Raw genomic sequence first — 70290 nt, 5'->3', positions numbered from 1 at the left:
AAATACAAGACTCTGATTCTCTTAACAATATGATTGATCTCATATATGAGGATTTATTAATGAATTTTCACCTTCATTGTCCTATCCTGTGCTGGCCAAATGAGATCAATTGAAAAGCTAATAAAATCAAAAAGAAAAGGAAATAAGCACAGAGGATTACCCCTGTAGCGAAATGTCTGCAGATCTGCCACAACTGTGTTCTCTTTAAAAAAAGAAACTTAAAATCCTTTCTTTTTACTCAGGCCTGTGGGTAGCTAATTATATATGCTATACTGTAATCTGTAATGTAATATGCTATATCCATCTTTTCATATATTTTATTATTTCTTTCTCATACATTTTTGTATGGAAGCCCCACCAGAATGCAAACTCAAGGGAACGCTGCAATATTCGCAGAAGTTTGCAATTTTTCAAAATTACAGCAGATTTTCCGCAGATTTGGGCCAAGATGCAAATCTTAGATTCACGTATTGAGAATGAGTACTGCTAAAATGTCTCATTTACCAACAAACATCACCGTGAAAGACAATTTCACCAATTCAAGTAGCTATCTGCAAAAAAAAAAAAAAATGACTCTGCAATTTTTTTTTAAAGTCACAGCAAAATCAAGCATTTTTTTGCCTGCAACAATCACAAAAAACACTGCAAAATCCTGTATGAACTGGTATGTTCACCAATAATCAGTATTATAGCCACCCTGAATTACCTTTCATGTCATCCATCCATCCATCTTCTATACTGCTTAATCCTTTTTCAGGGTCACGGGAAAACCTGGATAATATCCCAGGAAGCATCGGGCACGAGGCAGGGTACACCCTGGACAGGGTTCCAAACCTTTCATATTATGTTTTACTCTTTATTATTATTATTATTATTATTATTATTATTATTAACAATGATACATTTCACATCATGACAGCTCATATATCTACTATGAGCTATCGTACAGCTTTCATCCCACTAATTTGCCCTCATCAAAGCACATGCACAGCTTTACCCTGCAGTTAATGAAGCTCCTGGTGGCATGGTGGTCTGCATGCACAGCATGGCAAGGTCAAGCTTGTACGTGCCACTGATGCAATCCTATCAGCTCTTCCTGTATGAAACAGTTCAGAATGAGAGCTAGTATGGTATGAGGGTTAGAGGACATGATGAAGGAAGGAGATATAAGATGGAGTGATAGGAAAGAGCAATAGAGATATGGATGGACAGCAGATGAAAGGAAGGAGGAAGGAGGGTCACCCTCCTGCCAGGCTCATCCCAGCTGATAGCTTTATCTGTCCTTTCTTCCTTTGTTTCACCCGCTCTTCCTCCCTTAATTCCCTTTATCTTTCTCTCCCTCTGATCACCATGTCCCTCCTCACTCCTCCAAGGCAGACTGTCCTTCCTTTCTTTTTTCCTGAAGAAGATGTAAACTCAAAAAGACTCCATTCATCACTGATGATAAACACTCACTCTCTCTCTCTCTCACACACACACACACACGCACACGCACACGCACACGCACACACAGTGTGCAGAAGACATAAACCGATTTCATCTTAGAAACAAACACAAATTCTTTATTCCTTCATTTTTCAGCTTTCACACAGTTGCATCATGCTTCGAAGTTGAGCCGCGCAACTGACACAGTGAAGTTTCAATAAAGCTAATAAAGTTTCCAAGACTGTGCCACTGTCATTATATCAATGTTTAATGTTACTCTAATATACAGTATAATTAATTTGCCTACTAATTAGAATAAGATAATGTTAAAGTAATATAATGCTATATAATATATGGAGGTGTAATGATACACTCAGATCACGATACTGGGTTCACGATATGATACGTATCACGATATTTTGAACAAAATTTAAAAATGAATCTGAAAATACAAATAAATGGATTTATTTCCAAAACATTAACAATTTTCAATAACTTTCTTTGTTGTAAATACAACTTAAAGAATTTACAATATTTCAAGATTTAATGTAACTTTGTGTATGTAAATTAACAATTGACTTGGTGTGTCACTGTACAATAAAACTGGATTTGAACATGAAATTAGAATTAAGATAGCTGAAATTTTAAGTGAAAGAATGAAAAACAAAACATTATAGATGGAAGGCAGTAAGTGATTGTCTATATAGGAAGCACTATCACAATCTCAAAATGCCTATGTTTTGTGTCATTTATGGTTGCTCAAATTGATCAAACCAAGAAACCACAAGGAGCTTTTATTGTGTACAAAAAGTTGTTGTTCTAAAAGGGGGAAAATTCAAGAAATTGACTGAAAAATGCAGGGAAAAGTGACTTGTAAACCTGTGCCTATGGCAGGCAAGTATTTCAATTCAGTAGAAAAATCGCTCCTCTTCATAACATAAGGAACATGTCCAACATATGTTGTGATTTTCTTTTTATACCTTTCTCTTGTAATGGTGTCTAAACCAGTACAGTATGGACTTTCCTCCATCTCATCCATTCTGCTTTTCACTTCCTGCCCTCCATCTGAATTTCACACGTCATCAGAATCACGTGACTGTAAGAAAGCTATAGGTTCAAACGGACGTCATCTCGTAAAAGAATCGCCATAACTCTACGATACATATCGTAACATTTTTGCATCGTATCACGATATATCATTACACCACTAATAATATAACAATCTCTTATTTTGTCAAAGTGCACCATGCACCACTACAAAGCCCATTGATTTGTAAGTCTTTAAGAATTGAATCATATATGATCCAACTCTTGGCTTATAGTAGACATTTCAGATGTGCTTATGAATCCCAGGATCATCTGCAGAGCCATATGACTGGCTAAGCCTGATAAATTCACCTGAACCTGGGAAGGGGTTCAGTACAGGGTCAGCACCAGAGGGAGAGTGAAACAACATAAAAGACAGAGAAAATGGGTAGAGAAAAAAGTCACATTATCAAATTATCATTATAATAACTAGCTTCAGTAAATGACTTCAAAATTGAATTGAAATCTAAACACAAAAGGGAAAACATTTGCAGTCAGTGGCGTCCTGCAGCTTGTCATGTGACCCACACTCTGCTGTGCGACTCTCTCTCTCTCTCTCTCTCTCTCTCTCTCTCTCTCTCTCTCTCTCAGTATCATCTCCCATACAGCTGAGCCACGTATCCTCGAGTTTCAGATGATAATATATTCCAGCCACAAAGCCAGCTGAACAATGCTGCGTATAGAAAGGGTTCTCTCTCAGCCTTCCTGAGGAGTGCCTGTTTTCGGGCCCTGTGTTTTGAGTTTCTCTCCCTTCTTTAAATGACAAAGTAAATCCTCATGGTAGCCCCCTACGAGATTCCCCCGCCTGCCCCCTGCCCATAACCCCCAAGCTCCAAGACAGGCCAACAAAAGGGCCCATTTGCACGGTGTAAGGGCATAATGCAGTTATTAGTGCGAGGAGCTGCAGAGGGTCAGAGGGGGAGAGCCACCCTCCTGCCCCGCTACAATGCAGGCCAGTGGGCTGAGCCAGGGGGCTCGGGGTGCCGGCCATTCGGCTTTTCTTCACAAACCTTTTTTCATCAAAGAGTCACTTGATTCACTGCTTTATAATAAAATGTCTCTGTTTTTCAGAAATAAATTACTCAAGAATAAACCTGGCAAACATCTTAGGTTTTCCAGCAAATTAAAGTACTTTGTTAAAAAAATAAAAAAGCAGCTCTGCATTGACATTTGCTGCATTAAACCTTCAGTCATTCTAATTATCACAATCAGCACCCACCTAAGACTCATGACAGCCACTGAGTCATAGTTTGAAGAGCTCTCCTTATTAATAACAGTCCAAAGAAAAACGTTTGCTTTTGATACAGTTGCTAGGTTCTATCCCATTAAGTGAAACCAAGAGTCTCGTTTACTTTCACCACATCAGAGCAACTAAAACCCGAGCTAAACTCATCAGTCTTGTGCCCATTTCTTCCACTGAGACCTAACTGACAGCCTCTCCAGCCTAGTTGAAGCTTCAATCTGCCGCCTTCTACCGTGCCCCGTTATTAACCCTCTCCTTATCCCTCGCTCACTCACAACTCATTCACATGGACGGCTGACGTTGCTTTGATCTTGAATCTCTCCACTCCATTTTTAGTTTGTAAAGTTAACGCAGGATGTCCCAGAGAGAGATAAACACTAAATCCTGCTCAACCAGCACCTCATCAGTCTGACTCCAGCTTAGAAGATGGGAGAGAAACCTCAGGCATACAAAACCAGCTTTGTCTACATGTACATGTGTATACATGCATATGTGATCTTACACATGCATACACAGCAAATCTCCAACATCCAGATTAATAATGAACATGTTCTCCTTTAAATCTTAACCAGAAGAGAAGCTTTTCAGAAATAACATTGTGGAGGACTACTAAGGTCTGGAATAACACAGTGTATGTATTATGTATTTTGTGGAAGGAAGACATTGAGCATTGAGAGTGAACTGAAGACTTTCTCATTTTATACCAAAGCTGTAATACGTAACAAAGTGGAATAATCTGAACTCTAGTTCCCTGTGTATATCTTCCTCACTGTCTGCATTGCACTGTCTGTGCTAAGGTTTAGATTTTAGTAGTAAACTATACTGTACTTTTGCATCATAACATTGAAAAATATTTGCAGCCTTTAATGTTCTAATATTTGAATTATAAGCTCTTTCCGTGTACATGTGGATTTTCTCTGGTTCTCTGCTTTCTTCCCACCTCCAAAAAAACATGCCGGTAGGTGGTGTATTCCCACCTCAGGCTCAGTGTTCCCGGGCTCTGGATCCACTGCAACCCAGACAAGGATAAAGTAACTGCAGATGAAAGATGAATGTATAGCACACAAATAGTCTAATATACAGTATGGTGTGATTCATTCAGTTGAAAGTTCTATATACTGACTGTAGAACCCTACAGCAGAGGCTTTCACATTTCATAAATGGTTCAGAATTGAAAACCTTTACATTGGTTCAGTGTTCCTTTATACTGAACTCGGTAAATAAGTTTGCAGTAGGCAACGTTTCTATTCTTAACATAGGCAAATCCATAATCAGGAACAGAGGAACAGACAAGCAAGGTGAAAACACAGGAACATGTGCTTTTTGAAGCACAAACTCTGGCTTAAGGTAAGGGTCAGTAATGCGTATTACACCAGAAAGCCTTTGAAAAAGAACTAGGCCAAATGTTAGCAGCATATCAGTATGAGCCAGAGGTGGTAGATGAGAGGCATATAATATACAGTATGATATTCCCAAGGCAGAAACATCTATCATGAAATGCATAACAAATGCATGACTATACAAGTCTGGTTTGTAGGAATATGTTCAAAGCATTCAGTGGTCAAGAAGTTCCAGTAAGCAAAATGCTGAATCAGCAAGCTGAGTAACCTTGAAAAGATCTGTGAAACAATCAATAAAAAGAGCAAAGAAGCTGCCAAAAGGTCTGAACAAGAACTGTGTTCATTTGACCTTTTCCTATCCTGCCCCCCCAACCCCCCACAAAATCAGCAGAGATTTGTAATCCGGGAAATATGCGGCTCTGATAAAAGCAAGGCCTCTTGATGAAGAGAGCACACGGCTGGGAGACAGAACGTCTGCGGAGATACAGTGCAAAGTGGAGAAAGTCCAGCAGAAGATAGTCCTGGTCTTCATCCTCTAACTGCCACAGCGCAGATTTACAATATCTTGCTTCCTATCAATCCAGGAATCTGCGGAATGTGCTTCGTCCAACCCCATAGGCGGACTCCTATCAGGAGTGAGGTTCAGCTCTCTGTCAGTTTATTGATAAAATAGCCTGTCTCTCCCTCTCTCTCTCTCTCTCTCTCTCTCTCTCTCTCTCTCTCTATCCTTTCATCTGAAGTGTGCTCCTTCAGCACGGAAGCTGTCAGAAGTGTTCCACCAGGCCGGAGACTGCAATCATCGCAGCAGTACAAATCAGAGGACTGAGGAAAGTGCTGGGGAAAATGTGCAGGCCTGAAATTTAAAAACGCACTATTACGACTATCCATCAATGCATGAGCACAAACATCACCACATGCGATATATACAAAACCAAGCAGGGGAGCTTTCACTCTGATAATGAGAATCTATCTGATAGTCTAACATCAATTAATGATATGTTGGTGTATCCAGTTTGGTCACTATAGTAATCTTATTTCTCTGTAATTCTGATAATCTATAACTCTAACAGGAACTGATGACAAGAATTTAACAGAGTTTTGAAACTTGAAAGAGGAAGAGAAATGAAAGATTATTACAAATCGAGAGAAAGTCAATGATGGTGGCAAAGAAAAAAACATTCAATTTCTTTTTTTTAAAAAAAAAAGAAAAAAGAAAGAAAGAACAAATCTTTGATGGTTGTCATGGAAACTGGAGGCCCGTGGTGCTAGGCTGAGCAGACCAAAGGAACCAGACACATACACACACACACACACACACAGAGAGAGAGAGAGAGAGAGAGAGAGAGAGAGAGAGAGAGAGAGAGAGATTTCAGGGATCACAGTGGTGAGCATGAGGAGATGGAGAGAGCGTCACAATCTCTTGCGCATGCACGCACAAGCGCATACACACGCACGGACGCACGCGCGCGCACACACACACACACACACACACAGAGAGAGATTTCAGGGATCACAGTGGTGAGCATGAAGAGATGGAGAGAGTGTCACAATCTCTTGCTCCCACACGCACGCACACACACACACACACACACACACACACACACACACACGCGCACACACACGTTAGGGATGGTCAGAGTAGATTCAGTGTCTACTGTCTGTTACCAATCCATTAGTTTCCCTAAACTAGGAAAAAGTTTTTAGCTTGCTGGTTACATTTATTGCATGTCGTAATAAAGGTAATAATGCAAGATTGTGGTGCATATATAATGGTGATATTATAATAATATACTGTAAATTATAACAGTTCCACATGACCAAAAAAAGACAGTTAAGACTGGAAAGATACACACAGATAAATGCTGAAATAACAGTTAGGATTTAGATTGAAAAGTTTAAAAAGGCTTTACGATTTCCATAACTTAGTTCCACACCTTACATTAATTTCAGTGACTAATCATTTTAAAAACAACCATTCAACAAAATGTACACATCTATTGTACAGTATATGGGACATTAACTTGATACATTAACTTACTTTTACCTGTTCAACATATTCAGTAGAGGCAAGCACATTATCAGCCCAACATTGTAGATGATGCAATGCATACTAGCTCTTAATGCTTACATAAGAGGGAGAAACAACACCATGAAATGAAGCGAACTATAAAAGAGGGCAGATAAGAGTCAAACTGAAAGAGATATAGTGTGAATATTAATAAATATAACATGATGATGATGACAGTCCTATCTTTTACAAAGAGAGGAATTCTCGTTCAAGGTCAGAATTCAAAGCATTCAAAGACTTCTCATTCAAGGTCAGCTCATAACGCCCCTTATAACGCCAGATCTTACCCACCACTAATTTTTATTTCAAGAGCCATGCAGCTAGGAATTGAACTACGCTTCCACAGATGCTAAAAGAGTGTCACCCCTTTGCTAATAGAAAATACCCATGTCAACCTGGAGCTGTGTGGCAGCAACACTACCCGACCATGCTGCTGCTGTATACATTGGCAATCCAAATATATTTTCAAATCCTAGTGCTCATGATTGCTGCTGGTAGTTATGTAATTTAACATTGTGTAACATTTCCTATCTGACAGACCTGAGCCATCTCATCAAACGTTGTTGTGAAATATAAATTAAATATAGTGTGTTGCACAATCACAATATAAAGCACTTTTTTTCAAGATTTAAGGTGAGAGGACTTGAGAAGAAAAAAGACTGATGTAGTTGACTACAGTAAAAATTGACTCTGCCTCATAAATCAGATACAAATTTTATAATAAAGTTAAGTCATACAGATATCCCGTGAGCTAAGAGATTTAATCTGGTTAATTTATGAACAAGTTTTACACATGGTTGTCAGGAGGAAACTAATGAGAAAGATAAATTATCTGTGCATTTCACAAAATGTTTTTTTTTTTAATGATAAATTGTCTTATTATGACCACATAGGTGTAGTAAGTTAATATTACTCTGCATAATGACTTGTTTTTCACTTTTCTCTTCCCGTATCTTAGTTCTACACCATTATTGGATCCTGTTGGAAAATCAAAACTGAGAACATTTTGAGAAAAACTCTCGCTCATACACTCTCTCTTTCACACACACACACACACACACACACACACACACACACACACACACACACACACACACACACACACACACACACACACACACACACACACACACACACAGAGCACACATGTGTCTCTCCCAGCCCGGTATAGCCAGAGGGGCTTTAGCAGCAGCCCGGCTCCTCGGAGACTGATTAACACAGGCATATCTCCAAGCAGGAGAGCATATCTTACACTCCTCCTCAAAGAGAGCAATAACACACACACACACACACACACTGCACTCATAACGGATACGTATCTGGAATACACATTCACATAGAAGACACATAAAACATTTCCCTATCCAGCTTAAGCAGTGTTAAACAGTGGCCATGTGGAAAGAGCTGAATGCAGTGGTGAGTGATTGTGCCCCCTGTTCTCTACCTCACCACACAAGCCTGCTCTGCTTTCATCCTGACTTAACCTTCCCTTGCTGCTGCCTTTTGTCTGGATGTGCTAATATCCCAAGTGTAACACTCCAAACTCTGCAAGCCTACTGCGAGAGAGGATCAATACTGCACCCAGCTCTGTCCTGTTACTCGGGATTATATAAATGCCCTCGATCCCCCCACACTTCCCTCTCCCAAAAAAACACTTGCACACAAACACACGCAGGGCTCTAACCCACAGCTCTAAGCACTATTCCTATATCTTAAAAGACTACAGGCTGACATGGAGTGAGGGGGTGGGCAGAGTGAACGTTTGAGCCCATCGATTTCCTGTCAGGCTAAAAGCCTAACCTGCCTAGCAGCAGCTGACTGCTCTTCTTCAGGTGCTGAGAGCTAGCCGTCCCACAGCCGCCAAAAAAGGAGCTGTTACACCAGCCAGATCAATACCAGCACCACATAGCACTAAAGAATATGGTTGGAGACGCTGGACATCTATTTTTATGAGACCTGATCATCACCTCACAGTCAATTATAGCGTCTCTCATGACTGGGAGTTCAGTGGGATCAGGGAGTTCAGAAAGATTAAAGTAAAAATGATGACTGAGAAACTGCAGGAGCTCCAAACTCAACTGAATTAAATAAATATCATCTCTACTGGTTGTGTAGAGCTGTCTCCCTGAGAACTCTGATTCAACCCAGATTGCAGTGGAAGAAATGATAACGTTCACCTCATATTACTACAGCACAGGAACTTCATTGTTCCATCCTAAAACCACTTGGGAAGAATGTTGTACACATTTTCTACCAATGCCATGCTTCGTACTTTGTCAGGAACCAGTCTTTTAGACTACAGTGCCATGTTTCCACTGGCTTGAGAGCCATGTTCAGACGTGTGGGTTAATTAAAAATAAGAAAAAAATAACATATGGTGGATTTAAGTATTTGTTTAACACACTTTGAGACAATGTTTTATTCTCCAAGTTGATATACATCATCTTTAATCTCAGTCTCAGACAGCCTCAGTGTCAGGGATTATTATTTACACTTTTCTGGCCACAAGCTTCGGAATCATGCAGGTTGCAATCTGACCCTTCCATGTATACACACTTCCTTGAACCAGTTACCACAGTCAAAACAAACTTTTGAACACAATGGGTTTTTCGGTGCATGGTATATTAACTAGATTAAAGTTTACAGAAACCCATAAGTTTTTTTTTAAACACTTAGTCATGAGTAAATGAGGTAACTTGCATGTTTGCCAGAGGGCTACCAGAATATCTGTGGTTGGTCATCTGCCATCTGCCTATGAATGAGGTTGCATTTATTCAGGAAACGTACCAGACTCACTAGCGATCTGGCTCGTGAGACTATATTATTTATCCAATTACAAGTATGTGTCTACTCAGTGGACGTTTGTTTAGCTTTAGCAATGTTTCTTCTATTCAGTATGTTATCATTTCCAGTCATATTTTCATAGTTTCTTCTGCAAATTTCATTTAGCAATGAACAAAAACCTGAGCTGCTTGAGTTACTGTCAACATGATGAACTGATGCTGTCCCAAAACCTCAGATATCACCATTTTGTAGTGCTGGAACTAATCCATTTCCCCATCTGGGACTTTGCTCACTAGTGGTGAAAAAGCTCAGAATGATTTGAGATTAGGCATCAACTCATGGACCAGCACCGGCAACCAGATGTAAAAGAACCACCGTGGCTATAAGGAATCAGATCACAACACTGCTGGAACGAGAAAGATTTCTGAGCAACCTTCACATAGAAAAAAGTCCACAACCACCAGCAAAGGCTAATGCACATGGATGTACTTATTCACACACACACATACACAGGCACACACACACACACACACACACACACACACACACACACACACACACACGCACACACACACACACACACACACACACACACACACTCAGACAGTAAACAGAGGGTTTTCTCCTCCTAATGTAGCATGTGTGTGTGTGTATGTCTTCCTGCCGTCTGAAGGGTCACTGTGTTTATTAATCTTACATCAGAATGTCACTTTCAAACAGTGCAGAGCTTCCAGAGGGGGCCCTCGACCCTGTTTTTTTCTCTCCAGTGATAAACACAAGATGGCCGGCCCCACCCCTGTTAGTTTACACAAGCCTGTTAAACATCCCCTGCCTCTTGCCCTATGCACCGGCACCCCTGCACCAGGCCGCACAGCCAGAACAGCCTTCCTGCTCATTTGCCAGGGGAGCGTACATGCAGTGTATTTGTGCTGCATAAATCATTCTTTCATCGCTTATCCTCCCTCCCCCTTCTCTGGGCGCCATGTTTTTTTTTTTCCAGGTTGGTGTAGGTGATGTACCGCTGGTCTGTACTGTAGCAGCTCTGTAAAGCGTTGACGGATTGGAGCCAGCTGGCCAGGAGTACGGCACTCTGCCCAACATTCCTGCCCAGCTCGAGTGCACTTCATTGCTGCCACCTTCATAGCAACCGTCAGGAGAAAGCAGGCCTGGCCAAAACAGCTACCTTATTCATTCATGCCCTCTTTCGCTTGTTTGGTCAGCAGAAATATTGAGGATGTTAGAGTGAGCTTAGCTGTAATGTTTAATCATGAAGCGAGATAAAGAAAAACTCTCATGAAAATGAATCAGTTTGACTAATGATAAAACTTTTGTATTTCTGACACCTCATAATAAGTTAATTTTCCTGCATTACAGAAAGCTGTTTCAATTAAATCCAAAATAGTTCATGCATAGTGTGTGTGTGAGTGAGTGTGAAGGCATGTGCACAGTTTCTTTAAATCTGGACTTTGATGATCCCACGTTTCTCTAAACTATTTCACCTAAAACGCACGCTGGCAGACGGCTGTGTTTAAGTTAACTGTATAGTGTGTTTACACTATGAGGGCTTCTTCCACTATGGAAAGGGCCTCGGTTGAATTAGAGGATTATCAAAATGATGCATGGTCTTTGACACCTGGCCACTTGAGTTTGACAAATGTTGCTAAAGCATCTTCTTTACAGTGGAAGCTCTTAGATGGACTGAAAGTAGAACTGGAAATCTGTGTCTAGTCAGAAATGCATCAGAGGAAAAAACAAAGAATAAAAATGACAAAACTGAATTATAACAAGAACCAAACATGACCCTGTACACAGCCTGTAGTAGAGGATTTAGTAGAGCTGCTTACACTTCATCCTGGCCCCACAGACACACACACAAACACTTCACCAGTTTAGAGACTTTTACTACTCTAACTAATAACAGGTCTGGCTCTGTACTCCTGTTACTGTACATAGTGTGCAAGTGAAATGACTTAAAATGTGAAATGTCTTTTCAGTTGGAGATCTGGATTTAACATACAAGAAATGAAAAATGTACTAATCAAATTTTCCTTACAGCTTTCAATACATAACATTTTCAAACTTCCAAATGATGCATTTACAACTGAAACTAGGACATCTTATATCACAATAATAAAAAAAAAAATTAAAAAGCACCTGATTGAATTAATTTCCAGTACATGATAAACTGTAAATAAAAAAATAAGCCTGGAAGTGTTATCTTCTGTAAGGAAGGAATTGTCATCCGATAAAAATGTATCCAACTCTTGATTTCACATTTCTGTACATTGCATTAAAACAGAAAATAATTTAAAAGCAATACAAATCCTTCACAACACTTTTCATGGATTGTGTTATCCGTAGGGTTCATTAAAAATGCAAGTAGACTGATTTGCTTTAGATTATATCCAAAAACAGGTGTATATCACATACATAACCTTGTGCTATCAAGTACACGCTTTTCTTTTGTTCTAAAACAGAAAGCACAAAACACTATAATGGTAAGGGTCTTGTGAAGGGTCATTCTTCACGATCATATGTTAACCTGTTACCAGCAACGAATGTAATTTAGGATTCTCAGTAATGTGCCACCTGAATGCTGTCCCTGAGCACTGCCACAGAGTCCTGAGCAGCCTGCATTTCCTCTCTCTCTCTTATTCATTCCTCCTCCATACCATGGTTGCTTATACTGATCACGCATATGCAAACAGTGATTTATAGATGAGAATATACAGAGAGTGTCATATAGACAAGTATTGATAAATCAGGGTGAGGGTTGCATAGACAGGGATCGTATATAGATACAATATTATACTATTTATAGATATGTACAAAGGGGTATATGGATAGGGGTATATACAGAAAGTAATGGACATGGATATACTGAATATGTAGAACATATAAAGAAATGCTGTATAGACAGCAGCATACAGAGGGGTAGATAAAAGGAGTTGTATAGACAAACTCAGGTATATACAGAAGACATAGTGTTCTCTTATCATGTGCTGTGGATATCAGGCATGAGAAAAAACAGCTTATACTGTTTCCTGCCAGTCTAGACAAACAGACTAATACATGCAAACAGAGAACACTCACTCTCTCTTACACGCACACAGACACACTCATGCTCACGGATAAATGTCCTATCTTCATCAATCTGTCACAAGGATCTTCACACCTCTGCAGCGCTAGAGTGTAGATAAGAGCCAGCGTTTCTTGCCAACTCAGCAGTGTTGAAAGCTTGGTCAATATTCTGGCACCACCCATCCTGCTGGATGTCAGGTAAGAGAGGAATAGCAGGTATGTCTTCACCTCAGGGGAAATGTAGCTAAAGCCTCACAGAGCAGCCAAGTTAAATCTACACACACCAGAACAGCTCCTAATTGACCACAGTGAAATACACTTGGCCCAAGAAGATGTGACATGAAGCACTCACAGACTGCACTTAAACATTCTCGTTTGGCTTGTTTATGTACTCTGTGTTGAGTTATGCACCACAGTCTCCTGTATACCCGCACATTTGCCAGATTATGGCAAACCAAGGGCCTGACCAAAGCAAAACAGGCTTTCACCCACAAATGTACAGACCTGCTACTGGAAGAGAGAGGATGAAAGAAGAAGAGGAAGAGAGAGAGAGAGAGAGAGAGAGAGAGAGAGAGAGAGAGAGAGAGAGAGAGAGAGAGAGAGAGAGAGAAAGGGAAACACTGAAACCTACAAAGAGTCTGCTGCAGTAATTTAATTGGATAAAAGTGTAATTCAACAAGAAAGTGACAAGAAAAGTCGGAACAAATAAAAGGAGTCCTGAAAGAAAAAATAATCATCTGCTGACTACAGCTCCAGAGCAATTACTGCGTCTTATCTCCATTCCCTGGTAAAAGCCGTCCTGACAGCCTCTACATCAAACATGTCACACATGAGACAAGAGACAAAGAGACAGGGATCTGTATGTGAGGAATGTGTATGATAAAAACATTATGGGGAAAGTGAATGCTGAATGGTATAATGAGATTTCCTCATGTCCAAAATGAGGAAAATCACCCAAGGGGAGCCATGGCTATAACATGGGTTTTGCTGGAGACTTTGATGGATTAGACATCAATGAATTTGCAAAAGGGTCTCTAAAAATAAAATACACGCAAAAGCTACAAAATAAACTCTGCGCATCCTCTCTAATCTTAAACATTCAGCCAAAGGGAGGGATTATTGCATAAAATACCCTGAAGTTAACTGGGCCATTTAATGCTTAAACATTCTTAGTTGATTCTCTGGATGGATCATCACAGAAATACTATCAGAAATAAGTACATTTCTATTTAATCTCATGCTCATTTTTATTTCACTGGCTAGTAATTGGCGATATCCCAGGGGTCCTGTGATTACTGGTAGGCTTGTCCAAGTTACACTCCGGGGAAATCAGAAAGGGCTTGCCACACAACAACAAGTGACCTTTTTATAAAGAAGACATCATTGACTATCAGTGAAAAAATAGAACTTTAATTAGCACACTGGCCCTAAACCAATTGAGAGGAATGATTTCATCATATTGCTAGACTGTATGAGCCCCAGGCTTAACGTTAAAGCCTTCTTTGCACATTTTCCTTGAGGCTACTACAGATGTGTCGTGATGAATGAAATATTCAAAACTAGTACTATCATAAATAACATGTTGCCCTATAAACTCATCTGCAACTGCCATGTTGGCCAAAATATAGGGTGGCTGTGTCTTTTCATGGCCATTTTAGAACCAATCCATCACTTTATTAGTGAAAGCAGTGACACACAGTCCTAACCTGGAGCTATGGATTTTTGGCACCAGGACAGATATTGACACTGCAAATGCCAATTTTCAACTCTGCTCAACTTCTAACAGCCAAGCGTAATGATGCCAGAAATCCATCACACCAAGTAAATGATTTATAGGTACTGAAAATAAACGAATAAACTAGAGGTGTTAAACTGTGTTATACTTTGCCCAGAGGTTTTTTTCTTGATCAAACATTTGTGATCTTGGTTTTATTCTGCCACATTTCCTTTTTGTTTTGCTCCTTCTTTGTTTCTCTCTCTCTTTTCAGTAAAGGAATGGTGAAGATATGAGGTGAAGCCAAGTGTGAAAGCTAATAAGGTCCAGTGGGAGAGTACATAACATTAATGAGCTCAAATACAACTCGCCTTCACTACCCCAACTGCCTTAATCAGCTGCGGCACTGTGGATCTGATAACATTCAGCCGGCACACATTTGCTTCATTAGTTAATTTACTGACTATGTAAGTCTTGGGTTTAAACAGGACTATAGCAGTAAGTTGCATAGACGGATGCATAAACACTATCTGACTGTGATATAGACAGTTATTTTGGACAGGACTTCATAAGCATGCAGATGTATTAGTATGGGAAAAGAAAACTGATGTATTCTGATGCACACCAGGAAAAAAAATGATTTAGGAAAATTCTTGCATATTTTTGTGAAAATATTCCTAAAAAGTATGTTTGGAATATAAAATATTGTGCAATGTGTCTGAAATGTAATGACAAGCAGTAGGACAATCATCAGACACAGGGCAGAAATAATACGGTGAGAGAATGGGAATGAGAATAGCAGGCGGCTCAGTTACGAGGCAAGGCTGCAGCTTTGGCTTCTCTGTGATTGATGTTGAAGTCCATGGAGCAGCTTATCTCCCTCAGCCCTCACATTTACATACTGAGGAACCTCACACTCTGCTCTCTAGCTCAGATCTATTTTTAAAACTTGCTCCAGTGGAGAGCAGGGAATTTTTTATTCATGATCAAGAATAACTTATTAAATAACAAGCCAATAACTTAGGCCATCTGGTATCAGCATGATTATTAATTGATCCATTGATAATCAGGTTGAGCCGTGAACATTTTCTGAGTTATGGCATGACTGATGTTAGGTTGGATATCAGTGACACTTGTGATCAAGATGTTTTCTTTAAATACTTTACTCTGAATGAAAAAAAAGGGAACTTTAAATGATACCAGCTTATATTAATATACAATTTCACCACTAAAATCTTTCCAGAGTTCAAGGACTTGCTGTGTGTTCAGGTTTCTTGCTACCGATTTGAATTGATACGAAACTTATTCAAATGAAAAGAACTAACCATTTACTGGTAAACAAATCCCGCACAATCTGCCAAGAGTGATACAAATTGTGGTGTGTGAATGGGCGTGTCTTTGTACTGTAATGCTGAAACTACCACCTTCACATTTACAAATGAGCAGCTTGAGGTAATCTCTCTCACTTTTAACTAACATTAGGTGTACTGAATTTGGCTGCATTAAGAGAAAAGTAAGGACCAGGAAAATTAAGACTACCATGGTGAATATTCAATAATATGTTTCAGCTTTTTTTTTTTTTTTTGGTAATACAATTATAGCCCTATAAAATAGAAATTGAACATCCAATTTTTCAAAATATCTATTATTTAAATATATATACACACATATATATGTGGGTTTTTTTTTTAATCTTATCTAGGCATAATTTAATTAGGCCATCATAATCTCATTTAAAGGTGATTGACCATTTGATGAGCAGTCACTGCTTCAAAGGGTAACAAAATAACAAAGGCATCAGATAAAAGTCTACATTCTGTGCCAGGTTAATAAAAATCAATAGCAATTGGCTCTTATCAAAGATAGGCCTGTTATTGATAGGGTTATGAAGAATATAACCGACATTTTTACTTTAGCAAAAAGCAGAAGGGTAAAGTTTCTAGTAGACCTCTGCAATTACATTCTTGGACCAATCAGGAGCAAGAGGCGAAGGAAAACAAAATCTGTGATTGGTTTGCGAAGCCTCTGTTTCAAGGCGCCCCGTCGTGACGAGCGGCGGGTCTGAATGAGGGGCGCCTGAAAACAGACGACACACTTTACAGTGTGCGCTGCGAGCTCGCGCTCAAACCGTGCACAGAGAGAGAGCGCGCGAGAGTGAGTGAGAGAGAGAGAGAGAGAGAGAGAGATTGATGCAATTTTACAACCGCTCCGAGACGGACGGCGCAGCGACGCTATAGCTCCAACAAATAGCTCTAACCTGGGGAAAAGTTTATACGCGCAGATCAGAACATCCTCCGTGCGTGAGATCCGCATTCAGGGACTCTGAGGAAGCCATGGAAAGTTAAACATCTGGAGGATTTTCTGATATTGTGTTTATAATGGACTTCGGAGCAACTCGGTGACCGGGAGAGTTTTTCAAGAACGAAAACGCGCACAGTCCACGATTAGACTGCTCTTTTTTTCTCTTTTCTTTTTTTTTCTTTCTTTCTTTTTTTTGCAGGGGGGCTGTGCAAAAGGATTTTGGGGAACTTGTTCGTGCTGATGGTGCTAACATGCTCTCCTGGATACTTAGAGTGAGTTAGTGCTGAATAAAAAACCCGATGCGAGCGAAGAGCAACAGCTGGAAAGGATTTTCCCTCTGTGTAATTGGGTGAAATTCGTTGGTGGACTAAGCAGATCTAGTTTCAGGGGGTTTTTTTATTTATTTTTTTACCATACTTACAAAAAAAAAAAAAACAACGCTTTGTCTTCAACTTTTGTTCTGATTGTCCAATAACGACGGCTTGCACTAAAATGCCGCGGCGTGCGGAACGTGTGGGCTTTTTCCTTGCGACTCTGTGCCTTTTGTGCTTCACCCAGAGCAGCGGTCAGTACCATGGCGAGAAGGGCATCTCGATCCCGGAGCACGGATTCTGCCAGCCTATCTCTATTCCTTTGTGCACGGACATTGCGTACAATCAGACCATCATGCCCAACCTTCTGGGTCACACCAACCAGGAGGACGCCGGACTCGAGGTGCACCAGTTCTACCCGCTGGTAAAAGTGCAGTGCTCGGCTGACCTCAAGTTCTTCCTGTGCTCCATGTACGCGCCCGTGTGCACGGTGCTGGAGCAGGCCATCCCGCCGTGTCGCTCTCTGTGCGAGCGGGCCAGGCAGGGCTGTGAGGCGCTCATGAACAAGTTCGGCTTCCAGTGGCCCGAGCGCCTGCGCTGCGAGAACTTCCCAGTACACGGCGCGGGCGAGATCTGCGTGGGCCAGAACACATCCGAGGCCGGAAGTCCGACATCCGACCCGACACCATACGTGCCCGACCTGATCACACTGCCGCCTAATACAGGTAGAAACCCTCAGCAGTTCACTTGCCCGCTTCAGCTCAAAGTGCCCTCGTACCTCAACTACTACTTCATGGGTGAGAAGGACTGCGGCGCGCCGTGTGAGCCCGCCAAGCCCAATGGCCTCATGTACTTCCGTGAAGAAGAGGTGAAGTTTGGACGCCTCTGGGTGGGCATCTGGTCCATTCTGTGCTGCGTGAGCACCCTCTTCACTGTGCTCACCTATTTGGTGGACATGAGGCGCTTCCGCTATCCCGAGAGACCCATCATCTTCCTGTCCGGCTGCTATTTCATGGTGGCAGTGGCCTACGCGGCAGGCTTCTTCCTAGAGGACAAGGTGGTTTGCATCGACAAATTCAACGAGGATGGTTACAAGACGGTGGCGCAAGGTACAAAGAAGGAAGGCTGCACCATCCTCTTTATGATCCTTTACTTCTTCGGTATGGCGAGCTCCATCTGGTGGGTCATCCTGTCCCTCACGTGGTTTCTCTCAGCCGGTATGAAGTGGGGTCACGAGGCCATAGAGGCCAACTCGCAATATTTCCATCTGGCAGCGTGGGCCGTTCCTGCAGTCAAGACCATCACTATCCTCGCCATGGGTCAGGTGGACGGAGACCTGCTGACTGGCGTGTGCTATGTGGGCATATACAGTGTAGCATCTCTGCGGGGCTTCGTACTGGCGCCGCTCTTCGTTTACCTCTTCATTGGCACGTCATTCCTTCTAGCAGGCTTTGTGTCGCTCTTCCGCATCCGCACTATCATGAAGCACGACGGCACGAAGACTGAGAAACTGGAGAAGCTCATGGTGCGCATCGGGGTGTTCAGCGTGCTCTACACTGTGCCCGCTACCATCGTGATCGCCTGCTACTTCTACGAGCAGGCTTTCCGCGAACACTGGGAGAAGACGTGGCATATGCAGACGTGCAAGCGCTTTGCTGTGCCATGCCCGGCCGGCAACTTTGCACCCATGTCACCCGACTTCACCGTGTTCATGATCAAGTACCTGATGACCATGATCGTGGGGATCACGTCCGGATTTTGGATCTGGTCCGGCAAAACGCTGCAGTCCTGGCGCAGGTTTTACAAAAGACTCAGTAACAGTAACCAGGGGGAGACGACTGTATGAAAATGGGACATGACCCTGAAAATAATAAGACACAAGACTGAAATTTTGAGGAAATTGGTTTGCCGAGCCTGGATGACACTTTTTTATTTTAATTTCTGAGACATTTTCTTTTAAACGAACCCAAACACAAAACTGAAACGTTATGCGGTGACAAACACGCTTCACAGCAAGTTCACTTTGTCTTTTGCGAAATTAAAATCTATGGACACTCAGACAAAGATGTGCCAACATGCTTTCCCAATCTTATGGCCTAATCATCTTTATTTTTTTTCATGTGAAAGAAACATTTTGACTTTGCCTCTATGTAACAGTATATTTTACATGTGATCTCTGCACATTTAAGGCCTACATTTCACGCGCTGTAATCGGCATAGTACATGTAGCGCTCATTACTGTGGAATCGTGATTTTCTTCTTTTGTTTTTTTTTACCCACGAATATTGACTGTGTTTTGCTTTACAGATGTATCCTCTCTCGTCTTCTATGGACTTGTATGACTTTCAGAGCCACCCGCTGACAATCATGCATCGTTCATGTGGCACAAAAGCGCGTTGGGTTTGGGGTTGGAGAGCTACATGCATGTGTCCAGCTGGGGAATTTATGCAAGCTCCTTTTAAACTGCGTAACTTGTAAATAATCACCCTTTCTTAAAGAATATATGTATTTATGAAGATAATCTTGTTGTTTTTTTTTACTTGATTTTTTTTTTTAAAACAGAAAATTGGTAAGAGGACATTTGTATATGTACAGTTTCACCGAATAAAACGATTAGATTTTTAATTATCTCCTTCATAAGTATTAATTTCTTTAGTGTTTTTGATGATGATGATGATTTCAGTCATTTGTTACTTCATTTAAAACACTGAACTACGATTTCATCCTAATATTATATTTTGTGTAGAATGAACATTGAAAACAGAAAAAAAATATTATTATTATTATTATTATTATTATTATTGGTGAGGAATGGCAAGCGCATTTAAAAGTCACAAACTCACAAATGAGCTAGATCTTCGCCAGGGCTTTTAAAAGGCAACACGTGGCGACACTTTGGGCTTATATAGATTATAAACAAATAAACAAGCATTATAAAAGACATTAGTAATTTACCAGGGAGAACTGCAAAATCGCCTCATTAATCTTCATTAATACCCGCCTATCAGAGAGTAACGGCCGAAAGCGCGTTATATCAGTTAGAGAAAGTGTACACCAGTGAGATAGCGCCCCCAATCGGTGGATGGTGTTTAAAAAAAACTTTATTGCCCCTTGAACCTGGGCTTCTCAAAATGGGTCCAGGGATGTGTGCAGTTAGGTAGTCCCTGAATGTGTTACTCTTTCAATGACATGATTAGGGTGAGGAAATATATGCTATAATAATATAGTTCATATTATACAAGCATAATTGACTGGTCACTGGACTGTTCAACTATTCAAGCATAAACAGTGAAATCTATAGTTTTAATAAAAATTTTATATATAATACAAAAAAATACAAATCCCATGCATAAACATCATGAATAAAAAGCAAATGGCCACAATAAATAAATATAATGGTATATTATTCCTTCATTCATCTTGAGGGTTGTGTTGGATCCAGAGCATATCCCTGGAACAATTGGCATGAGGTGGGGACACACCCTGAATGGGGAGCAGTGCATTATTGCCTAAATGTATTGAATAGTTGTTTATGCTCTACTTATAAAGCATGTATTTTTTTTTTTTTTTTTTTTACACTGGAAGAGGTACCTGGCTACCAAAACAACTAAGCTACAAACAACAAAGCTACAGATTATACAGCTGGCATTTTCACTTTTATATATCTCAGTGAATCACATTTAAGGTGTGTCTTGCTTGACATGGCATTTATGAAGATTAGACCACCGTTGTAGACCACCAAAAGTCATTCCCGATTTTATGCACAGTACATGAAAATACATTAATCCAAGTACATTCTTTACCATTGCTAATGACTCTCTGCAATCTACATATGGAAGCACGCAGAGCCAAACAGCATGGTGACTGTGCTTACAAACTATCTATAACATCTCCAGAGTGCATACTGGTTTCAAAACTCTGTCTATGCAGTTCAGAAAAATGTAGGCAGCTACTGTAATGATGTGATCAGACTGAGATGAGAAGTTGCTAACTTCACACACATACATAATATCCATTAATCGTCTCAGCAAATAGTTTTGCTTATTTCTTTTTAAAGTATGAGCTCATATTGCTATAAAATAATTTACTGAGGTTATACACAGCAAGAGGAAATGCGAACGCTAATACGAATGGTGTGGCTCTCAGGAATCCTCAGCATGGAGGAGAGATTCTCTCTCAGCAGTACACTGTGAGATTCCTGATCACTTTTCCAACATCTTGTCATGAAACCACCATTCTAAGACAGTAATGTGAAATAATCACTTAGAATTTACATTAATCAACAGTTGATCATAAGGTTATCGAATTTAGCTGTCCTGAAAATGTTAAAAGTTCACTCTAACAAGCTGTGTTCACAACCTAGTGAAGTAAATGTAAAGGAAATGTCCAGGATTGTCTATATTATATGATCTGTGATCTATGACTCTTGTGATTGCTAATTCAATTACAAATCAAACATTCTGAGTATTTTTCTGGAATTAACACAGATGATAAAACGTGCATAATTAAGTAATATAATAAATCTGTCCAACAACTGAATTTTTCAGTAATATGACCACAATATTTATTGATAAACTGAATGCAGATCAATCATTTCAGTTCTATTCAGTTTTATTAGTATTGTCCATGAAAAACACTAAACAAGTACAGTTCACTATATGGAAAGTATTCCGATTAAGTTCTTCTGGCAAACTTCCCTCTTAAATAAATGGCCCCTGGCCCTGTGTCTACCTCCTCTCTGCTTTTATGGGGATATATTACATTAACTGTCAGAGGGAGGTGCAGCATGTAGAGGAAGAAACCATTTCTAAAAAGTGACAAAACTACGCCAATCAAAACCCCTAATTAGGGGGTGCCCCATCTGGACCATCTGACAGGAAGTGAATGAGAGTTGTGGGAAATCCAGCACCCAAAATAAGCACAGGCCATTACTGTAAGCCAGCAGGCCTTCTCTTCCCTTTTGTTTAAAATTCAGGATGGGTACAACCAGGGTAGCCCAAAATAGCAGCCTCAACCAGGAGGTAATCTCTTGGTTCCAAGGCAACATGAAAACAGTCCTGTCTTAAGGAGCTTTGGAGAGCCTAGCAACGGCAAACAGAGGCAATCAAATGGAGTCAGACATGACTGTGCTGCAGTGTGAAAGCAGCGATTCCTATTCACTGATACTCAACAGGCTTCAGAATATATCCTCAGAATGCTAAAGAGACAGTCGCTAAGGAGAAGAGTGCAGCAACATGAACCCAGGTGAGACAACACAGCACTGGGTGAGTGAAATGTATTTTACTTGTTCTCCAAGAATTTGATACTGAAAACTGGCACAGAATAAAAACACTTTCTCTGTCTTCACAGTTAGGTTATAAACCCTAGATTTTCAAAAGGACAGTAAGAAAAGAACTATCAGCCTCAACATGAAAGAGCTTGTCCTATCACTCCTGAGTCGAGGATATAGTCATGTGGTCCAGACGGATGGCAAAAAACAATATGGAAGACTGGAAGTCTGTTTTGAACCTGAGGTATTCACTAACCACACTGGGTGTAGTCAAGCAGTGTCTAGGCTCCAATTAGAACATCCTGCAGTATTTAGAGCCTATACTTCATTAGATGGCAGGCTTTATCAGTCTAGTGTATAAGTAACTGAACACAACTGGCTCTGTATGTACATTTAAACAATTTGAAAATGAAACACTGACTGTGAGGTGACAGAGCATTTACATCTATACTGAATGAACCCCATTTTTATATGGGGTTCAGGGGTCCAAAAGTAAACTGGACAATTGGCTACTCAGTTGTTTTTGGCTGGCTGTGATTTGTTAGATCATTATTTCATACACAGAGAGCTAACCAACGGTCCAGAAATTATTCTAGACATGACATTTGTATCTGGAGTACGTTTCAGTTGCTTCACAATATGACGACTGGAGAAGTTTTATGCATTAAGTATTATGACAATAAAAATCTAAAGATGTACATAAAACAGCTTGCAACACGCACTTCGTCAACACTGAGATACCTTAAAGAAACATCTATGGCTGCTTTAGTGTTCTATGCAACTTGGCAAGAACTAGCCAATGGGGGCAGGATTTGCAAAGGGTGCTAGGCTCCCACCCATTGGCACTTGCAGCTGTACTTATAGATGTGATCATTGCATCTGGAATATGATTTTGTTGCCTGAGAATATGTCACTGAAGAAGTTATCGTTTCAGTCAAGCAGAATATTACAACAACGGAAAATCTACAGACATATCTAAAATGTCTTAAGTGTTTAATGTTAACCTTATTGTGCCAAAAGTATTATTTTGGTGCATTGTTAAGAATCAAGAATGATTAGCTTATTATATATATATAAAAATAACCAAGAACCTGGCAGGCCACAGTAGTGGATGTCCAAAGAACATCAAGAAAATCTTTTGAACAGAAGAACGAAACCATTAAGGTATGTTTACATACACAGCAACACGCAGTGACAAAGTAACTGGAGACCATTAATTTTCAGTGAGAGTTGGCAACCTCCGGGGACATGAGCGACCGCAACCATTGGCGATTTGATGTGGGCGTGTCCAGTGATGCAACAAAGTTGAGAAAAGTTTAACTTTATGCAAATTTGGAGTTACTTGGTGCAGAAACTACCGATGGAAGTGAAGACAGTAGCGCACATGTGAGTCATGCCATCATGCCTGCAGGTCCAAACTGTTTTGTAGATGCAGACAGTCCGGTGCACTTTCGCCAGAGATAGAAGGCCGCAATGGCAAAGAGCTAATTAAACTAAACTCATTTTATTGGCAAGAAAACTTGATTTGTTGTCAATAGTGGATTGCTAGTTGTGCCATCCATCCATCTTCGACCGCTTACTCCTTCTTCAGGGTCACAGGGGAACCTGGAGCCTATCCCAAGGAGCATCAGGCACAAGGCGGGGTACACCCTGGACAGGGTGCCAGTCCATCACAGCACACTCACACACCCGTTCATACACTACGGACACTTTAGACACGTCAACCAGCCTACCATGCATGTCTTTGGACTGGCAGAGGAACCGGAGTACCCGGAGGAAAACCGCAGCACAAGGAGAACATTCAAATCCCGCACACACGGCCCTGGCGGGAATCGAACCCCAGACCCTGGTGTGAGGCAAACGTGCTAACCACTAAACCACCATGTGCCCTGCTAGTTGTGCCACCACTGATTAAAGTTACTATGGCAACCAATACTGGCGACTTCATAGTACAGCAACTTTCAACTTGCAGTGATACAATTGCTATATGTGTGAATGTACCTTTAATGTAGTCAATGATGTGTCAAAGTAGACTATCTGAAAGAGAAGAATACAGCAATATGACATCAGAATATTTCGTGTACGGTGCAAATCATTAATAAACCTCACAAAGAGAAAAAGGCAGGTTTGAGTTTGCTAAAAAAAAAAAAAAAAAAAGGGAAATTAAAGATCAATTCCAATCCATTATGCTCAAAGAGCCAAGACACCACACGTGTATGATATCAAATTTAGTCACTATTTCACAAATGTCACTGATTAAATTAAAGTGAAACATGTCAATGCCAATGCCAATCAATGTATTTCTCTTAAATAAATCTTCTCTCAACCAGGACTACTTCATCTGGAAATCACAGCCTCCCCTGCTTCGCTTATCCAGCAGTGGACGGCTGCTTAGTGGAGTGGAGCCCACACCCCCAAAAACCTACAGCACTAGGAGAGGGCCACTTATTCTATACTCAGAAGATTTTGCCTCATCATCCTCCCAACCTGACAAGGTCACCAGGAAGGAGCGGGCTTTCAGGGCTTCTAGAGAGGAAGCAGAGTTTGAATTCTACTCTCTTCAAGATCTGACAGCAGCCGCTTTAGCATATTGTAAAAAGCAGGTAAAAGTAATGTAAATGGTTGTGTTGCCTTTCATGACTGACTCATATAGAGTATACTGTAAGTAGAAAATAATGTTACAAACTACAAGCCAAAGTCTGATACCTGCACTGATGTTTTAAAACTGGTCCTTCTCTGTCAGATTTAGCCAGTTAAGAGGTCCAGATCTGCTACAAATGAACCATTGTGTAGATCTGGCTGAGGTCAACTCCACACGGCTGACTGAAGGAGCAGTGGAACATAAACTAAAGAGAGAGGGCAGGCTGCAGTAAATCTCCCAGCCTTTTACTGCCTAACTGAGTTTAAACTTCGGTTCAGGTCAGGGTGACAGGCTTCACAGCAATATTAGTTTACCAGGCCTAGTAAGAGAATCGCAGCTCTATTCTGGTCCTGAGAGTTAACACCATCCTGAAGGCAGAGCGATTAAGTGCTGTATATTAATTTTACGTCTCATTCGCTAATCTCTCAGTGCGGCTGCACAGCAGCACCTGGGCTCAGCTGATAAGCCTGCAGCGTCTATGCTCCACACACTCTCACTGCTCATGGTGTCTCCAATTTCCCTGCGTTTCAAGCCAATCAAACTGTCAATTTAAGTATATTATCCTGATTGACCTCAGCATGATACGAGCTGCAAATCTTAATAAAGTTGTCCTAAGGGGCTTTATATAAACAGACAATCCATAATCTATCCAGTTCCTCTCCAGGACAATCTGCAAATGCACCACAGGCCTTAACCATTGCCTCATTATATGGACATTAATCTTTTCCCCTTAGCTGAGTTAGTGAGCAGATTGTGGTGGCAGACTAAAAGATTCCACACTCAGTCTAGTAGACAATAAATATAAACATGGATTAGGGATGTATTTAAATACACATGCATTGTCTGTAATGAACAGTTAATGTGTTATAAACAGATAAAAATACAGATATGAATAGGTTTCAAACTATTCATTCAAGCTTTTCCAAAAGAAAGCTTGCCATAAAGGTTTACAGGGCACTGGAACTGAGATCCCACACTATGCAGCAAAGTCACATTCAGATATGAAGCTTACAGGACAAAGAAATACCACATTCATGAATTCATAACATGGACCTGAGGTGCTGTGTAATGCATTTCGAGCATTAATTCATCCTTAATAACTGTGTCATAGGGGTTTAAATGAGGCTAGCAATCTGGTTCTATTTTGAGTAATAGAACCGACTAAACTAGAAAATATAAACAGACAGACACAAACAAAAATAATAACTGCAGAAATTTAGTAAAGTCTTGTGAACATCTCAAATTGAGCTCAGTTATGAACGGAGTGATGTAGCTGAGGTTGAGGAACCTCATAAAGTGAGCATAAGGCTGGAGTGCTAGAGGCACTTGCATGTGTGACCCAAACAGACAGAGTGTCAGGCCAAAGCGGGAATGCTGCAGGTGATGAGAGTTGAATGCAGTAATCAGCGTGTTTACGAATCGGGACGCGCCCCAGCATGGAGACGAGCCCTCGGTGTGGGTGGCCTGTGCGTAGAGAGTCTCATCTGTCACGTTCTGCCTACAGCTGAATGTAAGCAACACAGGTGTGCCCTGGGCAGCCAGGAGCTCCATACAACTGCAGATGTGGTTCTTATCACTGTACATCTGAATTCATGTAAATCGTATTCATACTTTCGCAGACAGATGATGCTATGCAGACAAAGCCAGAATAATCACTGCATCGCGAGCGATAATCTTGCACAAATTTTGTATGCAAGTAAAAGAAAACAACACACAAATGTTTTATAAACAGTGGGCTGCCTATATAGCACAATGCCAACCTTTCATTCTCTCATCCTCGGTCTCTAAGAGTTGCCTAAGGTAAAAGCTTTGAAATAATGCATCTGCATGCTGAGGCATTTAACAAGTTGCCATTTCCCTTTAAGGCAGTAAAATGTTCAATTCAGAGGATGCAATCATTTTATTACTGCTTTTATTTGAAAAGAATGACAAAGTCCATTACAAAGACAGTAGTTACACAAAAAGAAGACATTTTGAGAAAAATGCTCTGATTTCTTTGTACTTCAGAAATAAAGTATGGAGATATGTACATTTATTTTTTCCATCTTTCTTTTATTTTTTGGTCTCAGGCCAAGGTGGAATGTCATACTAGCATTACAGAGCCTATGTTGCCAGACCTCAAATCTGGCACTAAGTACTTACAGTCACACCAGAGGCCCGGAGACGAGCACAGCTATCTGACCCAGACTACTGAGGAAGGTTAGTACATCCTGAAACACATCTAGTGACCAGATATAGCCACCGTTGTTTGTTTGTGGAGAGTCTGGTTCGTGTATTAATATTTGAAGCATATGCAAATGTCCTGTTGTATGACAAACAAAAGTCAGGAATAATATTTGAGGAACAATAGCTCAAGCTACTTTATCCAATTCTTATTTGTCAGAAGTTGTTGATTAAGGAGTTTGTTTGTTTTTTTAAATGACAGGGTGGTTTTTTTTAGGAAAACAGTTGAGGACAAGATGGTGTGATAAAATTCCCCTTACTACCCTCTCTTTTTTAATCTCTCTTGACTTTAATAAGACAGAAAATGCAGCTTATAATGTTACCCTGTGCCCTGAAGACTATTCTGTATCTGAAAACATAAAAGATTTTTTTTTTTTCTACACAGCACTGAGTGGAGACTCCTTTGAAAAATGCTAAATAAACATCTCCCCAAGAAAAGCAACACCATATCAATATATATATATATATATATATATATATATATATATATATATATATATATATATATATACACACACACACACACACACACACACACACACATATATACAGTTGGGGAAATAAGTATTGATTTTTTTTCAGTAAATATATTTCCAATGAGGTGGCTTAGTAAATTGATGGTCTATAAAAAGGCTTTTCATTACCAAGGTGTCACACAAGAAACATCTCATGATGGGTAAAAGCAGAGTTCTCCCAAGACCTTCGCAACCTTATTGTTGCGAAACATATTGATGGAATCGGATACAGATGTATTTGAAAACTTCTGAATCTTCCAGTAAACACCATTGGGGTTATTATCTGCAAGTGGAAGCAACATCACTCCGTCATCAACCGGCCACGCACAGGAGTTCCTCGCAAGATTTCTGTCCAGGGAGTCAGAAGAATAATCAGAAGAGTAGACCAAGAGCCAAGGACCTCTCGGAAAGAGCTCCAGAAACACTTGGAGGCAGCAGTTGCCATCGTCACAGAGAAAGCAATAGGCAATGCACTCCACTGCTCACGCTCACCCCGCAAGACTCCGTTACTAAAGAAAAGGCATGTCGACGCTTGTTTAAGGTTTGCTACAACTCATTTGGACAAGCCTATGAAATACTGGGGGAGTGCAGTCTGGTCAAACTACACACCATGTTTGGAGAAGAAATGGCACAGCACATCACCCTAAAAACACAATAACAACAGTGAAGTTTGGAGGTGGAAGCATCATGGTGTGGGGGTGTGGGGACTTCATATAATTGAAGGAACGATGAGTGGAGCCCTTTACCGGGAGGTTCTTGAGAAGAATCTGCTGCCATCCACCAAGATGATGAAGGTGAGACATGGGTAGACCTTCCAGCAAGACAACGATCCAAAGAATACAGCAAAGGAAACTCTCAGTTGGTTTCAGAAAAAAAATCAAGGCATTAGAATGGCCCAGTCCATCACCTGACTTGAATCAAACTGAACAAGATTTAAAGACAATATGTTTAGAAGAATGGGCCAAAATCACACCTGAATACTGTGCCCTATTAATTTCTTCATACAGGAAGAGTCTTGAAGCTGTCATTACAAACAAAGGCTTCTCTACTAAGTATTAAATACATTTCAGTTAGTGTGTTCAATACTTTTTCCCTGTGTCATTCCTCTTTATTACACATAACTTCATTTCTGGACTTTACTGTTGTGAATTCTTCATATTTCCGGATCTCATATGGTGATACTGATGTCAGGTGAAAATGTAATGTGAATAACCTCATTGGAAATATATTTACTGAAAAATATTGACGCATTCAATCCTTTTTCCCCCACTGTAATAATAATAATAATAATAATAATAATAATAATAATAATAATAATAATAATAATAATAATAATAAACACTTTAAAAAATCCATTGTGGAGCATCATTTCCCCTGCAAAAAATGATATATTTGCAAGTGAAAATTAGCTTGAACATGGGTTTATCTAATTAATAGATTAATATAAAATCAAATAATATTATTCAGCCAGCTTTTAGATGCTTGAAACTTGATGATTTCAAGTTTTAAATGATCTTATATTAGAAATAGTAGATACAATTTTGCTGTGTAAGTTGTTACTACAAAAAAAAACAATGCATTAGAATGAGTGCATTACTATAACGTGCTTAATCAACACCTTCGGACCAATGAGAATCAAGATTTCAGTGCTGTGGTATCATTTTAAAAAACAGCACAGCTCTTAGAGGTAGTGCTGAGGACAATCACAACCAGAGGTATTTATTAATGTTTCCTAAATAACTTTTCAATGAATTAAATGTACTGTTTGCAGAACATGAAGAGGAACATGCTTTCTTCAGACGTCAAAGTAACTGTGTATACCCCAAACCAGAGCAGGTGCGATATCAGCCCCGCTTCCTCTGTTTGCCACGGTCGAGTCGTCCTCCACCGGGTCCTCTCCCACTCATAACCCCAGGTCCAGCACTCAGACATAGTGGAGACAGGCCTAATATGGCAGCAGGTATATGTTTACTAATTCCTATACACAAGTAACTGGTGTTGCCACAGTAACATAAAGCTTGACTGGCTTCAAAAGCAGTCTCTGTTTAGATACAGTGCTGTGAAAAAGTATTTGACCCCATACCAAACTTAGATAAACTAGATTTCTTCTGTTTTTGGGTATATATCATACTAAATAGTTTTTGATGTCCAAATGAAATACAACATAAAACAAAGGCAACCTGAGTAAACACACATCAGTTTTTTAAGAAAAAAAAAAGTTATCCAACACCTATAACATATGTGAAACCATGTGAAACACTAATTGTCCCCTTAAACTTAAAATCTGTTTGTGCCACCTTTAGCAGCAATAACTGCAACCAAATGCTGCCAATAACTGGAGATCAGTCTTTCACAGCACTGTGGTGGAATTTTGGCCCACTCTTCTTTGCAGAACTGTTTTAGTTCAGCCACATTGGAGGGTTTTCGAGCATGAACTGCCCATTTAAGGTCCCGCCACAGCATCTCAATCGGTTCAAGTCAGGACTTTGACTAGGCCGCTCCAAAACTTTAATTTACCTTTTTTTTTTAGCCATTCAAGAGGTGGCCTTACTCCTATGCTTTGGATCATTGTCTTGCTGCATAATCCAGTTGCGCTTGAGTTTCAACTTACCGACTGAAGTCTGGACATACTCCTTTAGGATTTTCTGGTAGAGAGCAGAATTCATGTTTCCCTAAATTATTGCAAGTTGCCCAGGCCCTGAAGCAGCAAAGCATCCCCACACCGTCACATTTCCACCGCCATGCTTGACTGTAGGTATGATGTTCTTTTTGTGGAATTCTGTGTTTGGTTTATACCAGATGTAACAGGACACCTGTCTTCCAAACAGTTCCGCTTTCGACCCATCAGTTCACAGAACATTCTCCCAAAAGGCCATCAAGGTGTGTTTTGGCAAAATTCAGATGAGCCTTAATGTTCTTCTGGGTTAGCAGTGGTTTTCGCCTCATCACACTTCCATGGATGCCATTTTTGCAACGTGTCTTTCTGATAGTGGAGTCATGAACATGGACCTTTATTGATGCAAAAGAGGCCTGTAGTTACTTTGTTGTTGTTCTTGACTCTTTTGTGACTTCCTGGATGAATAGTTATTGTGCTCTTGGAGGAATTTTGGAAGGTCAGCCACTTCTGGGAAAATTCCTTTTCTGTGCCAAGTTTTTCCATTTGGAGATTAATCGCTCTCACTATGGTTCTTTGGAGAACCAGAATCTTTGAAATAGCTTTATAACTCTTCCCAGACTGATGTATTTCAATCACATTGTTCCTCATCATTTCTGAAATTTCTTTCAACTTTGGCATAGTGTGTTACTGGGTAAGACATGACTTCATGCAGTTGAAAAAAGTTCTACTGAAGTGTTGATTTGATTGAACAGGGTTTGCAGTAATCAGGCCCGGTTGTGTCAAGTCCAGCTGAACCCAATTATGAATGCAGTTTCATAGATTTAGGGAATTCGTGATTATGGGGCAAATACATTTTCACACTGTCCCAGTAGGTATTAGATTACTATTTTGCTTCAATAAATAACTATCATTTAAAAACTGCGTTTTGTATTTACTCAGGTTGAATTTGTTTGATCTTAGACTTTGTTTTAATTTCTGAAAAATTTAATATGAGATATACACAGAAACAATAAATCAAATACTTTTTCACAGCACTGTACATGAAATTCGCAGAACTGCTTTGCAACACTGCCAAAGAGCAAGTCGGTCATCTGGTTTGGGTCATCATTTTATTACATTGGCTCCCATTCCAAAGGAAGATAATTACATTCAGTAAATAGAATATGTAGGTCTATGAATGCCTTCAATACATGGCTAAAGTAACAGTAACACGGTAAGATTTTTATTGCCTTATATGATATACAGTGATAATGATATACAGTGCTGCACACTATAAGATGAATGCTTAGCGCTGTGGTGGTTCAGTGGTTAAGGCTCTGGATTACTAATCAGAAGGCTGAGAGTTCTAATCCCAGCACCAGTAAGTTGCAACTATAGGGCCCTTATGCAAGACCCTTAACCATCAACTGCTCTATGGCCCTGTGTAGGGCTGACCCTGTGCTCCGACCCTCGTTCCCTCCAATGAGGGCTATCCAAAGGAAATATTTAGAAATAAGAAAATAATTACTTTCTAATTCACAACTGAATTATTAGTCACATTCCAGTGTGAGCCACTGTACTTGTATTTAATTACAGGAGAGCCAGGAACCTCTAAGCCAAAAGGTGCAGAGGAATGCTCTTTAACCAGAGACAGAATGACGAGTTTCAGAACAGAGGTAGTGATACCCAATGCTCAGATGAGTCCCATACCTGAATCTGATGCTTTTGAGGAACACACAGAACAGCCTGGGGATCACAATGTTTACATGGTAATGCTGCATCTTTATCTAATGCTGTCTGTATTTTATTTCTTTTCATCCTACTGAGATTAAATTAATACACAAGATCAATGTGGCATTTGACTTAAACTGTTTTAAGCCTATGAGTAGTTATATCATACACTTTCTGTCAAACTGTCAATCAAATTGATTGATGATTTATGACCCTCTGTGTTCCCCTGACTGACATTTCTTTAGGCGCACCTAATTTATGACCAGGGTTGGTGAGGGTTAGCCTTACATATGTAGGTGTATGTAGATGTGTGTGCTACTGGGCATTGTGTGTGTGTGTGTGTGTGTGTGAGAGAGAGAGAGAGAGATAGAGTTTGATGTGAAGAGTTTGGTGTGAACCGTGCTTTTTACAGTTTTACCCCGCACACAATGTATACATTTTGTGGTATACGTGATTATTTGTTTCTGAAATTACTTTTTGTAGTAAGTATTGTTTGATTTTCAAGCATAAGTATGGTTTATGTGAATCTGGATGATTTAAGAAAGTGTATCAAATGATGGTGTATTAGCTATGATACGCGCATGTATTAATGCAGTCGATCCGTTTTGTGTAACTATGCAGTTAGAAAATACATGATGATTGAATGTGGTAGATGAATTAGAATTGTGGATATAAATGAACTGAATGTTGTTCATGAAATAATTGAAACATTTTTTGATTACATTGTTGAGAAAACACTGTGATGTGTATAAAATTTCTATAGTCCCTCGACGATGTATGATACCGTTGTTCTCTTATGACCTCTAGTAACACTGTTTGTTCTGAATGTGTGATCTTTCCTGGAAGTTGTCTGTCTGTGTGAAATAGAGACGTGTTTTCTGGGGGTTTTGCTGACCAGAATGCTTACAAATGTGTTTATGTTAATGAATTAAGGAGAGAGTCGTGCGTCTCAGTGCTTAAATAATGGTCAAGACATTGTAGTTAAAACACAGAAGAAACTCTGCAACTATCTGTTACAATGGCTGCTCCGAGAAATCCTAATACCCCTAGAAGAATGCTGTGTATTTCACCAACAAGAGGACCTGTTGAAATGAGAGAGGACCTGACTTTTGCTCCAAGAAAAAAACAAGATGTTAGTTTGACAATTTCTTCATGAAGATATTGTAAAGACATTGATGTTTAACCCACGAGCAGGGTGTCAAAAACTCCAAAGGCCATCTCTTAAGTCCAAGCGTTCTTTAGGAGGTATAAAAAACATTTAAAGATGATGTTGTAAAAGAAACGGGTGTTTTGTCCATAATGGTAAAAAAGAAAAATGGTTGTACTCCGATGTGAAATAAATCGGTGGAGACACACTGAGTACATTTCTGTTCCACAGTCTATAAGGATCCCCGCCCTTAATGTAGTGTGAAAAATGCACATACCCTCTCTGACTACATTACTTAAGCTTTAAACATTTTTATTTTGTGGTGGCAGCAAGACAAAACTGTTGTACATTCGGTATGTTGTAATTTTAGAATTAGGCCAACTATCAAATATGTTTTATGAATGGCTTTGTCAGGCAAAAAGCACGATGGCATGGAAAGAGTATACAAGAGTAATTGTGCTGATCTGCTTAGGAGATCTACTTCAACTTGGGAAAATCCCAACATGGTCCTCAGAGGCGTTATCTAAGGCACGCATATATATTATATCTCGGATCACCAGTATTTCTTTACCCACTCCTGATATGGAGTCAAAATTATTACTTTGTATTGCCGTGTATGGGTTTATGAAAGTGAGCAAACACATATACACTATAGGCCAAAGATATAGAAGCATGCAAATAATTTTGAAAGGTTACAAAATAATTTAACAGTTAAGGCATATTTCCACCAGAACAGAATATTACACATTTAGTGTAAACTAGTGTAAATGTAAACTAGTGTAAAAAGTTTCTCTGAAATATTTCAGTGAAGTTATTTTTCCATGTTAAATGCATTATATTAGAAATGATAGTACAGTTTTTGTTGGTAAGTTACAAATTCATACTTTAGAATAATTTGCTTAGGAGCATCTGAATGTTAGAATCTGGCAAATAACTTTTATTGTATTTAGGCATACAATAAAATTTAACAAACAAATTAGGAAGAAATGACTTGTGCACTACTTCTGAGGATATTAAGTCAAACCATTCTGTTCAAGCTTTAGCCCGATCCATTGAGTAGCAGAAACTTACGGCAACTTATGAAAACCATGTGAAGGATTAAGTTGACTAGTCACTTACAGTTGCAAAGACAGGTCCTTGTGTAGGCTTACCTTCACACCAACACTGCCCCACTGGCCCCTCTTCTCCTGTGTCAACGTATAAGAAAAGGCAAAAAGTAACATAAGATATATAAGAATATATTTTATAAAATATAAGACATTATAAGGAAAAAACATAATAATATTATTTAACAAGGTCTTCCATTCAGCCCTCTTAAGTATAAGAGCATTATCAGTATCGTACCGCAGTTGGGACACCATTTAGCTTCCAGATGTCAGAATAAAAACTACTTTTTGAGTCACAGTGACAAACTACTGGCAGAATATTTTTATCCTTATTTTTCAGCCTGAAGGACTGGCATTTATTTAATAGACAGAGGGCACAGCCATATACTTGGTCAGAGGATTTAGCAATTTCTTTAAGAAAGGTTCATTGTTTTTGTTCTTTTATCATAGCTTCAGTTTGCATACTTACTTTGGTTAGTGACTTAAACTTTATTAGGTGGTGAAAGATTTGGTGAACAGGGAATGATGATTGATGAAGATTAAGTTGTATGTACATGGTATGCATGTACAAAATAAAACTGTCTATATGTATATTTGTCTGCTATGTATCTGTTTAAGCACTACTTTAATAGCGATATAAAGAGAGACAGAGACAGAGACCCTGAATGTATCCACACTGAAAGAGCCATCCTACTGCTTATGACTAATTTTACAACACATTAGAATCATAAAATCATAGAACCCCTTTCTACCTTTTCAAGTTTGTTATACATGTTTCTTTTCAAGCATTGTGTGCAGAAATTACAAATCATTAGTCTGAAGGTTAAGGGCTCCTTAGATTTTTGCTTCTTCAGCATCAAAAGAGTCTAAACAAAGACTAAACTCAGAAACAATATAACTGGCTGGTTGTGATCAGAATAAAAGGCAACATGAAAGGTGACTTAATTCCCAAAGCGTTAATGAGATTTCTCTATGTTCTATACGACCTTTCTACAGTATATGCCATTAAGTCCTAGTTTCCAGCCATCATTGTAGCATGGGAGAGGAAATCTCTATGTACATCACAATCACAATCTGATGACAAACTACACACAAAATGTATGTTGAGAAAATTCAGCTTGCTCTTTGTTCCTAAATAACATTGGACCAGATTACAAGTACCCGAACATGTTAGAGGAAGAGAACGTGTAGATTTACTTTCCATTGGAACTTTATTGTTTATCTGTATCTGTCCTGATTATTTTTATCTGTCTTAATTTGCATATCGCTAAAATCCATTTTCAGCAAATGGATTCCATTCGGAATGATTTGTTTGTTGTTTTCTTGTGATAGCACAATTCATGTTGTCACATAGCAGTTTATTAAAATACTGTTTGTTTCACTGAATTATTGGAGAAAAGAGGAATTAAGATAAAAAGAAAACCCTATGTAAAAGTCTAGTTTTGAGACCTTTGGAGCAATGTGTGGACTTATATGGACCATTTAAAGGCTGAGAACAATGAAACATATTTTCAGCAACTATAAGAGTCCCAGAAAAAAAATGTTTCAGCATGAATCATTACAGTATTTAAGGATATGATCATTAGAAATTTGTTTTTAAATGTTATGAAAGTATGAAAACTTCTGATGAAAATATCCAAAAGTCAAAAGAATCATTTTTGCCTGTGGTGACCTAACTAAAACTGTACCCACTGTGTAAATGTCCACCTTTCTTTCCCTCATAACATTTTCATCTTCTGTAATCTGACATTCTATAAACATGACCCCAGTTTCCTGTGGTTTATTCTTTATGGAATTACAGTGTAATTTCTGATCCATGATTTTCATTACTTCAGTGTTATCGGATGAGAAACCTGTAAATGTCGATTTATAACCAATCATCTGACCTTAAGTGTCTTTAGTTTCCGCTCTCTTTGCCAGTGTCTCTCATACGATGCATCACACTATTCTTTTGGCAGATGTTTGGCCTTTTAATGTGGAAATAAAATAGACTAAACAGAATAGACAGAATGAAACGGCATTTATGGCATCTATTTGAGGTTGATTATTTGAAACTTTTCAAACAGTTAAGTTTTTCTTTGGAAACAATTTGACCATTACTTCAAAGAACCTAACCTTTTCCTCAATAGCTTTTATCTCCCTTATTTTGACACAAACTCACCAGGTTGCAGAGCATTTGACTGGCTACCCAAAGGACTTAAACGAACAATGGATACAGAGTGCAGCAGAGACAGGTGGTGAGGAAGGTGGACACGCTTTAAGACCAGCTTATACAAATTTCTCTTTGGGTTGCAGTCACCTTTCAAAAGTCTCCAATGACAGAAAACAGTCAGAGGGGGGCTGGCGTTCAAGTCCTGGTGAGCACCATCTACCTTGTCAAAACAGACAATAGACAAACAATTAAACACTTTCTTCATTAAACTCCTTTAAATTATTTTATGCCATTGAAAGGTTTCAACAAAAATATCAAATTTTAGTATTTGCATATCAACCTACCATGGTTACATGTCAATAGATATCCTATAAAATGATTAGTGTTCTATTTCTGCTTTAGTGAAACGGAGTAACCTTCATCTACCCCCCATTAAGCAAGCGCTCCCTGCAGGCACAGACAGCAAGGACCATGGGGTAAGTCAACATTCCCAACACAGAAATGTCTCAGGCTGGTGTGTTTTTTCACCATAGCAACTGGTTTGAACAGATATCTCTAGTGAACAAGCATTTTTGTGTTGTATACTCTATGCCTTATAATAGCCAATGTACCTCTCAAATCGAAAATAAACACCAATGACAGAGTAAATACCGCTTACTGTGTACAGAATACTACAGGTGAAAATCTGAGGCACTTCAGAATGTGTATGTACTAAAATAATAATAAGGGTTGAAACAACCACATTTTCAGCTCAGATAATGCTTCATCATTTATTATTTTAGGCCTCTTTAAAGTATCAAAAGGTCATATGATGGAAACACCTGATCTAGTTATGTTTCCCTCAGAATAAATCAAAATAACAGTTTAAAATGAAGTAGACCAAACACATGCGGACATATACGTTAAAGTTGAGCATAGTTTCCAGAGAAACATATTTCAGAGGGAATAAACAGTCCTTCATCAGCTGTGCAAGCAAACTTCTCAGGCTGTAGGATGTGAAATCCATATACAGTATATAGGTGATGCACTAAATCGTGAAATGGACATAAGAATAATTAGGTACTCTAATGAATACCAAGTGTGAAATGACTAACTATAAATTACACCTATTATATATACACATTGAATATATTTAATACTGGATAGTACTTAGTAAGATGTTGGGCCACTACAAACTGCTAGAACAGCTTCAATGTTCCTAGGAACCAATTCTACAAGTCTCTGGAAGTTTACTGGAGGACTGAACACCATTCTCCCAAAGCATATTCCCTCAATTGGTGTTTTGAAAATGATGGTAAAGAGTGCTGTCTAACACATTGCTCCAAAATCTCCCAAATAGGTATTCAATTAGGTTGAGATTTGGTGACTTTGAAGGCCATAGCATATGATTTGACATAATTTTCAACCTCATCAGAGCATTCAGTGACCCATGTGACCTGTGGATGTGGATGGAGTCATCTTGGTAGAGACCATCTCAATAGAATAGAAATGTTACATCATATGTTAAAGATGATCAGTCAGAAGAACTTTGTATTGATTTGCAGTGACAGTTTAACCCTAAGGGGATATGTTGACTCAAACCATGCCAGCAAAATGCCCTTTACAGCAGAACAATCATCACTGGAAGAATGGTGTTCAACCCTCCAGTACAACTCCAGAGCCTTGCAGAATCTTTTCCACTGAGAACTGAAGTTGTTGGTGTCTTATGATGACCCATAACTTTACTAAGACACTATGTTGTTGTTGTTTTTGTACTTTAATTTCCTTTAACACATCTGTAAGTATAAGCTCATTTGTCTTTTTTCTTTTATATGAATGTATATTTTGCCTATTAAAGTGAACTTTACATGACTACAATATGTCTTTAAGCTCAAAGCTGGGAGCACAACTCAAGAAAACCACAAGGAGCCAGTTCTACAACTGCCAGATATACATCAGCCTGAGGTCAGAACCGAGGCTGCAGCTCCCAAACCCGCAGAGAGAACCGTACTTAAGAAAGTACTTGTGCTGCTCCCTTTATCAGTGGAACAAGGTAAGACCCAGAGGCTGCATGGATAACTACTATCCACTCACAATTAAATCACAGGTGATCTCTGAACTGGTTTCCTAGTGCACTGATGTTGGCATATACCTCACTTCACCTAATTCCTAAGTTTTTTGTGATTTGAAGTAGCTACAGGACTTGGACAGCTTCCCCTTCCTGTCACTTATGTCTCCACATAAGTCTGTGTCAAGACCTCAGTGCCGTGCCTTAAGAAGTTTCTCTCCTGCTCTCCTGCTTTTGTCTTTTCAGATGGTCTTTGTGGCCTTCCTGAGGAAAAGGAAGAAATTGAGGATGTCCTGTGTAGTGATGTGGAACAGAAAGTGGAGTCGATTAGGAAAGAAGAGAACAGGCTCACTGAACATGGGTGCAGGTTAAAAGCAGCCCAACAAGACAATCTCATCGGGTTTGAACCTGAGGAGGACAAAGGTATTCAGATAAATAAATTAAAAAAAACAACCTCTGACTTTACTCTCACTTTATATTCATTTGTCTGATATTATGTCTTAAGCTACAAGAGCTGGAATAATGGAAGAAAATAACTGTTGTTTTTAATTCAACTATGATTTGCACAGTTGGGGTGGGTGTGTTTCAAATATTTCAACTTACTGTTAAATATCCAAATATATTACAAAGGAACTGTATACTGCTGATTAGTGATTCACAGTTTAAGTCAACCCACATCATCATAGATCTTGTTTCCACATGGTGTGATGAAAGTATTGCATACTGGTCAAGCAAAACATGAATGGAAGAATGTTGGCAGAGAAATCGGCTTGACCTTGCTTTACAAGCATTTTAACAGCACAAAACAGCACTCTTGGCTTTGATATAACAAAAAAATAACCTTCTGAAGTGCTTTCAGACATTTCAACCGTAAAATCACACAGTGAAGAACCTCTTGAATAAAGAGTGAGGGGAGATGTATTTACTGGCTGGATGCCCAATAAAGTGCCATTAGTGAGAAGGAATGCATTTCCAAATAAAAAGTGAAGCAAGGATATACACAGCCATATATCATATACATACATCCCTTTTTTGACAGAGTGACTAATATCAAGAATATCAAGTCTTGTGTTAACAGCTTCTCCTATCCGTTTTAGTTCACATACAAACACCTCCACATGGAATCCAAACAAGCTATGTCTTACAAATCTGAAGTGGCTCTTTGAATAAATCTATACTATCACAACAGAAGAAATAAATGAAAAGCACAGCTTCTCTCTGAAGAATGATCACAGCCTGTCAGTGTACAGCTTAACCTGGGCCTGGCTGTAGTTAACAGAGGCGTATGACTTGGGAGATCCGAGCTGGGCTGACAGTGGGGTACTGGAGAGATCTCTGGGGCTGATATGATAAATAACAGCGGACTATATGAATTTCAGACAACACTCATGAGGTTCTGAAGCCAAACCACGAACTCTAAAACATTGTCTACAAATGCACTAGACTGGCACAGGGACCAACAGAGGAGATTTTGGGTAACACTGAGTCAGCTCTCATCTTGTAGAACAAGTTCACAGTAAATACAGGGTCATTTTTCTCTGTTCCTCTAAAACAGAGGATAGATGGATGGTTTAAACCCACACCTCATCAAAATGGAATCAGCTCAAAGAGAAAGAAAATCATTAAGATTATATCATTCTACTCTTCCTGTGGAAGTAAAAATTACTTTTGGGTTTGAGCCATTGTTGAGGCCCTACACTTTTTTGAAACCACATTTAATATTTATTAATGATTTCTATCTTCTTCAGAACATCAGACTGCCATGGGTCCACTGCCTCCGTTTGTACGGCGTAGAGGTCTCGGAAAACAGTGCTCTATGGCACTCTACAGACAAGACCCACGTGACCCTGCAGATCAGTTAGAGCCTCAGCCTGGCATCATCAGAGGCAGCCTTCCTCTGGAGCTTAGAGGTATCTCACAAGTGATTTATTAAAACCTAGAAATCGTTTCTAGTCAAAAGTTGATAATCATGCTGTGAGGTATAGGGAGATATAAAGTTTCAAGGTATTTGCCTGGCTTTTATGTCTCTTGTGAATACTGCTTGGATTGAAGCACTTAAACTTGTAACATGTCACAACCACGTATGTTGGATATTTAATCAAATTCATCATAAGGAAATCAGCCAAGTAAGAAAAGGAACAATGAAAGGTGCAGCTCGTTAACACCCTGAAGTTGTTTACTTTCTTATAACAGCATGTCCCAAATGGCTTTACTCAATCCCTCCACTATATAGCGGTTTTGCGATCTCAGAAATGAAAATTATGAAAATAGCTGCAGCACATTGAAGCATTTTTGGTCTCTCCCATGTTTTGTTACAAAGTTCTGACACCCAAGACTTCAATAAATACTACATAAACATTTCCATATACAAAGCTTCATCACATCAATGATTAAATTTTTCGATTTGTTAAACATGTTTATTCATCCGTCTATTATTAAGCTTAGATTACGTGGTACGTCCACCATACAAGTCCCTGTGAATTATCTGCTATTATAGCTATGATAACATGTTAGAACCAACACATTCATCTAAACCTGACATTTGAATTACAGCTGGCACTACTGCCAGAGCTACTGTTAAAGAAAATTCATCAGCACCTTTGAGAATCAGTTAAGCAATTAAATGTCAGTGAGTCTGCCATACAAAAAGCAAAGTAATATTTGATATTATTCTTTATTCTCTTGCCCACTCCACTGTATGTGTATTCAGAGTGTCAGAAAGACGGAGTACTGGGCACCTTAATAATGGATCCTGCTGGGGAAATCATATGCTTGTCTTTCTGGGATCCCTTAACTGACACGGAGGACCACCCAGCTCTGGAGCATGCCATGAGAGAACATGGTAATCAAGTGTTTTGCTGGCTTTTACCTTCTGCCCACAAACCACAGAAAAGTCAGCACTGTGGTTTAAGATGCTCTGAAATAACAGAGGAGCGTATCTAAATATCATAATGTCACTTTTATCCTATAATCTGTCCTAAAGAGAGTTTATACAAATGTAATACAAGGTCCAGTCACAGTCATTTAGTGGAGCATTAGGTCAAGGACAGTGATGCTGAGAAGGGCCAGAGGTCAACTAAACAAGGAAAAAAGGCAGACAGCTAGACCAGTGAAGAAAGAAAAGGAAAGAAGGAAACAAGGTGAAAAAAATAAAATGTCTATTGTGAAAATGTCTTTATCTTTCTCTAAGTTGTCAGGGTTATGACTTCTGAAGGGGTTTTGGAGGACTCATGGACCATCTTGGACCAACTAGAAGAGCAAGCTACACAAACAGGTCAGTATCTGTCCAAACAGGATCATACACACAACCTTATTATTTGTGGGTGTCATTAAGTGCAAATCAGCTGTGCTATGAAAACACTTGGGTAATTACAGGTGATTGTTCTTTATCAACATAACACACTTGAGAAGTTTTAGTTCCATTTGGCCTACAAAATCATTCACACATAACTCTATTAAAAGACTGATCAATGGTAGTATTACCATACACAAAGGGACTGTTTAAAAATCATACAATTCTGGTGGAAGTGTAAACAGGCTGAACGCTCAATACAGCTGTAACTCTAGACACAGCTATATTGCAGATTGAAGCCTTGCATGTACAGTAGTAATGTTCATATTAGCTGTTCTATTTCTTATAAAGATTTCACATTTTTAGCTCAATGTCAACACACTCCATTGCCACATGAATACACACAGGTAGTCTAAAGCTAAAGAATACTATACACACATATATACAGTCCCCCTCCCCCAAGTCATGAATGCTCCACATCTGGTAGTGTTTTGCAGCAGTGAGGTATCCCGACCAGAGAAACGTGATCTCCTTCCAGGCCAGGGCTTAATCCCAGCCCAGGAGTCTGGGTGACTGACAGAGGCTGTGTTTTCTCAAGCCGACCTCTGGAGCGGCTCTGTTTCCTTTATCCTGTCTCTGGTCAGAAACTGAAACAACCCCCATCCACCACCACCACCACCAAACCTTCTCTACCTCACCCGCCCAACCCCCAACCCCTCTCCACTCCCTCTTCTGTCCACACTGTACTCTCAACCGCTTCTACCCCTTTCCTCTAGAAAGTTGGGCTGTTGGAGGAAAAGAAACTCTCTAAATAAAGATTCTTTAGGCAAATGCCCAAAACTGGCTACATGGCCTTATGTGGACATGTATGGGGAAATAATCTTTAAGAATTCTGCCTGCTAATAAGCTTGAATACCCTTTTACCGTTTGAATTTAATGAAAGTCAATTACAATTCAACTTACAGGTCACCAAGTTAGTGCTAATGAATGCTTAAAAGATTCTCACACTCACAGTGGCACAATATTATTTACATTCACAAGGGTCACTTCTGTAGACAGCTTTGGAAATTAACTGTAAGTCTAAAGCCAATAAGTGTGTCCTTAAAATTACCAGAAGATACTTTACGCTTAGCTGTCAGGACACTGACAACCTGCTAACAAGTTCATAACCAAAAATAGCCAGTGCTGTGGCAGAGTCGACACATTGCAATCTGGGGTGTATGGCATGCCAGAGTTGTTGGAGAGAACTGATGAGAGAAAATGTGTTCAAAAGAATTTCAAAAGCACACCAATTAAGTAGTCTGGTCTGCTATTTGAGATATTTGAGGTTAAAATGAGCATGGACTGCTCAGACTGATCAACAGGCTGGATACAAGACACTTGGTGAAAAATAACTGAATAATTAGGGTCATATAACCACATCCAAAGCATCTACTGTCCTCTAGTGGACAGTATTTCTTTTATTTATTTTTATTTATTTAAAAACAACAACAACAACAACAACAAATGGCAATAAATGGCAAATGTGGTTGCATGTAGTGTTTATGGGTTAAATCTGAAATCCACTCCCTTTTCAGTCTCAGACTGAAATCATAAACCAGTCCTCAATTTCATCACTACATATGTCTTCCTAATAGAGAACAGTTTATAAAGAGAAACATGTAACATGATACTGTGCATTAACTGACAACACTTTTTTTAAATTATTACCCACATCATAATTCTTAACTGGTTTGAATTTTTTTTTATCACCCCGCACTGTTCATAGTGACAGATATAACATTTAAACAGCTATACTTTTTTGGCTTGAGTCTGATCGGGGAGGAAAGGTGTGAAATAAAAGTGCCACTTCAGGTTAAAGCGATATGTGGTGGCCTACATTCCAGGTCGCATGGACGCTTACTGAGGGGTCCAGCAAGGGTAGAGGGGTTCAGAGAGAGAGAGAGAGAGAGAGAGAGAGAGAGAGAGAGAGAGATGCATAGAGTGAGATGTGAAATGGCAAGAAAGGAAAATATTAGGAGCATGAAAGGAGAAGAAGTAGTAAGAGTGAATAAGTGAGTAAGTGAGTGAGTGAGTAAGAGAGTGAGCAGATGAAGTAAAGCAAGCCACCAAAGAGATGGAAAATTAGAAAAAGAAAAAGGCACGAGAGAGAAAGAGAGAGAGAGAGAGAGAGAGAGAGAGAGAGAGAGAGAGAGAGAGAGAAGTAAAAACTGAGAGGTGAAAAAGGAAAATCTTAGGAGTGCAAAAGGAAAAAGAAACAGTGAGTGAGAGAACAGAAGTAGAGCGAGACAGTAGAGAGACTGAAAATGAGAACGAAAAAGGCATATTTCTGTTGCCATTATGGGGGATTTGAGTCATGGCAGATGAATAATAGGAACCGTTGATTATGCAAGTGTGTACTATCAGAGAAGCTGGAGCGGTGAGTGAAGCATGGAGAGACACAGACGTGGTACAGCCCAGATCTCTGGAGTGACTGGTGCACTCAACTGAGCCTGAATGGCAACAGAGAAAGGCTGAACTTGTCCCCCCTTTCTCTCTTTCCCTGTCTCTTTCAGTATATCTTCTTAACACACCCTTTTCCCCTTTTCTCTGACTTCAAAGCAGTCCTGGAACCCATTAAAACAGACAGACAAGTCGAAAAATAAACGGTGCCTCGTTGGTGTGGTGGTGCAGGAGAGCTGGCCCCTGTGTGTCTGTGTGTGTGTGCAGGCTGTAAGGTGCAGTCTGCCGTGCTCTGCTGGGTCTGATCTACTGCCCACAGGCGTAAAGCAAATACCACCACTCTGTAGCCAAACACTGTTCATGCTCACCATGCCTCCCAGGGCTTGAGACAAAGAGTACATAAACATCAGACATTTTAAAGAGTGTCTGCCTGTGCATGTGTGTGTGTGAGTGAATGAACAAACACAGTAAAAAAAAAAAAAAGAAAAGAAAAGAAAAGAAAAAAAGGCATGGTCTCAGTGTTACTCATGCAGTATGTCATTTTGACGACTAATAGTGTCACCTTTTGTCTAGATACATTCAAAGGATGGACAGATGGTTCTATAAAGGCCGGATTTAATGCTCAAGTAAAGTTTTACAGTTTAAAAACAATTAAGCCATTGTTATATAGTTGCTGTCTTTTGTAGGGATAAAATACATGCCAGTGATAATGTGGACAGGGTTAATCTTAGCACTCCCTCTAGTGGAATGAAAATTTATTACTACATGCGGTGGTAACAAACATCATAATCCAAAAAAGGCATATGCTGCTGATTTCAAAGCCCATGAGGCTCACTTTACTGAGTCTGCATCCATCATCACTGCTGCAGGAATGTGCAGTGTTTTGGGTTCTGTAAAGTGAGACCTCACTGGTCACACAGGTCAGATTTTAGGTTAGATACACTTCCAACAGAGCAATATGGTTCTCTTTTGCCCATGCGAACTGGATGCAGCATTAATGCTTACTTCAAGTGGTACATTAGGTACATGAGTGGTAAATTACAGCTACAGTGCAAAAGTATTTATTCTTCCTGTCAATTGTTGAACATAAGTTCCTGATTAGTACAAGCTATGAGTATGTAAGTAGCATTTAATGCCCAATTTCTAAATTAAACATATAATCCAGTGCTACTTACCACATCTGTAGCATGTGTGCTTTCCCTGTACTGATAAACGATAAAAGAATGAAAGTCAGGTGACTTTCTCATTATTTAGCCTTCATACAGTTTTCAGTTAAATGTACAGCTTGTCCTTTATGAGAGAACTACATTTTAAGAAGTATAAGATATATAGTTGTGTCTTACAAACATAGTCACTACCTCTCACGGCAACCACAGAAGTCCAACATTTCCATTCCAATGTTTTCCAAGGTTACCACAAAACATTAAGGAAAGTACAATAAACCAGAATTACTTTTTAACTGTATTAGTTATTGAAGCTTTGGAAGACCTACATGAGAACAAATTGACACTTTCAGTCATGTGTTGCATTGTTAGAGTAAGGCTGCAGTTTTGTATGTACATTACGAATTCATATATTTTACATGCTAGAACTGAACAGCTGCCCTTTGACCTCCATAGACACCATCAATGCATTTCAATAAAGAGGGGTTCATTCTTTTTTCAGAACAGAGAAATGTAATGCAATTCCCGTCAGTGGTAATCACACATACACTACAGAGGCAGTGTGTAGAGATTAGGTTGAAAAATGCAAGAGAATTTCTTGAAAAAGAAATTAAAAAGCAGCCATTTCTGCTAGTAAAGTTCAAACAATCCTGCATGCTTTCTTCTTCCAGGAGGACTGAATGACAGAGAAGTGGAGGCTAAGCGAGGTCAGAAGAAACAAACCAGCACTAAGCGAAAGGTATGAGCCTGAACTAAAAGCCCTGCTCCACCTGCACAGCTCCCCACATCCCACAGTGTATTTACTCAAAACCATGATGTCTCAGCATGTTAAGTGACCGGAGGAGCACTGAGAAATAAACACTAATGAAATATGGTCTTGAAATGAACCAAGGATCATGTCTTGACAGAATTCACTCTACTGTTGCCAAGCAGATTTTATGATCCATGGATCTTCATGTAGCAGAAAGAAAAGAAGCACACCTGCCAGCTAAATTCAGATATGGGTTAAATGTGTTAATGGTGTTATGGTAGTTCACAATGCAGATATGATTATCTATCACGCTGTCTGTCTGTGTTTATGGCTTTACAGGATATACCTCAATCTGCTGAAAATATCACAGTGGATGAGATGGCAGAATGTTCTGGCACGAATGGGAGCAGAGTTAGGAGGAAGGCACAGGTGAGGCTAATTACACACGAGGCATTTTAGTTTGTCCCCCTTACCCCCCCCCCCCCCCCCCCCCAACCGCAAGCACGTTTTACATGTAATCTTTTTTAAAAGAGCTGCCACGTGCATTTTTACATGTTTTCATTTACTTGTTACTTGTCCCAGTAGAGTGCTTCCGAAGTTTTCTAAAAAATAATTATATATATATATATATATATATATAAACATTGAAGTGCTGGTGTAAAATGTAGTCTCAGTGAAAGTGAATGTAAGGAAATCTGCAACACGGTGAATCGAAAACATTTCATTGCTAATATTCCAGCGTTGCAATACAACTAAAAACAAAAACATTTAACTATGCCACTCCCATAAATTCATGCTTCTTTGTATACTGTACACTATATGGCCAAAGGTTTTTGGACACGTGAACATCACACCTTCCCCAAACTGTTGCCATAAAGTTTTACCATTTCCCTTCACTGGAACAAACCTGTTTCATCATGATCGATACCCCTGTACACAAAGTGAGGTCCATGAACACACATTGACTGACTATGTTTACATGCACATAAATATTCTGCTATTAATCGGAATCTGGCAATATTCTAATTAGGATTGAATCATGTAAACACTGCAATCCTACTGCCCAATTCAGATTAAGACAATATTCTGACCACTGGAATATGCCTGTTTTAATCGGAAATGCGTTGCATGTAAACACCTTCTTCAGAAAATCCACTGAAAGGAGATATATGTGCATGTTCAGTCCGCAAGGAACTGTGGTACTGACAGATGCTTGGCTGTAGGCTGGGTATTTAGGAATGGCAACTCAGGCATACTTACAACAACTATGAATACAGGGATATTCAGATGCCTGTACGCATATAAACATCTGGCTGCAACCCGAATATGGACCTTAAACAGAATGTGATGTGCATGTAAACATAGTCAGTGTGACAAGATCAGTGTGGATGAACTCAAGTGGCCCTGCACAGAGCCCTGACTTCAACCCCACTGAACAGAGAACACTGACTGCACCCCAGGCCTTCTCGCCTGACATCAGTGCCTAACTTCACTAATGCCCCACAGCCATGCTCCAAACTCAAGTGGAAGCCTTCCCTGAAGAATGGAGGTTATTATAATAACACAAGTGGGAATAAATCAGGAATGAGATATTTAAAAAATACATATGAGTGTCATGGTCAGGTGTCCACAAACATTTGGCCATATAGTGTATTTCAATGGTGGAAACATTTTATGCAAAATATGCTTTATTTCTACTTTATGCTTTATTAGTTATAAATATAGGTAGCAAGCTAGGCTAATTAGTTAGGTGAAACTAGCTAGGACTGGTGTGAGCCTCCAGTGAGCTGTTTTTTTTCTCATATCCACACAAAGGCACTTTTTTGAAGAAAAATAAAACATGAACTATAAAAGCACCCAAGCCTTCACACCTCATTATACCTGTATATATTTCTCAGACCAGACCTGGTCTGGTCTGGTCTAACACAATTGTATCCAGTCTAATCTCTTGATTTCTTCCCAGGCTTCTGTACGTGAGCAAAGAATAGAAAAGACAAACAACTGTACAGATAGTCAGCCCTATAGCAGAGGTAGGAACACCACCTGGCAATGCATTTCTCTGGATTCCTGTGTTTTCCTGATGATCTTAGTCTTATATCAAGTTCCAGATCAAACCTTTAGAGCATTTAGTATACAAGTAATGACTAAAACATCTTGTCCACATGATGAACAGCAACAAATCACACAGCACTAACTCAGTCTAGCATTAGAGATTTCCTGGTCTTGGTTTACCATTCCAAGATCCATGTCAGTTTTCTCTGGGTTCTCTGGTTTCATCCCACCTCCCAAAATAACATGCCAGTACATGGAATGGCAGAACAAAATCGCCCTTAGGTATGAATATGTGTGTTAATGTGTGTAAGCACATGGTGCCCTGCAATGAACCGGCATCCCACCAAGGGAGTATTCTGGCTTCACAGCCATTGTTCCCAGGACAGGCTCCAGATCCAAGACCCTGACTGAAGATACATTAATGTATAATGTTTAAAAAATATATATTATGAGAAGATATTGTCTGTGGTGTTAAACAGGGTATTCAGTTTTGTTTTTTTAATAATAATGAATGTATCCATTGGGATTGTTTAGACAATACCAAGATTGCTGAAACACCAAGTCAGTTTGCCAATGATAGGAGCAAGGAGTTTAAAGTGTTTAAAGTCTCTAAAAGGTACCTCACAATAAAATATCATACACAATAGTTACACAGACCTAATATTTTATATATTATTGTTACTCAATAAGTCAGAGACATAATCATTCTGTGATTATACTTGGCTTACAAGGCATTTTCTGTATAAATTAGTATATACGGTATGGCCTGTTAGAGGGTGTTAAATGACATGACTGTTAAAAGAATCTTAAAAGCTGGTGTATTTCTCACTGTACTTGTAGTCTATATCTAGAGCCAGTCAACACTGCTAACACAAGCAGTAGCCTACACTGACTACTTTCAAAATATTCCAAACCTGGATCAGTTCTAACTGGAATAGGGAGATAAAGCCCTACAGTCTTTTTCTGTCTGACTAAAATGAATTGGTTAGTAGAGATGTTTAATGTACATGGGCAATGGCTACCAGCATGCTCACCTGACAAAAAGATTTGTGTTTTTTTCCTTAGGGGAAGATATCATACAACAAACAGGAGGAAGAACACAGAGGCCACAGCCTAAGGCAAGAGGGAGGGCTGGGTCACCACCTAGTTCTGGGTCTGTTAGCAGCACTCCAAAAACAGCTCTTTCCACCCCCACAGCTGCCGATGAACTTATTGATAAAACAAAGCCACAAAGTCAGACAGAGTCATTTAAAAATACTGCGTGAGTAACACTTTTGTTCATTTTAGATGGTATAATGCAGATCATAATACTTTTAAACTGTTGTATCTAATGTATTACATTATGGGTTATGTATTATATTAAATTACAAATACAAACTACAACTACATTGAAACCTTAAGAAAATAATTTTTTTTGATGAAATTTTAGTAACTATTATTTTATGAGAGTGACAAAGGGGGGTTCAATACTACCCTACAGCCCCAGTGACTCTGGTTTACACCTGAGCTTGGGTTACTGTCTGTATGACACGAGTTTCATATGTTGCAATGGACTGGTTTCCCATCCAGAGTGTATTCCCACCTCATGCCCTGTGTTCCTGGAATAGGCTCTGCACCTACCTTGACTATGACCAGGATAAAGCTGAAGTTACTGAAGATGAATGTATGAATAAATGATTTTATGTATCATTACAAGGATAGATAAATACACCTGTAGCTTGACTGAACATTATAATCAGATGCTAATGAGATACTATTATACCAACCACAGATTTCAAATGATTTCAGTTATTTTCCCTGGAACTGTTCCACACTTACTAAAGCATCTAACATTTTTCTTTATTTTGCCATGTTATTCTTTTAGTGTAGTAAAAATGAACCTTACTTTTAGGATACAAACAACCCTATATTGAATTATCTAGCTGCTGCTATTGTCTAGCCATCAAAGAAACTTTAAAGTCTTTTTTTGTGTTTTAATCTACTGCATGCGCAGTTAATATGTTCTGCCTCAGTACACTTGGAAAACAGATGCCATCATAGCATTTGTTTGGTTGCTCTTGGGGAGCCCTTATAGATTCTAGGTAGGACCTTAAAATACTGTTTCCCATTCAGATGCATTCCAGGTAAAAAAAAAAAAAAACTTTGGGAAGTTAAGAACCCTTAACCATTCAACAATAGTTTCCATTTCTTTTTTTATAGCACAACATTAATTAAGAGTTTCCTTTCCTGCCCGTGACTATGTTTTGGGTAAACACACTGCAGATCAAGACATAAGACCAAAGGTCAGGGTGAGGTCAAGCAACATGGTTTTGTGTGGTTTGGAGTCCTTAATATCCTGTCTCATTACTATTTGCATTCCGCTCTCACCCGTTTCACGTCAGCGTCCGCCTCGTTTTCCATCACTCTTTGACGGCGTTTCGAGTTTCAGCCACAGCCTCTTGTCCTTGAGAAAGAAGGGATTAGAGCACCTCTCTCCATCCGCCTCCCTTCCGTTCTCAGTGCTATAGTTTATCACCAACACCCCACTGATCCTGCATCACTGCCAGATGACATCAGCTATGTATCTTTGTAGCTATGTATCAGCTATACTTTTCTTACTTACTTTGACAGCAAGTCCAGAAAATCAGGTAAATTCGACAATGCAGACGACCCCCACATAAGGAATGTGAAGAAGCAAAAGTTTGATCAGCATGCCAGCAGAGTCCCAGTTAATAATTATGCAGAGATGAAGACTGTAGAAACAAATGTGGACAATGTGGACACAGAGTCACAAGACACCAGTTTTAATGAAGAAGCAACTTTTGGTCCAATACATGTGAGTCCTACTGTAGATAACTATCAACAGTGAATAGTGATGAATCCCTTTCATTCTTCATTCATGATTTCTTGCCTCTGCAGAAGAAAAATAAAAAGGCAGGTGATGAGAAAGCAAAGTCCACAGAGTCACAAAACACAGCAGAAAAAGTCAAAAAGAAGTCCAAAGTTCAAGCCGCATTTGTTGTGGGTGAGTTTTTGCTATTACTCATGAGTGCTGTTTGTAATTCCAATATCTAGAGCAATGCCTGAATACGACAAATCATGTACAATTTTCATCTGTCTCAGGTAAACCGAGGCAGTCACAGGAAGTACTGCAAATTGAAAAGAGGAAATATAGCTCAGACAGACGTAAGAAGACAGTGTCCAACACACTGGTGAATGAGTCAGAGGACAAATCGGCAGACAATTATTCCTGTGGTTCTTCTGAATACACTATGGATGACACGGAAAGCAGCCACACCTCAAATGTCCAAAAGAGCTGTGAAGCTGGACACAGTCCGGATATTGATCAGGATTACATCCATCAGGAGAAGTGTGTAGAAGGACACAATCTGGAGAGTGAGCAGACTGCTGTTTCCAGAGAAGATGGTGGAGCTGGAGACATTGATACGGTCTCTGATTTCCAAGAGAGTGACATATCTGCACTTTCTTCCAGATCACACAGCTCTGCCAAGTCGTCCTCTACAAGCACCTGGAGCGTTCGGAGAACCAGTGTATCATCAGATACTGGCATGTGTAGCCCAGTACAACTTCCTCATCTCTTCCCACGTGGTGGTGTCTCAACACACCATCCTGCATCCAACCCTGCCAAGTCTGAATCAGCTTCTGATGTGGGTCTTATTTTAGTATCGTAACATAATGCTGTTAAAAAAAAAAAAAAACCCTGATGGTTGACATTATCAATATACGAATTATTATGGTCAGTTTCTTCAAAACACCTTTGGACAAGTATCCTAAAATACAAGAATTATATGTAATATATAGAGCTCCTTCCAGCTATGATTAATTAGAAAAATAACCTGTTCTGATCAAAATAAAACTATAGACACTTTAAATTAAAATAAGCTCTCTTTACATAAACTTAAACAAATGCACCAGAGAAGAACCATTTTTTGGTTGTTTTAAGAGCCACTTTAACTGAAGAACATGTGTGTGATTTGGTCTCCTTTTTTGCTGTTGGTATCATAAGTGGCATAACTTTTTCCTACCTTTGTTGTGGGATTTTTGGGTCACTGTGGCATCAATCAAATGGTTGTTTAAGAAACCACAAGTCACTCCCTATTTTTCTATAACAGCAAGTCCTAACAGGTTTTTATTATTATTATTATTATTATTATTATTATTATTATTATTATTATTATTATTATTATTATTCATCTTAAACCACAGCAATTTAGTAATGATTACAATTCTTTAATTTATTAAAAGGATGATATTTCAAACTTTTTATAGGTTTAGACATGCATTTATATGTACATTCAATGTTGTGGAACATCCACGAGACAGGTTAGTTCCTGTTATTAGTTATAACAGCTATAAACAGTAATTCCCTCACCAGCCTCTCTTTTCCCCGTCTCTAAGTTAATAAGGCAAAATTCAGCTTGTCATGTTACCAAGAAACAGCTAAATGCAACCCTCAGTCCTGAAGAATTTCCTGGGGTGGAAAAATTAAAGCAACAGCTTTACTTCTCTGACACCCTAGACTCCTTCCATAAACGTTAAATAAACATCTTGACCATATCACTGATTATATATACACATTATTTTTAATGACAGCACATTAACAGCACAGTACAGCACAACTGCTGTCAGAGCTGCTGTTACAGAAAACCTGCTTTCCAACAGGAATTCTCCTGTTGAGAATTCAAAAAGCGCTGTGGTGTAATTATGATTAAATATGGTCATTAGTGGATATGTATGGCTCAGATCATTTATCTCCTCAGGCTATGAGCAGTGAAGAAGCCATCAACCTGAGGGAAACCAGAGTGGCAGCAGCACTGGCCGCAAAGGCTGAACGTCGCCGCCTGGAGGCGGAGAGGAAGAGGAAGGAGAAAGAAGAGGAGAAAGAAGAGCAGAGAAAGAGACAGGAAAAGAAAGAGCAGACGGAAGAGAAAATGAGGCTGGAGCTTGAGGAGGAGCAGAGACAGAGGGCACAGCAGGCCAGGTTCACATCTTATACACACTCCATTATAGGTTTCCATCAAAGACATAAAAGAAGTCAGCAAAAACTCCCAATCAATAACGTTGGTGCATTTTAATGGTGCATTTTCCAGGCTGAGAAAGCTTAAAGAAGAAGAGGAGAGACAGAGAAAGGCAGAGAGAGAGAAGGAAGGACAGAGGAATGAGCAGGCTGAGATGGAGACGGAGAGGAGGAGACAAGAAGAAACAAGGAACAAGAAGCTATATCTAGAACGACTTCAGAAAGCGAGGCATGAAGAGGAGATGAGAAGAACAGGTACACTTTCAAGTGCTTACTGCTGTTTATAAAGATTAGCCACTTTATAGTCTCTTATTAGTCACTTTATAGTTTTAAAATGAAAATGCACTGAGAGAGAGAGAGAGAGAGAGAGAGAGAGAGAGAGAGAGAGAGAGAGAGAGTGAGAGAGAGACTTACACAGCCACTCAAAAACACAGACACCTGCAAGCCCACAAAACATCAATAAACAAATTGTAAAAAATACCATTTTACATTTGAATGCAAAGTTTACATACCCTTAGGACAGTGGTTTTCAAAGTGGGGGCCATGGCCCCCTTGGGGGCCACCAGGGGGCACCCAGGGGGCCTCAACAATTTGGTGTGCCCATCCCTCCCAGTAGTATGTTTTCTCTTTCTCACTCTCAGACAACCACACACACACACACACACACACACACACACACACACACACACACACACACACACACACACACACATAGACACGCACACAATCAATTCCTAATGTAATGTAATGTAATGTAAAGATGTAAGATGTAATTATTAATTTAAAAAAGGGGGATATATTCAGAAGTCTGTATTTTTAATGTGTTTTAAAGACATTTTGCAAAAGGGGGGGCCTCAGTCAAATGTTAATGCAATTTGGGGGGCCTTGCCCTGGAAAAGTTTGGGAACCCCTGCCTTAGGACACAACAGACTTGCTGACTCCCCTTTATTTTTACAAGTAACAAAAATGTTCAAACGGAGTGTGTATGTGGGATGTTTAATAGCTTGTATGCCCAGACTTTATCTACATCATAACTGCATCTTTTTTTTTTGCGTCCTCTGATTTCTCGTTATACTGTATCTATGCCAGATGTTAGACAGTCACTGTCTGACATTTTTCCTGTTGGTCTTACTTAAGGTTTTTAATTGTTGTCTTGTTGAACTATTTAGTTTTTGTAAATAAATAGTAAAATAGAGGTACATTTTATACTGACCAGAAATAATGAAGGATGCAAACTTCACACTGTTTAGATGAGATCTAAATGAGATATTCTGCGATAAGGAGTACAGTTGTGTGGGGTTTGTAGTTGAGTTAAAGCTTCAGTATGAGGAGGAGGAGGCTCGTAAGGAGGAGGAGTATAGGAGATTGCAGGAGATGGATGAGAGCGAAAGACTGGAGTATTTACGCAGACGGCAGGAGGAAGAAGAAGAGAGGAGGAAGGTGGCAAAGGAGCGAAGACGAGCAGAAGAGGAAGCAGCCATGAGGGATGAAGAGTTTAATAGGTATTTCAATTATAGGAAAACTCTCACAACAATTATTCTACAATTAAAAGTATGAACTGATTAATACATTGCACTATTCTGATTTACAGGCAGAGGGCAGCACTGGAGCAAAATCTCCAGTTCCACAGAGGACTTTTTGTGGAGACAGAGGGTCTGAAACAGAAGCAGAACATCTCTCGTCCCTGGGTCTTCTCCTACTTCAGTCGGTTGAGCTTAGCAGACTGTAAGATGTCTGAGGAGTAAAATAAAGTTCATCACACCAATCTATTTTGCTGCAATTTAAAACTCCTCATTCTTATATCACTCTCAGAACTGTACCCGACCTGAGAGATGTTCCAGATGACCAGATTGATCTTCTAGCTATTTCTGTGTTACAGTCCAAAAATGGAAGCTAAACTGAATGAAAGACAGTAATCAACTATAGTTTCCAGGAATGTATTTTTTTATTATTATTTTTTTTACAATTCATGTTCTGAGTGTTTTAAATGTCACTGGTCACTATTTGAAGTGTTAACAGGTTAAAATAATCTGGTTATGTTAGCTTATCTGGAGCTCCTTTTGGGGCTGTTGAGAATTATTGTTTCATTTGAATGATAGAAAAGGTCAGGATAGTAGTATTGATGGCTTTCCCTTTGACTCGGTTCTTAGGACCTCTTACACCTGCATCCCGAGGGATCCATGAAGCCTAGCCGGGGGTTCAGCAATTTTCTTATTTAGCTACAGTGGTGGAAATCACAAACCACCATGAATATAAATAATCTCAGCTGGAAACTAATGAACAAAAATTTATTATATGAGTGGAAAGTTCATACCATTGGCTCCTATAAACAGCCCAAATATTACTGCATACTTCATTCAAATGGTTTGTTTATTAGGAAAAATAAATCCTGGGTGGATTTTAGTTTATAGCAAACTATAAACAGTTTGAGAACCCCTGTCATGGACAACCTAGATTATTTATAAAAATGTAACAATTTGTATGGAAATAGACAACAACTTGGTCTAATCTTTTCCGTTTCCCATTTAGTTGCTGTAAATTACAGAATTTAAAAAAAAAAAAAAAAAAAAAAAACATTTGTTAAAGAAATTAACTACATGATAAACATACAGCACCAGTTCAGACACACCTAATATAAGCCTTATCTTTCCTATTTTATAATGTCAATGTATTCTTTCACAGTGTTCAGTAGTATGTTCTTACAAAGAAATATCTGACCTTCTTTACAGTTCTGTAAACGCCAAATGACATCTCTATTAAAGAAAAACCTTTTTTAATGTAGTGTCTTACCTTTGCTCTGAAAGTATCTCATCTCTGTCTGGTTTTTTTTTTTTTTTTTTTTTTTTTTTTTCACAATATGCTCATCTTCACCTTTAATAATTGAATTGGATATGGAAATGCTTAAAATTGCATGCCTTGCATACTTCTTTAATTGTGGAATACCAACTGGTTGTGGAATACTAATCCAACCTTGAACGTTTACTACAAGCATGGCAGAGCTAGCATAAAATGCAGGGTTAACTTTACAAGGTTTGATCCTGAGCTCCTACCTCCTCAAACATGCTAGGAGGTAAGGCCTGTTCACACCGGGAAGTTTTTCCCAGCACATTCAACCGTTTTTCGACGTTTTTTTTTTTTTGTGTGTGTGTGTGTGTGTGTGTGTGTGTGTGTGTGTGTGTGTGTGTGTATGGTCACACGCCGGCGTTAAATGCGGTCGAAGCGCTGAATGAAAGTGTAAATTCACTCCCTGTCAGTAGATGGCGCTTATTGAAAAGCAGAAACACCCCGGTACACAAGGTGGCGCCGCACAACTGTCCGTTTCTGACACCCGCTCATCACTGAGAAGAAGAGAACCAGTCTTTACGTCTTGAAACCGTTCACACACTTTTTGTGAACTCGCTGAAGCTCGTACGCACTTTTGCTAAATGTAAGAGATTTGACCACTGCAACAAATACTTCTTTAAAGCTAAATCCTTAAAGTGCTCCTTTTACATAATATACTCCTTTAAAATAAGTAATGATTTGAATTATATCAAAGTCAAAGCAACAGCATTCACATACTTATGGGAAGACCCAAATTTACTTTGGGAGGGGGTGGGTATAAGGCAACTATTGTTGTACCCAAAAATATTGACTATGAATAGTTTTTTTGTGTGTGTGGTAAATATGATAATACAACGATGCAGTAATGGGGCACTTAGCTATTTAAATAAGAGGTCAAGAATCCTTATATGCATATACATGCCAGGTGCAAAATAAATACAATGGACCATCAATCAGCGAATTATCATTTGCAGGGAAGAAACAAACAATGCTATTTAGTGTAGAAAACAACACTGAAAGAATTAGATGGATCATTTAGAATATATGCTTGCATTTCAGTGTCATCAAAAAAATAGCCACAACATAATAAATACACTTTACATATAAATAACCACAACATAAATACACACACACACACACACACACACACATATATATAGTATTTAGTGTGTAATTTTGAATCTGGTGCTTTCAAAGGACACCATGTTTATGTGTGTAGGCAGAAGGATTTATTAGCAGTGAGCATTTTATTTCAGGTGTCACTTATGCACTAAAATGCTGGGTGCTTGCATCATTGTCTTCTTCATCAGTAAGACAGTTTTGTACTTGCGCGCCATCATGTCGAACTTTTATGTAACTTCAGCAGCTCCAGGCACCTGAACAAAAGCACGAATCTCATTGGTCGGCCAGTTTTTGGTGTGGTGCTTCAAATAAAAAAACTAAGTAAAAAAACAACCCTCAACGTTAAAAAAAATTGACGCTTTAACGCCACGTTTTTTACGAATGGGTGTGAACACTTCCATTGACAGCCACTGGGGCGTTAAACAGACTGCACAGGGCTGTAGATTGGTTATTGGTTATTGTAAATAGCCCCTAGGTGTGATTGTGGGTGAATGGTGCCCTCCAGTGGAGTGTTGTCCCAGCCAGGGTGAATCCCTGTTTTGTTCCCAGTGTTGTAGAGATAAGCTCCACCACAACCTTGAGCAGGATAAAGAAGTTACTGAAAGCGAGTGAGTCTTCATTTAAGTATGACTAGTTCTACACAGCATTATAGAATTATTCACTCCGTTGCTATATTTGGCAATATGATTCAAATAAGTAAAAGGACTCTTGATTCTGCTAAATGAATTTGTGCTCTACATGGTTTCCTCATCATTCCATAATAGGTTCAGTCATACTCCAGTAGAAATGTTTGTACCCTGGATCTTCTCTTTTACATTTCCGAACATAACTACAGACTCCTGAAAACCTGGTTCTGTAAAATTAATACTATAAGGTTTTAGAAAGATCTCACCCATGTTGGATTGGCCCAGAATCTGTGCTGGTATTGTCCATCCATCTTCTAGTAAGATGGGTGAGAGAACCTTTAGTTCCTCTGGCCTCCACTGTGGAAATTCTAATGGCCTGAGCCATGCTAGGCACACGATGTAGAGGGTGCAGACAGGGCTCCAGGATCCACACAGGGGCTCAAGAACACACTAGGCACTTCTTGTTTCCTTTCCTTGCGTCTTAGCTCCACCCTCTTAGGATGCGAGGGAAGGAGGCAAGGATGATATGTGAGGAGAGAGGAATCGAAGCATGTCAAATTAAATATCATCGCTCTCTCAAGTGCCACTTCAAAGCGACGTCAATTAATGATGACTGTGCACAGCTGGATGACCTCACTGCGCTTCTGGGATCTGGCGTTATGTTGTTGGAGCTTGGTTAATAACATTCTCAATAAAGCAAAATGCACTGATCATGTTTAAAATGTCTGGGTTATTCAACAATGAATAATACGTCATTTAGCACATCTTTTGTGCAGCTTTGCATATCCAAACAGGCAAGGATCAATTAAGTACAATGCTCATTGTAAGCATATTATTATTTAATTATTTTTCACACAAAACTACAACACATCATAAAAGGGCTTTATGTTTGAGCTTGTGATTGAAGCTTCCTCACTCCTCGTTCCTTGCGTTGCAATTAGAGAATTGATATGTCCTTCAAGATGGCAGACTTCAATCCATTTCCGGGTCATGGGCTGGAGGACAGAGGAGCAAGGAAACATCAGTTTGAGTATTGAGAAGCACCCACTGATTGGTGGTAACCACAAGCTAAAGGACTCAAGCTCGACTGTGGGAGTATGCCCTCTGCTGAGCATGTGCTGCAACTAGACAGCCTACCACACAAGGAAATCCATAATATACACTAGAACCATGTATTTCTGAATGAATGCAATAAATAGTTAAAGTTACACTGAATATTTCTTAAAACCAAATGTGCAATGAGTCACTTTTTTAATAAGCCAGATATGAGTAAAAGTGTCTATTAATATTTATTAAGGAAACTTGCACACAGTAAGTGATATAAGAGCAATACAATGACAGCATTCAGTGAATGTTATTCATTTGAGGCTGCATAACCAGCTGAAAGAAAACACCCTCACCAGGGAATACCGTCATATCATCAACAACACAGCCTCCAGCTCTGCCTCTGTATTACAGTAACCATGGTATGAGTCGCCAGTCTTCTGCTCCACAGCAAACATTTCATAAGCCAAGTCAGCTTGAAATGAAGGCTCACTCACTATATTTAAATTTGCTGGAATCATTTTAAAGAACACTGCAGCTACACTGTCTTCACATCCTGACATTAAAATAGATGCTCTGAGGAAAAAACTCCATGACTGTGCATGGTCTGGCTAATGAAATTATCAGCAAGGAGGAGGCCCCCTGCCAGTCAATTATGCATAATGTACACTGGCAGCCCATGTAGCTCAGTGCGCAATGCTTTGGACTACTGAATGGAAGGCTGCGAGTTCATGTCCCAGAACCAAGCTACTGTTAGGTTTGTAAGCAAGTCTATATATTTTCTGTGCGCAATTGTAAGTTGCCTATAAAAGCTTCAACCTCTGTTGCTAATGAGAGGTTATTCAACACAACCGCATAGGAATATGAAGAATGCAGTGGAAAACAAGTCAAGTGGGTTTGTCATTCCTCTACATGGATTGTATACACTGGAACGAAATGTCAGTTCTCCAGGACCATGGTGCAACACATAGCAGTATGTAAGACTACATAAAGTGCAAATACACAACAGTGGGAGACGGGTTCAGGACAATAAACATACAGTACAATAAATACACAGGACACGGGCTATAAACTCTAAACTATTGGTAGGGTACATTTGGTGTACCATAAAGCAGACATCTCACCCTGCAAAACTCATTACAGGGAGGTAGTGCCCCATCTCAAATAGATGATTTTATTTGTATATATATATATATATATATATATATATATATATATATATATATATATATATATATATATATATATACATACATACATATATATATACATATATATATACATATATATATATACATATATATATACATATATATATATATATATATATATATATATATATATATATATATATATATATATATATATATATATACACACACACACACATACATCTGAACCATACCATCCACATGATCAGATTAAATATTGTGTTTAATTGTTGACATGTAAGGAGACATTTATGTAACTTTTATATTATATTATTCAACTCATGGAGTCTTTTTTTATTCGATTACAACTACAAGCAAGTCTACAGGGAGTTTGTCCTCATCATACAAAATCAATATAGTAGGCCTCATCAGTAGACATCAATAGCTCCTTAGCAGCTAGCCTGAATAATGCTAGCTAAATGAACGAATGACACCTGTTAAACTCACCTCAACCTGTCTTTTACAAGAATTTAACCCACAATGGGCAATTGAAAAGTCGCTGTCGAAAACAATGACGCGAGACACAAATGTCTATTTCTAACCCATATTAAGCAGGGGTATATTTTAGCGTAGTCTGGAATGAAAAGTTTTGTATTTTTTTTGGCTCTGCAGGATACTACAGTGTTAATGAACTACAGTGGTACACTGAACTGATGGATGAACTAGAGTGAGAGAGAGAGAGAGAGACACTTTAACAACATGCCAGAGGGAAACATTTTTCCCCACTTCACAACCCATGAAAAAGACTTCAATCTGATGCCAAATAAGAACAAACTCTCACACCTGCTAGGAGAAACCTCAGTAAGCTCAAACTTGGCTGCCAGGTTTCTCCTTTGTGGAACAGGACCACCAACCACACACCATCATCAACTGTGTATTTTCTTCTTCTTTTATTGCTATTATTTTATTTTTAAAAAACAACAACAACAAAAAACTTTATTGCATGCAAATGTGTATGTCTGTAATTGAATGTTACCAATGCTTTGGTAAATGTAAAGTCTCTTGAGAGGTCGACTGTAAAGCCTACCAGAAAGCTATCAGAAAATTTATAGGTCTAGTTAATAGAAAGAGAGACCAATCAGGATACACTGTCACTCTCTCTCTCCAGAGCCCGTCTACTATTAGAAATTCTCTTGTCTTTTTGCTCGCTCTAAAAAAAAAATAATAATAAAATAAATTATTATAATTTGCGGACGTCAGGGAGCCGTGATCAATACCCTGGAGACTCCTGGAACTGGGAGAGGTGGGATGAATGATAAGTGTCTGGTGCAGCTTTGTAAAATGCGGTGTGCAATGGTATTTGCTCATACTGGGTTAGGTGTGTGACTAGCCCAGGTACAATGTGTCCAGAACAGGACAAGTACAGTAAACATCAGTGTGGATTTTCAGAGCTAGACAGGCCTGAAAGCTTTAAAGAGCTTGGAAACTGCCACGGTGGCTTTAATGCTTGAGGTGTAATTACTTTACTTGGGAGATTCTGGACTAATTTGGTATCCTCACAACAAAAACAAGTTATTCTCCAAACTAGTAGCTCTTTAATATACACAACATAGTTAGCTAGACAAATACAACACGACTGTGTCAGTGTCTAGCTGCAAGTGTTTATTTGAATGTAGCTTATAAAAGCCATTTTGGCAGAGGTGAGCAACAGCAGCAAATTACAGTGACTTTAAATAATAACAACTTCATAATGACAATAACGTCATGTCCTAAATTATATTAGACTGCAACATTGCATATAGTGTACCGGTTACTGTGTGTACACATGCATTCTGTACAGTCCTCACTGCCCAGTCTTTTTACCCAATCGGATGCACCTGCAGGTTCAGGCTTCATTGGAGGCACCAACACATCTGAAAAAGAAATGAAATAAAATGTCCAGAACATGCCCTACAAGTATCCCATCATATTACAAATTATAGGAATGAAGTCCAGGATAAGAGCTGACAAAAAAAAAAAAAATTGATGTGTATTAATGTTACCTGTTTGTGTGAGATCTGGCCTCTGTGAAGCTTGACTGCAGTTATGGCTATATTTGGCTGGTCCTCTTGACTAGATTAAATTCCATTAAATTGTCTAAAAGAAGCACAGTGGTCATTTTCATCCTAGGTATAGAAATAGTTTTTACTTCTGAAGATATACATATTTTAAATAATAAAATATATGATTTTAAGAAAAGCCTTTATCATGTTCCAGATGGTTGTTCTGGATCAGCACACCCTGTCATGATTTTATCCCATATTTATCTTTACTTATCCCTTACTTTTAAATATCTTCTGAAGTATCTGTCTTCAGAACATATTTGAAAAGAGTGATTTTCAAAAGGCACTTTAAGTTCGTCAAATGTTAAGAGTAAAAGTGCAGTTTTTCATTTTAGAGCCCTCTGCTGTACAAGATGTGCAATTACAAGAACGAAAACAACAACAAAACAAAATAAAAATGGCATATTTCTTTATAACCACACCCTGCCACCATTTTTTTTTCCTTGGTTTTGGAAAAACAAATATGCCTCGTGAATTGTATTCTGTGGAAAACGGTTGAGCCTGTGTGCGGCTCTAATGACTCATTTCTGGGCTGAAAATTTTAAAAAGTAACATCCAATGCATGTCAGTATTGCAAGTTACATTTGTTTCTGTGGCATTCTTAAAGTGATATGATTATTGCAGGTCTAAAAGCACTTTTCAACATTGCAAATTCCCCCTTTAATTGATGACCACAATTATGAAGTACAAGTTCTCTGTAGGTGGCCCAGTGCAAATGGTACCACACGTGGAGCCGAATAAGCATTCCAGATGGTAAGAAAACCAATTGAGAATATTTTGACATTGAAATACAATTACCTCTTGTTGTGTTTCTTCATGCCGGTTTACAGAGCAGCATGCTCAGTAAAATATCAAACCGACACAAATGACTGCTACATGCAAATTTATTTATTTATTTATTTAAAGGTTCCAGAAATGATTTCATCCTGTTTAAACTATAATCTACTCCAGTGTTTCCCAATCATGCTGTCACAGGTTTTTACAATTTATCCCTCTTTAATACACCTCATTCAACTCTTCAGCTAATTAACAAGCCTTCTTGAGTTTACACTAAGGGTAGTTCAGGCAAGGGAAAAAAAAAAAAAAAAAAAAGGAACCGATGCCACACTGATGCATATATAAATGGACAAATGTACTTTGCATGGCTAAAAACAGTAGCAGCAGCAGGAATCAGTTTCTTCCTCAGCATTTAATTTGGTAATCACTCCACATAAACATCATATGGAAGAAGGAAGTGTGACTTAATGGTGGAAATGATCAAGCAGAATATTATTCTGCTATTTCATGTACAAATTAGTTCTTTTGAGGTGAATATGTGGTGATGCTATACGTGTAGTTTGCACAAGGTTAATCTGATAGCTATAAGCATTCCCTATTTGTTAGCAATGTTAGCCTTGATACACCCATACAAAACCAAAAAGCAAACTTTGGACACCAAAATGTCTCTTGGATGATCAAATACATTTGGGATTCAGGGGTGAAATTGTGTGCATTTCTGGCCAAACTGCTAGTTTAGACTGAGCATGGCTATGAAATAGTTGCCTAATATAAAGCCTGAAGTCACAGTGTTCTAAGTGGAAGTGTATAGTTATTCAAATGTAGTAGAAATTCCTTGTAAAACACTGCCAAATCGAGCAGTGATGTGGGCTCACTTGTTTGTTTCTCGTTTCAAGGGTTTTGTGTTTCTATCCAAACTGTGCTGCTCTGGTGCACTGCAGTCAGTCACACTCTCCTCTCTGCAGAAACAAAAACCCACTGGATGGAGCAGGATAATGAGTCTTTATTGGTCACATATACATTACAGCACAGTGAAATTCTTTTCTTCGCATACCCCAGCATGTCAGGGGGCTGGGGTCAGAGTGCAGGGTCAGCCATGATGCAGTGCCCCTGGAGAAGAGAGGGTTAAGAGCCTTGCTCAAGGGCCTAAGAGTGGCAGCTTGGTAGTGCTGGGGCTTGAACCCCCCGACTTTCCGATCAGTAACACAGAGCTTACACCGCCAAGCCACCTGACTGAATATGACTGAGGCTTATCATTAACAGTGAGCCTATAACAGTGACTTCATAAATCAAGTTAGGTGTGTGTGTAGCATACCTTATAATTTACTACATCGATTAAGTGTTGGCAAATACAGCTAGTTTGTTGTTGTTTGCACATTTTTACACATCTTGCATCTTCATTCTGATGATCTCATCCAACTGCTTCTATTAGCCTAAGCCATAACCTCTAACTTACACAATGCTGTACCACACAAAACAACACATAAAACACACTTATCCAACCTGAAATACACAGAGTTGTCTCCACCTCCTGCACTTTTGGCCCAGCTCCTCACAGGTAGGAGGAACTGGACCCAGTCTGAATCTGCCCCATGGACTTCATAGCAAAGGACTCTTCTGCACATGTCTCTCTTGTTCATTGATATCCTACCTGTCTCTCAGACCTGGACATCAGTGAAACTTAATAAATTGATGAAAGTGAATGAAACTAGTACTTTAACAGAATGTTGTGCATTGGAAAGCATTAGAGTAGGCAAACTACTAAGGTTTGACAGATGAGATGCTTCAAATTTGGAGATGAAGGGATGTTTTCTGTGGTTCAGTTTAATATGCAGTTCAACAGAAGCTCAATTATACCTCTATATTAAAGAAGGTAAGGAAATTAACAAATTCCTCAGGAAACCACAAACCTAGCTGGCAGCACAGCAGTGCTGAACTGCATTAAAAAGACTTCGTACAAGGTCTGAGTTAATAATCACACTTGATCATTTTATCATCTTAGTTTGGGAGGTCTAACTAGTAGTTGGTGAATGGAATTTGCTCTTCACAGTGATTGGTCATGATTACTAAACCTTCTGTCTGCCTCTGGGCAGGAAACCTGTCTCAGCATTCCACTAACTGAAAACAGGAAAAGACTGGTGTAGGCACTGGACCTGAAGAAGTGGGCTTGGTGTTGAGGACTGTGTTGAACCAGCTGATCCTTTGTCAGGTCTAAACTAACACCACAGCGTCTGAGCTTAGCCTGTAACAAAGAGGGTTTGCATGCTTTGGGCAAAGGGAAAAAGTGAGGAATCTGGGCCTGTAATCCCAGGCTGGGCGTGAAGCCTGCCTCCTAATGGTCCATGGGCACAGAGATCAGAGAAAGAACAGCTCAGAGGGGAGCACTGGGACATGGAGACGAGCAGTCTCACACATCCTCAAACAATACCTTTGAGGGGAAAAGGATCTGGGTCTGTTTTCCACCTAAAAGCAGGAGTGGGAGAGGGTAAAAGATAGATTGTGGGTGAGAGTGTGTGTGCATGCATGTGTAAAGCCATCAATGGAAATGCTTTGCAATTATGTGAACTATATAGTTCCTATGGATTCTCACAAAAGCAGATTGTAGTTTGAACATATCAAAAATGAGAGGGATCCTGACCTATTCAGTTAAACCCCTTGCTGCGCTAATCACATGTCACGTCCAATTATGTGACCTGGTCTTAAATGGCCTGGTCTCAGTCTATTCTCCTTCCTCCCTGCACGTTCCTTACAGACCGGCCGATTCTGGCATGTGTGCATGAATGGATTCTGGATAAATCCAGCCCATCCCCCAACTCACTCATCACCGAGTCTTGTGTTGCTGTATAAGCCTGATGTAAAATCTGTTATATGTGGCGTTATACTGAATCCGAATGTGACTCGGGTTGTTCTAGCTGCAGTGATAATGTGATGATGATTGACGAGATGTGAGAATTGCGCTGCTTGTCCCTGTTAAGAGAGCTGGTTAATGCACCTTCATAAGATAAGGGCATTCTGCGGGTGGTATCATGAGGCTACAGAGTCACAGGGGAAAAAAGTCCCTGTTTGGACAAGGTGAAGAGCACTGTCCTCCGTGCGAACAATTTCATCTCTATGCACACAAAAAATGGGGGTGGCTCGACCGCTGGATGGAAAACGTGCATGACTGCACGATTTCAAACATCTTTCACCCAAATGCATGTAACACACTCACAGAAGAGCACGCCGCAACAGCAGCATCCACAGTCTGCAGTATGAATATGAACTCTAACACTGTAGACAAAACATTACAAAAATAATTGCCTCAGCAGCTGTACCATGACAGTGTAGAGACTTTAAAGGCAGGAATATAAAGTTACAGTGTAACATATCTATACACTGATATTACACACCCTTCATTATACTATAAACATGTTCAGTTTTATTTCATTTTAAATGTGTTCTGTGAACTAGACTTTTTTATTATAGAACAATGGAAAGCATTGTAGCCTCACAGCTCCAGGGTCTACAGGTTCATTCCTGAGTTCAGGTTGCTGATTGTCTGGAGTTTTGCATGGTCTCCCTGCATCCATGTGGGGTTCCTCCAGGTTCTCGGGTTTCCTCCGACTTCCCAAAGGCATACTGCTAGGTGTATTTGCTACGCTAAAAGGAATGAAATTCGGTTTCACTGTTAACACCTAAAAACAACCCATCACAGAAGTCCCAGAATGCAGTGCAGCTATATGATGCAGCTGTACTAATTTACAGCAGAGACGTAGCCAGTCAGTCATCCATGAGACGACCTGCACTGTGGCATTAATGGTGGTGTTAGAGTCAAGATGAAGAGGTGAGAGATCTGGACAGACTAAAGCACTAAAGCACTGCTGTATTGAGCTTTTTAAGTAGAGATGAAGCGAGGCACTGGCATCTCTATCAGCAGGTATTCAAATGGCATTGTGAAAATAGACCAACATGTTGAAACTAAAGAAGTCAACTCAGAATTTCATTACATCTTGGGCGCTACTGAAGATCGCATTAATTATAAAAATTAATGTATTAGATAAAGTAAGATAAGACTTTATTAATCTCCAAATGGGGAAATTAATGTGTAAGTAATTGAGGGATTTTTCCTTGAAACTGAACCTTGTCACACAAAACTTGCTCTGTTGTTCCACTAGGTGGCATGTGCGAGTTCTTCTGAAAACACGCTGGAAGTGGAGCGGTTTGTCTTTATGAACCCGAGTGCCAAAAGAAACAGGCTTACATGACTTGAGATTTCTGCTCCTTTCAGGGTCAGAACTACATTTCTAATGATCCTGTTCAGCATTCTTGAAATGTCTTTGGACTTTCAGAAGCTTATTTTCTGGTCATTGGAAAAAACACACTGATCTCCACCAAGCTGGACAATAATAATAATAATAATAATAATAATAATAATAATAATAACAATAACAACCACCAAACACACTTCTCACTTTGTATTTGGAGCAGCTGCAACTTTATTTTTATTCAGTTACATACAGCCAGAGGAACATTATGGAGTACATGAACTGTATGGGAATAAAACAAAAAGTACAGAACAGTCACCTCACACAGAGTAAGAGATCAGAGGCCTACACAACAGTGCTGAAGCTGTGTCTGAGCAGACCTAAATGTGCAACATGAAGAGAACTCTCTAAAACACGAGTCTAATCTGATCATCTCGTCTAGTTTCTCCAAACGCATGTACGAGTGTGTAAATGTGAGCCAACCATGTAGGACACTCTCATTCCCCTCGTTCTTTCAAACTAACATACACTAATTAGAAAGAGAAAATGAAGGCCACCATTCTTATAAAAAAAAAAAATGCATTAAAATGGTCTCTAAACTGTGCATACTCTCTACTTTAAATACAGGCACATATACTAAGCAGATACATCATCAAATTTCCAAACAGAGAACTGTTAGTATTTTGTAGCTGTTGGGAAGAGCATAATGTTCGTACATTCCTGAGTACAGACCTACAGAGATAACCATCAGCTGATTTCAGATGATTAAGACCTTGTAATCGTTAGAAATGGTAGGTGTTCAAAGCTATAGGCCATGTGGGGCCTAACTGATCTGCAACACTTGCAAAAAGTGCGACAATCTTTTTCAAGTTCAATATTTATTTCATTTAAAGCACAAAATAATACCTTAACAGTTGTGAAAGAAAAAACAAAACAAAAACCCAAACAAAAACGGACCCCAATACTACAGAAGTGTGTTGGGCTCCACCCGGGAGCTCGAGCCCAAACCCAGGCCTGCTCAATAAACAAGGGAACGAGTGAAGGTAAGAAACCAAGCCACTAGTGTGACGTACTGAAGCAGGCACTCCACGGCTTTGGTCTTCATTAGAACTTTACACAGGTTTGAGCCTGATGGTTATTTTTTATTGATACTGTGGAACAGTAAACTGTCTAAGAAACGTCGTTTTATGCCTCCTCACTCTTCCTCCTGGCTTCAACAGCAGCCATTTTCTTTGGACAGGATTACAGAGTGATCGTAACAACCTGTTCTTATTGCTTTTCAGCCAATAGTTGATTATTATTACAACAGTGACGCTGTTGACATGAAACAATACGAAATAAAATACCTACACAGCATATATGCAAACATGAATGACAGACACTTGGCAAGCAGTGTTTATTATTACAGTCAGCTCTGTGACACTGAGGAAAAGAGTCGTGGCCGAAAAGCAGGCAGTGACGGGGAATGATTACAGATTGGACTGTTCATCATATCTGAGAGACATGAAAACTGAAAGCTGGTAGATTGTATGCAGAAGTGTGAAGGTATAACTGTTACCTTTCTAAACACAATGCATGACATTATGGTACAATTAGGAAAAAAAAAAAAAGTTAATATGATCCACATGAAGTAGCGTGGATATAAATGCAGGTTTTCTGAACACACTAAGCTTTTTGGACTAGATTATTTAATCGAATTAATTGTGATTCGATCGTATAAATCCGATATAGTTCAATCGTATTCAAGCTGTTAATTAAATAGAGTTTAAAGCGAAGTTGTGTGACATTAAAATATCCATTTGATGCAATTTCATATTCCAGATTTTTCTCTCTCAGTGTCACAGCGCTCTCAGTTCAACAGTCTCAGGCCTATCGTCAGTGAGTGAGAGAAGAGAGAACACACACTCGCTCATATGCGAGCGCGCACACACACATGCACACTTAATTCAACATGCCCTCAGCATTGCATCGCTCTCGTTTTCTCTCGCTCTCTCTAACACACTCTTTGTTCCCTGATGTGTTTGAAGTTCAGCGTTTGGACCCAAATTCATTTGAAACGCGCTCTACGGCCACACGGACAAAAGCATGCCGGTTGCTGAGCTCTTGTGCTGTAGTCGCCTGACAGACTTCAACGCAGAATCAGAGCGTCACACGTGAAGCACAGAACGCAGTCTCTTTTACTTTCTCCTCTGCACTTTCCGTTCCTCTCACAAACCACAGGGTGGGGACGGGGGCTTTTTTTTGTTGGGGGGGGGGTAAAAGGCCAGCAGAGTTCAGTTGGTCTGACATTAGTCTCCTGCTGTCCGCCTCATGGTCCGAACACACAGAGGGGCGCAGGCTAAAAAAACCAGATGGAGGCAGAAGCCTTCATCATCCCAGCTTCTACATATCAGGTCTTTTGGTCTTGTCAGATCATCCAAAATATTCAGACATCATTTGCATTCAATGATGTACTGTTCTAACTCTATGAAAAATACAGTTCTCTAAAAGAGATACACTGCAAGCTATTAGAAAACGATACATTTTCTCAGTCTCTCAAGCCTCACACTCAGAGTGAATAAGGAAGAATGCTAAACGTGAGCAGATGCGCTCTCTTTGCGCGTGTGTCCTATAAGAGATACAAAATATTCATCCACACGTCTCCACTCAGTCGTTTCTATCAAAGGTAGAGGAACAATAAAAATATATCTATGCTTATCACAAACCCTCACACAACATGTCCTCCTGGTCCTTAAGTAGTACAAGTACTGACCTAAAAAGCTGCATAGCAAATAGCAATTGTTATTATCTTATCAAATATAAGGAGTGTTACCAAAATAGAGCCCTACATTTTCTTTTCTTTTGCTGTTTGACTTTAGGCAGGGGTGGGTGGGGGTGGGGTTGATCAGGATTGCCAGGAAGCTT

The 70290-nt window shown here is 39.4% G+C and overlaps 4 protein-coding genes and 1 long non-coding RNA gene across 6 annotated transcripts in view; 4 read left to right on the top strand and 1 right to left on the bottom strand.

The window, feature by feature from the left end:
• The first annotated feature begins 17158 nt into the window (after positions 1-17158).
• Positions 17159-19978, top strand: fzd7a (frizzled class receptor 7a). The gene has a single exon (XM_017470899.3). The coding sequence runs from the start codon at positions 17535-17537 to the stop codon at positions 19197-19199; it is 1665 nt and encodes a 554-aa protein (XP_017326388.1). The 5' UTR covers positions 17159-17534; the 3' UTR covers positions 19200-19978.
• Positions 19979-22469: 2491 nt separating this feature from the next.
• Positions 22470-25220, top strand: LOC128632928 (uncharacterized). Its single transcript, XR_008396593.1, has 3 exons — positions 22470-22617; positions 22703-22866; positions 24953-25220. It is a non-coding gene; the product is annotated as an uncharacterized LOC128632928 (long non-coding RNA).
• A 2123-nt stretch (positions 25221-27343) lies between these two features.
• On the top strand, positions 27344-39824 carry LOC128628774 (uncharacterized). The gene is made up of 8 exons (XM_053680974.1): positions 27344-27462; positions 29773-29961; positions 32194-32366; positions 36746-36938; positions 37136-37209; positions 38603-38765; positions 39027-39203; positions 39820-39824. Exons 1-8 carry the CDS (start codon positions 27369-27371, stop codon positions 39822-39824), a joined length of 1068 nt encoding a protein of 355 aa, XP_053536949.1. The 5' UTR covers positions 27344-27368.
• LOC108266171 (trichohyalin) lies at positions 38894-56252 on the top strand. Its single transcript, XM_017469210.3, has 15 exons — positions 38894-39203; positions 40529-40690; positions 41491-41622; positions 41971-42054; positions 46349-46416; positions 46768-46857; positions 48392-48458; positions 49546-49741; positions 51091-51295; positions 51379-51484; positions 51583-52127; positions 53241-53461; positions 53571-53752; positions 54804-54999; positions 55089-56252. Exons 2-15 carry the CDS (start codon positions 40543-40545, stop codon positions 55240-55242), a joined length of 2394 nt encoding a protein of 797 aa, XP_017324699.3. The 5' UTR covers positions 38894-39203; positions 40529-40542; the 3' UTR covers positions 55243-56252.
• An 11334-nt stretch (positions 56253-67586) lies between these two features.
• Positions 67587-70290, bottom strand: part of fam117bb (family with sequence similarity 117 member Bb) — a 33763-nt gene continuing 31059 nt past the window's right edge. For both annotated transcript variants that reach the window (XM_017469630.3, XM_017469629.3), the window contains one exon: positions 67587-70290. This exon is cut by the window's right edge and continues 275 nt beyond it. The gene's annotated coding sequence lies outside the window, so the exon portion shown is untranslated.

Source organism: Ictalurus punctatus, chromosome 6, assembly GCF_001660625.3.
Source record: "Ictalurus punctatus breed USDA103 chromosome 6, Coco_2.0, whole genome shotgun sequence".
Lineage (NCBI taxonomy): Eukaryota > Metazoa > Chordata > Actinopteri > Siluriformes > Ictaluridae > Ictalurus > Ictalurus punctatus.
This window is presented reverse-complemented; position numbering and strand designations above follow the sequence as displayed.

What these genes read in the sequence shown, in the direction of transcription:
- LOC128628774 (XM_053680974.1), top strand. Translation starts at nt 27,369, where the DNA reads ATGTTGCCAGACCTCAAATCTGGCACTAAGTACTTACAGTCACACCAG. An exon ending in GACCCAGACTACTGAGGAAG is followed by an intron (nt 27,463 to 29,772) that starts GTTAGTACATCC and finishes TACTGTTTGCAG; the next exon opens with AACATGAAGAGGAACATGCT. An exon ending in CCCTTTATCAGTGGAACAAG is followed by an intron (nt 38,766 to 39,026) that starts GTAAGACCCAGA and finishes TTGTCTTTTCAG; the next exon opens with ATGGTCTTTGTGGCCTTCCT.
- fzd7a (XM_017470899.3), top strand. Translation starts at nt 17,535, where the DNA reads ATGCCGCGGCGTGCGGAACGTGTGGGCTTTTTCCTTGCGACTCTGTGC.
- LOC108266171 (XM_017469210.3), top strand. Translation starts at nt 40,543, where the DNA reads ATGGGTCCACTGCCTCCGTTTGTACGGCGTAGAGGTCTCGGAAAACAG. An exon ending in AGTCTGAATCAGCTTCTGAT is followed by an intron (nt 52,128 to 53,240) that starts GTGGGTCTTATT and finishes TTATCTCCTCAG; the next exon opens with GCTATGAGCAGTGAAGAAGC. An exon ending in CAGAGGGCACAGCAGGCCAG is followed by an intron (nt 53,462 to 53,570) that starts GTTCACATCTTA and finishes TGCATTTTCCAG; the next exon opens with GCTGAGAAAGCTTAAAGAAG.